The sequence below is a fragment of the Mustela lutreola genome, chromosome 5 (genome assembly GCF_030435805.1).
Source record: "Mustela lutreola isolate mMusLut2 chromosome 5, mMusLut2.pri, whole genome shotgun sequence".
In the NCBI taxonomy this organism is placed as follows: Eukaryota; Metazoa; Chordata; class Mammalia; order Carnivora; family Mustelidae; genus Mustela; species Mustela lutreola.
Window position 1 is genome coordinate 127,147,714 of NC_081294.1, and position 72,089 is coordinate 127,219,802.

Here is a 72,089-nt window from a genome sequence, read left to right on the forward strand (position 1 = left end):
GTCACAGATACTCAGGTAATAATTCAGGTAATATTGTGATGCATGCCTTTGAGTTTTCTCCCCTAAGTGTAGCCTACTTTTCTTTATTTTATTTTTATAACAATACTTGTTATTATTTTCTTTCCTCGGGGAAGTCCTGGGAAGCACTTGGGCCAGTCGATTGTAAAACGGCCTGACAGAGATGACCTTGTTGAGTTGAATTATTTCCTCACCATTTAAGTCACTTCATTTCTATGATCTTAATTTTTCCAAATATCACCTTCCCACATCCTGGCCTGTAGGCATTCTAGGAAGCCTACAGTCAAAGGACAGAGCGGAACATTTAACAAAGAATATGAAAGAGAAAATAAATCAACGTTTATTGTATTTATGCTTTCAAAAGACAGGGGTATGGGACATACTATATTTTGATGCTAACATGTGCAGCCTGAGGGGCAAAAACATGGGGGGTGGGGATTAATGATGTTGACGTAAGTTGTATTTCCTGAATGTTAGATTAGATTTTAGTGCGTTGGTTCAAAAACAAAGTTATGATCTTACCACAAAGCTTTAGTGTATCGGAGGAGCATTCAGTTAAATGCTATATAACAAAAAATGCTTTTGTTTCTTCCCACAGCAGATCGGTGATGATCTGTGGGCCCCTTCTCTGAAGATGAGGGTTTCTTTCACATTCTGGTCTCCTCTAGAGGTCGGTTCATGAAGTCTTGAATAGCCTGATGCAAAGGAACCCACTTTTTGATGGATGCTTTCAGAGCCGTAATCCAGCTGCCGAAATAACAGTGCAGGCCAATTAAGTGATTTTTAAACAAACAGGTCATTTAAAACAATTACTGGGCTGTAGGAAGGCAAAACGTTTAAAAAAAAATCTCTTAAATGTATTTCCTAATTGTTTCTTCTAGTTATTTAGTTTGAAATTAATACAGGAGGCCCTGATCCTTAGGTTTGGATTGAATGAAAAGGTAAGATATCAAATGTGGAATATACAATGGTAGCAAAGAAATAAAACTACATTGATGTAACTGATAGGATCAGAAGAAGGCACAATGTTTGTCAACAGTGATTAACGGAGCTGTAAGTCTTTTACAATCATTACTAGTATTTTATTGTTTCTAATTAAATTTCAAGTTCGAATGGTCAAATGTATAGTAATCAAATATTACCATTAGGGCAAAATATTCCTTTTTACATTCTGCAAATCACAGCGAACTCTGCAGATTAACTCCTCTCTCTTTCCTACTCCCTTCTTTTCATTTTATTGGGTGATGTTCCATAAAATGTGCCAGTATGTAATTTATTCTAAAGTTAGTTAGTTGTTATTTTTTTTAGAAGAATGGTTTGGATCAGGTAAGTTCAGGTAAGGGGAGACATAGAGAAGTAACTCAGCATTCGTTCCAGTGCAATGTGTCAGGAACATTAATAAGTTAATGTCCTTTGTGATTCTCTGAGAGGGGAATATAATTTGTATCATCTCTTAAATTTGCCTAGCTATATTTGAGGAGTAGGGCATCTTATGGAGCCAGAATTATATGAACTATACTTTGTGAAATTCTGCTCTTAGGCTTTGAAATATTTCTCTAGTGATTCAATATTGTTACCTATTGATAATCTCCACTCACGGATTTGGCAGTGAAACCCAACTATTCAGAATCCACTCTTAAATCAGATAGGAGTTAACTTTATTTCATTGACCCCTTTTTCCTATATGCCAGCTGGAGCCTCACCTTCAAGGGAACTGTCTTAGTCGGCCACACAGATTGTAGAGCACAAGCCCAAGGAAAGAGATCTTGGCAAAATAGCTAACAATTCTATATTCCTTAACCTCCCACTCTAGCCTATCCTTAGGAATGGGAGGAGCAGACAGGGTTTACATAATGGGAGAAGTCCTAGGGAGACTCCTTTGTTCCCTACATGGCTACTGCTGGAAACCCTGAAATTCTACTTTCCAAGTTCTATTTCTTTGGGTTAAAGCAATGTAGTTGGTTCTTATAAATACCCCTGAAAATTTTTACCATGTTCTCTGTTTTAATAAATGACTGTGAATTTCTTTATTAGATCTTTTTGACCCAGACAATTGGGAGAAAGCATCTGGATGAGGTGAGGGATGGTCATCAAGCCGGTGAGGGTAGGAATGGGAGACGGAGGGCACTGGATGTCTTAGGGGTTGAAATTAGATGGGAGAGTATCCTGTATGTCCAAGAGAATACTCCTTTTGCCTCATGGTTTTGTCTCTGTTGACTCTACTGCTCTTTTTTCCCTCAAATCATCATAAACCCAAGCACCCATTTCTGCCTGCCAAGCTGGGTAGTGAACATATTGAATTAGGGAGGTAAGTTCTGTATCCTTCAGTGGCTTATAGCAAAATGAAACAACCGGCCACATTTAGATGGACACAGCAATAAGAGTTATATGAAAGGAGCCGAGACCGTGAATCTGAATTAATAACTTATAATATTTACAGATAACTATGTGAGTGGATCTTTTATATTGAAATCTGAGTCAGTCACTGCTTTAGGAAGAATGGCGGATTCCTTTTTCATTGTAAAAAAGTACTTCCAGAAGAGTCATCTTCTATGCATTGAAAGAAAAAAATGCTGGGGAATATTAACTCTAGAGACTATGCAAAGAAAGGGAGAGACTTAATTGAAGGTGGAGTTGAAATTGGAAAGTAAGGATAAGGGCTTTGCGAAGATGACTCTTGTCAGCGCAGATGATGAAGAAGAAATATGTAGACCTTGACTTACCGTTGGTTCTCTGTCTTATTCTCTGCGCAGAAATAGAAAGTCTTGAACTCTTCAGATGGAGGTTCGAGTTCAATTACTGACTGCTTGAAGCTTAGGGTCTGCTCATTCACCTTATATCCTTGTAGATACAGGCCACCTACAGAGGGAAAGAAACGAGGAGAAGAATAGAGAAAGAGTAAGATGGAGAAAAGGAATCTGAAAAAGCACCAAGAAAAATTTTTAACTGCAGGAACCTCTAATCTAAGTGTCTCATTTTACAGATGAAGAAACAGACTCAGGACAGTATGTAATTTAATCCACTAATGATTAATGTCAAGACTGGTAATAGAGGTGGCTTTCCCGGTTTTCATTTTTGTGGTCTTCTCACTGCATGTTCCGTATTTAGCGTTGGGTTCCCGTGGGTCTACTTTACCTGGAGGACACATTTTGAAATAAATTTTTTGGTATCAAAGAGTGACACCTGTGCTGTCACATTAGAGGAAAATTAAATAATATTCGATCGGGCAGAACCATTAAGACATCCTTCCTGAATAATGAGATTGCTAGCAGTTTCTAAAACCAACACAGATTCTCACCTTCTTTGTGCATATGCAAAACACATTTAAAATATGAACCCGCAGAGTGATATGAGAGAGCCAACTTGAATTAAAATGAGAATGAATGACTGGTGTTAGGAGATAATTTCTTCCCCATGGTCCTTTGAATCCATGTTAGTGGGTATATATTGCTTGGTCTGAATTTTGTTTCCATTACTTGGGATAGGGAGAGCATATCAGTTTGGGGGAAGATGCTGGAAAATTAAAACCCTTTGTGTTTTATAGTGTCTTCATGCTCTGAGGTAACCTGAATGTCTTGTTGATACTCTAGGCATCACTAATATTGATAATTCGGTGTTTAAACCTCTTTCTTGCTCTTGCTAACTCTTGTTCTAATCTCCCATCTCCCCACAAGATGCATGTTAGTGCTCTGACAATCATCCTATGCCAATAACAGACTGTGAAGGGAAGATTTGGTTCCTTTGAATGTGACTGACTTTGTTTTCCTTTTTTTATATTTGGTACCAACATCTGGAACACATACATTTTTTTTTTTCTTTTTAAATGCAAGGAGTGGTTTTTGGACTTTAAAATCTGTCTATTCTATAGAGGGGGGTTTAGATACAGTACTAAATTCAAAAAAGGTTTTCATTTGAAGAGTCCGTTTTAAAGCTAACTTCTAGGAAAGCACTCATTGTAGAAACGGTTAGATTTTTTTCCCCCTTTAGTAGGCCCCAGTAAAACAGTGTTTGCCAAAATCTGAGATTGAGATTAGCTGTCTTTGTGCGAATGCACACACCATAAAATTCACACATTTGAAGTGTGCAATCAGTGATTCTTAGTTTATGTATGGAGTTGTGTGGCCATCACCAGAATCTAATTTTAGTACATTGCCTTCACCTCCGAAAGAAACTCCAGACCCATTATCAGTCCCTCCCCATTTGCTGCACCTTCCTACCCCCAGGTAAACCAACCTCCTCTCTGTGTCCACGGATTTGCTTTTCCCAGGGTGCTCAGGATAAGTGGAATCATATGCTCTGTGGTCTTTTGTGACTGGCTTCTATCTGATGTGCCATTTTCCGGGTTCATCCCTGTGGCACGATCAGTTCTTCATTCCTTTTTCTTAACAAGTATCTTCCATTGTATGGGCATACCACGCTTTATTAGTTAGTTCACAGACATTTGAGTTTTCTTCATTTTTTGAGCTCTTACAAAGAATTTTATGAATGTGTACAGATTTTTGCATAGACTGGGGCATATACTAGAAGTGGAATAAGCAATATGTTGGTTGTTTCAGGACCATGGGCTACTTAAAGACATACCAAAGGTTAGTTTGCTGTCTTAATTCTCTGCTTCCAACAATAGTACAAAATGTTTGTATTGTTGCACTGGTTTCTGAACTTTTCCTCCTGGTGACATTTCCCTTTCTCATATGTCTGAGCAGATATGAATACCCTCTCTCATCCCTACCCTTTTTGGGAACAAACAGAAAGTTTTGTCCAAAAAGGTGTCTGCTACAAACAGGAGAGTTTTGGGGCCCCTTTTCTAACCAGTTATAGAGTAGAAATGATTGGCAGTAAAGACATCAGATTACTACCCCATTACCTCATTTGAGGTGACCTCATTGGGCCAGTCTCTCTGTTATTAAGTAGCAGCAGTAAATAGAAAGCTGGCACAACATTTGGGCAGAGATTTCTCACAAGAACTATGCAAGCATTAAGTGTTCCATTTGTTGCAATAAGATAAAATGTATCTGAGAAGTACACGCAGACCTTGATGTGATTTATTCAAGAACAATAGTTAACAGTCACAATTTGTTACTTTTACCTTCTGCTGGAGAAAAATAAAAGGGAAAAAAATCACCCAGTATATGGTGAATGACAAGGGGCTTCAGGCCTATGAAGAGGCATTTGACTTAAGGGCTTTTGGAATACTGACACAGTGGCTTTTTAACATTAGCCAGCACAGGCAAGGCAGTAATGCATGCTGTTCAAGTATGAGCACATTCCTTGACAGTAAGCACAGACTTCAGGGAACTGACTGGTGCTATTTCTACAACTCTGACAGTACACATTAGAGGCATATTTATCTAGCTGAAAGTAAAATGTGAGATTCACATCTAATGTGGTTTTCACAGGAAATTAGGGCCATATTGCCTCTCACGTCGTGTACTTTCCCCTCATTTCACTGTTATCTTTCCCGGCCTTCTGTCTGTTGTCCCCAGGATTGCCTCGCTACCTCAAGTGACTGTTACAGTCAATCAATCATGTCCCAAACACTACAGATACCTGTAGAAGTGAGAAATAGCACATGATGTCTCGTGGATCTCTCATCAAGAAGATAAACCAATGGAATAAAATAAATGTAAAATGAATTGAAAATAAGCAACTGAGATGCTATGGTCAGGGGGGGGTCTTGTCTCTGGGAAGTGGTGACTACAGAAGCCTGAGCTTAATAACAAAGCAACTAACATGGTAGACATAGGACAAAGATAATGGGAAGGAGAAGAAGCTTTTTTAAATACCCTAAGACTGTGAACGTGAATCTGCCCATTTAGCAAGCATGAATGCAGAGACAAGTGTTTTTGTACTTGAGTGTTTTTCCAACCTTTTCGGCTGTGATCCAAAGATGTAAATAAATGCAGAGCTCTACATTTTTAAATTTTCATACAGTTAGCCCAAAAGTTTTGTGAAGCACTGGGATGTATCATGATATTTTCTATGCAATTAAACTTGATTCTGTTGTATTTTTAAATACTTGTCACAACCTACTACGTCGACTGCATGACTCAGTCATGGGGTAAAAACCTGCAGTTTGATGAATAATGCTATAAATAGTAACCAAGGCCTGCTTCACAGGGCTGGAGAACAAGGAACCAAAGGAGGGTGGGATACGATGTGATCAGATCAGTGCAAATGTCACTCAGTATCACCTAGAAGAACTGAAAATAAGTACTAGAACTCTCTATAATCTTTATGAATATAAAGATTCATATCCCATGTAGAGAAAAATGATTACATTAACTGAGTATTTTATTTTTGATTAATGTATTTCTTTTAGTGCCTATAGTGTTCATGGCACAGCATGGGTTCAGCCATTCTCAGTAAATTTCTCTGCTGCCTGTCGTCACAACTCCTGGTGAGGAGTTGTTGGACTACACAGACCATGGCTACGACAGTCATTGTGCTAATTTCTGGAGACTAGAGACCCAGCACCGATTGCTACTTTAACAAGATTGATTTCTGGCAGGGAGTGCTCTCTCTAACATTATGGCTAAGATGATGGGCATAGGGTTTGGATAGCATTTGTTCATATTTTGTCAAGTACCAGCGGGGGGACCACATAAGCGTGTTAGTTAACTTCTCTAAACCTTTGTTTCCCATTTATAATGGGACAATAACAGTGGATGTTTTTCCAATATTAGTTTTAGATGATGACTATAAAGTGCTTATAAGTCTTGGACACATAGGAAGCATTCAGTGATACATGCTAACTTTCCGCCTCCAATACACCCAAGCAGTATGATCCAGTACTCTCAAAAAAACTGTGGCTCCCCTGGGCAGTGATATTTAGTGGACAGTAGAGAGAGGCATTTCTGTTTGGAGAATTTCCCCATGGGAGACTGGGATATGTCTCCATTGTAGCTTGGGTTTTGTTGTTCCCGATCGTTGGCTCCGGGCCTCAGGTCCTGATGCAAGTTAAGATGTACAAGAAGACTGGGGAGGACTCCTAGAAAAAGGATGCAGACCTCAATTCACAGTTCCAGTCTGGGGCAGGGGAAAGTACTCCAGAAGATCTCCTGCACAGCTACCTTCATGCTAGAGAAGAGTGAGCGGCTGGTTAACCCTCGGAGAGCTTCCATCCAGACCCAGCATCTGTCAGTGTCAGAGTGGGGAGGAGGTGGCAGGAAAGCACATTTTCTGGAAGAAAGTGCATGTTCAGACAAGTGGTATTTTTTTATTTAAGAAAGAGTAGAGTCATGTAAAACCCCAAATCACAGGCCTCTATTTTAGAACATGGCCTAGATATAACAATTTCTTTAGGAATTTCAGTAAGAAAATGTTCTTTTAATCCACATTTGAGATAATTTAAGCTAGAAATTGAGGGCCTGTGGACATAGGCATATTTAAGATGTACAGCAGGGTAAGAATGGATGGGTTTGGATTAAACATTTTTATTAGTCACAGAATGATATATTTTCAAGAGAAGAATTTAAAAATAGATAGAAATTAGGTAACTTCTTAGGGCTAGAAAGAATGTGATACATCAGAAGGGCTAGGCATCTGGTGGCCTGAGTTTTGGTTTTGCCTTTGAATTGGCTTTCTAATATTCCAACCTTTCTCTACTATTAAGTGAGGGAAAGACAAACTATTCACACTTGACGGGAATGATGGCCATTTGGGGTGACTTGATGATTCATTCATTCATTCATTCATTCAAAATACATAATATAGAATCATCTTTGGGGCATATAGTCCCTTAGAAGAGATAAGATGGCTATCTAGAGGTAACATACAAAGTAGAGGGTGGTAAGTGTCACAGGATAGGTAAGTGTGGAAGACCAGAGAAGGGAGATACTTTGTCTAGGACCATCTGGGATTGCTTTATAGCAGACATGGCTGGTGACTGAATAAGCATTTGAAGGACTGGTAGAATCTGGACAACTAGAGTTGAGAAATCAGTAGGTATAGACTTCCAGGGGAAGGACCTGGAACAAGCAAAGACATGGTGTCAGAAAAATGCTCAATGTGAGGTATGTTAATGAAGTAGAACATGACCATGTTCAGTTAGAGTGCAAGTCACTTTAACACATGGAATGGAAAACAAAACCACAGAAAGGGTTTGGGGACAAAGTATAAAATTCTAGAGTGCTCTGGAGGCAACAAAGAACAATGGAAGATTCTAGAAAGATAGGTGAGATGATAGGAGCTGAATATAAAGAGGACTTCCTTTTTTCCTCCTCGTCTATTTTTTCTTTTCCTTTGTGTAACTTAGGCTACCTGGGTTCAAATTCTGTCTTCACCATTTACTAGCCAGAGGGAACATGAGCAAATGATATAACCCTGCTAGGTATCAGTTTACCAAGTGGTAGGTGGGAAAGTGACCTGTCTCATAGGAGTGTTACTGAAACTTAATGAAATGATAAGCAAAAACATTTAACAGAGTGACCAGTACAAAAGATGTAAATGGTAACTCTACTTTTGTTGTTATTATTTTTAGGACATTTATTAGTAGCTATTTCCCAGGGGGTCACTTGTGATCTTTCAGAATAAGGGAAGCCACCTAGTGGCTGTCGTTACTGTTTTAAACCCGGAGTCAGCAGCAATCTCTGGGCCCCACGGATTTGGAAGCATTTAGTTAATATTTCAGTTTTGAGTAATCTGAGCATTCAATCCTAAACCTTTCTTTTCTGTCTCTGGAAGCAGTCTCCAAAAAATGAGTTTCGTTGATTTGGTAATTAAAATGATTCAGACTTTTGCAGTGATATTTATTTTATTTATTCATTTATTTATTTATTTTAGAGAGATGTGCATGGGGGAGAAGCAGAGGGAGAGGGAGGGAGATAATCTTTTTTTTTTCCCAAGATTTTATTTATTTATTTGACAGAGATCACAAGTAGGCAAAGAAGCAGACAGAGAGAGAGGGAAGCAGGCTTCCTGCTGAGCAGAGAGCCCAATGCGGGGCTCAATCCCAGTACCCTGGAATAAGGACCTGAGCCGAAGGCAGAGGCTTTAACCCACTGAGCCACCCAGGTGCCCCGAAGGAGGGAGAGAATCTGAAGTAGACTCTGCCCTGAACACAGAGCCTGACTCAAGGCTCAATCTCATGATCCTGAGACCACAACCCCTGCTGAAACCAAAACAAGAGCTGGACCCTCAACTGACTGTGCCACCCTGGCACCCTTGCAATAATATTATATAGTAAAAGTGCCAGTCCATGACTGTTTTGGAGGTTTGTTGTGTTTATCTTCATTTCCATCCTGGTATCAGGTACTTAAAACTATGGATTTGGAGTTGAATAGGAACAGTGTGTTCTGTAAGCACTTAGAGAGGCTGGCTCTCTCCTAATAGTTGAATGATGTTTTGGGTTATGTTGTAACACTCTCAATAGAAAGGTGAATAAGTGAAAGAGAATCATTGTATCCTTCATCCTGAGTAATAAGAAATAGAACATAGTGTGCCATTCACCTTGTACTTCTTTTGCATTTTCCAACAAGGCTGAAATGGTCACTAACTTCCTTTCCATTTGGCATGGCTGTCTAGCTTAATTAAACATAAGCATTAATGTTAAAAAAAAATAATAAATGACTGCGGTTCAAGGATATTTACTACTATTAACTATTTAAGGATTATTCATTTGGTGAAAAAAATCCAGCCACAAATAAAATGCCAATAATCTCTTTTGTCAAAAATTACAGGAAGGCTAGGGATGCCTGGCTGGCTCAGTTAGTAGAGCACAGGATTCTTGATCTCGGGATTGTGAGTTCAAGCCCCACAATGGGTGTAGAGATACTTAAAAATAAAATCTTAAAAAAAATTACAAGAAGGATAAATAATATTTCTTGTCAAAATCAGGCACAACTATTTCATTATTGAATTATATTGTTTATATACCCATTTTGTACATAGAGCTTTTAAAATACATAACTTAATAAATTGGGGCACCTGGGTGGCTCAGTGGGTTAAAGCCTTGCCTTCCAATCAGGTCATGATCCCAGGGTCCTGGGATCAAGCCCTGCATGGGGCTCTCTGCTTGGTGGGGAGCCTGCTTCCCTTTCTCTCTCTGCCTGGCTCTCTGCCTACTGCGGTCTCTGTCAAATAAATAAATAAAATCTTTAAAAATAAAATAAAATACATAATTTAATAAATATACAAGATGTATACATGCTGTATAGAGAGAGCTTTCTATGTAGAGCTTAAATTACCCTAACAGCAGTTACCTCATGTAATCTTCCCAACAGTCCTATAAAATAGATAGCTGTTTCCATTTTACAAATGAAGAAAGTTAAGTTCTAGGAAGTTAAGTAATTTGCCTGAGAAAAATTAACAGTTAATGTTCTTTTTGTTACTCAATTGCCCAACATTAGGAATACTCTGAGAAAAGGGAGTTACTACTCCCCAGAAAGATACTGGCATTGATTCCGAGTATCATCAGCGACCATAAGAATGAAGGAGTTTGGGGAGTCTGGGTGGCTCAGTCAGGCAGAGCTGAAGCGTCTGCCTTCAGCTTAGGTCATGATCTCAGGGTCCTGGGATCGACCCCCTGCTCAGCAGAGAGTCTGCTTCTCCCTCTCCCTCTGCCTGCTGCACGCCCTGCTTGTGTTCTCTTTATTTCCGTCAAATAATATTTAAAAAAAAAAAAAAAAACTCTTTCAAAAAAAAAAGAATGAAGGAGTTTATTTTTTGCTTTTCTAGGGAATAAAAGCACGGGATCTGGAGTTAGCTTGGCTGTGTTTAGCTCTCAGCTTCATTGCCTACTACTTGTGATCTTGTTGAGTGAAGTAGCCTTTCCAGCTAGTTTTCGTAAATGTAAAGGGGGAATAATAATAGTATCTCTTCATTGGAGGGTTAATGAACTAATTTAGGCAAAGCACACAGTAAAAGGTTTGGTTAAAGGTCCATAAACTAGGACATCTCTACTACTATTACTGTAACGACTATTATTTCGACTAAAAGTTAAGTCCGTACCTGAAGCCTGGGTGGAGCGAATGCTAGCATAGAAGTACAAGCAGCCGTCCTTCAGAATGCAGTAGTGCTGGACCCACCTATCTGTGCTTCCGTCCGATTGGTGCAAAAGGCCCAGGCACTCTGGGTTCTTGATAGCCAGGGGTGGGAGGCTACTGTTGTGCAGAGTAACATCTTCCCACACATAGGTCTGCAGGTGTAGCACAAAGGGATCATCTGAGTGGTCATCTTGACTCCCAGAGCCAATGATAGCAGCACAAAGACTGTTTGATTTCAGAGAAGACACTGCCTTAAGTGATTTTATTGCTAAGTCAATCTCATACTTGAACTACTAGCCAGAAAAGCTGAATTTATCCAGTAGCCTTAGAGAACTTCTTCCTTTCCATGTCCATTAACATCCTTAGTCTTTGGTTTCTATTCTAGTGTGAGGAAGGAAGCCCAAAGAATATCAGTGGTATTTAGAAAGGAAGTGGAAATGGGCACCTCACCAAAGACTGATGGCCTTGTCTTTACATGCCGGTCCCAATGTGCTATTTCACTGACCGTGGGGATTGTCCTCTTAGCCCCATTCCTGGCCTGTCTACTGTGTCTTACAGCAGCCCGTGGTTCATACTTCACTTTAGAATTCCCATTTGTGATGGTTCACAGACCTGTACCCCTGGGGCAAATAATACATTGTATGTTAATTAAAAAAAAAAAGGAGAAAAAGATAACTCCCATTTGTGCAAAGGACCAAGTTAAATGCCCCAGGCCAGATTTGGCCTTAGGGTCAGTGCTGTGGAAAGCCATTTTAAATCAAGATCTTCTGGGAGGGCAGCCCTCAGTCCACAGGCCTGATGGGCAGGCTTTCCCCTGTAACTTGACCTGAGGCCGGGGACACAGTGCTTCATCTCTTTATCATAATTGCCCGGCCAGGTGCTGGCCAGGCCTCCTTTATTTGGTTTCAATTTTTGCATTTCAGTTTTAACAAGGCAGTGCAGAAGATTTCAGGATGCAGAGCTGACTGTATTTTTTGCTGTGAGGTGGAAGCCTGCTGGGAGTTTGGGTGTGCCTTTTTCATTCTGCTATAGACACTCTGAGTGCATTAGCAGAACAGAACCCTCTTAAAAACATCACGCTCATTAGAATGACGCATTGGAGAGATGGATGAGGGCGTTGAGCATTGTGCTCCAGGTAAAATGAAACACAAGTCTCGCTGTTTATCATAGGATGATGCCAGTGATTATTCGGAAAGGACAGTTATAGGACACAGGGCAGTACGTGTAAGCTCAAACAATCCAAATTCTCCTGAATGTTCAAGAGCCAGAATCTGCAGGGAAGATAATGGATTGTAAATATCTTTTGCCTGTGTGGCATTTTGTGAGAAGGTGAGCATATTTAAAGAAAATCTATAACCTTATTAGAAATCTTGTACAAAGCATAAAAATGAAATAATTGGGCATTAAAGCCATCTCCCCTGCCCAGCCAGGTGATAGCACTAGCTCAGAAAAGGGGTTATCAAATATCTTAGGGCCTAAAGTGATGACTCACCTGTTGATGTTAGGAAGTTATCACTTTATAGATCAAACCTAAATTAAACATTATATTGCTTGAAACGGGGAGTTGTGAACAGGTAGGGACAGTGAAAGGCGGGCTAGTATGGATCCAAAACAAGGATATGAACATAAACCACTGCATTTCTGAATATAAGACGTTCATTTTCTCATAAGCGGCTCAGCCAACAGCACGATCCCAAGACATCCCCGAGATCTTGTACTTAAGGAATGAAAAGAAAACAGAAGCAGTGGTTTAACCTCCTGGACTGCGCTGTGTGAAACGGAAATCCCACCCCCATATGTGACTTCCCAGCCAGTTCGCTGAGAGAAATGTCACACCAGCCCGTGAAAATAAAAAGAACAGCAGGAACCCAAGTTCCCTCATAGAATCTGAATAGAAAACCCTGTTCACTTAAAATCCTCTTTCCCAGCTTTTAGAGATCTGAGAAGTCCCAGGGTGAACTGCAGTGACATCCGACTTGATCCTTTCCCCCTCTGAGAAAAAAGCAGAATCAAGGCAGAGATGAATATCACAGATGCCTTACCTGGCGGACGGGATGGGCTGCTTTGTCCATTGCCTGGAGCCACCTGAAAGACAGTCCAATGAGAGGCACTCTCCTTTGGGGGCTGGTTAAGTATCCTTGGGAGGGGCTTGTCGTTCTCCCTGGAAACCCATCTTCCAGACAGAACCCTCCCGAGGCTCAGAGATATTTTGTCTGCTTGAAGATCATAGTGGAAAGGCCACACATTCTTACAAACCTGGTATTACTAGAGGGTAAAATCCCACCCCCCACCAGGCATATTTAAAATAAATCATCGTTATTCTTCTCCTTTGCCATAGTTTCATTAGTGTGTAAGAGAAAATTCATTCCTTCTTTTATTTTTCCCAAGGTATGTGGATTTATGACCACCAGCAGAGCTAGTTAACAATTGGTGTTCCTGACTGGAATGCACAGGCTGGCCAGTACAGCCTGGGAAGACACAAACAGTCGCTGTCCTGAGCTCCCTGCCCAAGGGTTCCTTGGACAGTCCACTTTTAGTGCAGACCGCATTTTCTTAGTTTTAAGTTCCAGCCCATCTGCCCCACATCGTTTGCCAGTCTTTTTCAACATTCTTTTAAACTCTGGGACTCTCAATCAAGCCCTACAGCTTGCTCGCTTCCCCAAAGGTTTGACTGATTCCTTCTGTCCTCCCTGGTTCCATTTCTTCTTTTGTAGGCTTGACTGATCCTCTGCCACATCCCTCATCAACTCCTCCCTCATCCCCACCATGAGAGATCCTCCCTCTCCACCCTTAATTCCCAGACCGTTTTGCCTTCTCCAATAGCACTTCTCAATTTCTATTTTGCATTACAAATACCCAACTAAATGCCCTCTCTTCTTGGTTTAGCATTTGTCTGAAGGCAAGAATTGATATTTAAACATAGTAATAGTCGTTGGAGAACTTAAAACAGTGTCTTGGACACATTAGCTAGCTACCCAACAAATACCCATGATGAAATACAATCAAGTTACTATTATCATATTTCCCTATTTGTCCTTTAAAGCAGCATGTATTTGAATAAATAATGTTCCCCAAATAGGAACAGTATATTGTTTGCCTAAGAGGTTTCAGGGCTAGGCCTCTCTTTAAAATTCGAGCTGCCTCCAAAACCTCTTAAAGAGATACGCCATTGATAGACTGTTGACCTCTTACATTTTTTTTCATTCTTTCTCACTGCATCCAACCTTCACCCTAAATTAGCAGCACTTACACTCAAATTTTCATTTGGCTCACAGGATTGACCAATGGTCTCCATTTCCTTAGGCTGATACACTGAATAATGATCCTAAGTCACTAAATACTTAGAATTTGTAGGCTACTGTCTTAGAAAGCCTGACCCTCCAGTTGGGTTATATGCTTCGAAATGTCAAGCTTACTGCACTATTTTTGTACCCGAGACTACCCATCCAATTAGCCTAAAATATATGAATCTGATAACTTTGGGAAGCTAGATGTGAACCATGACAGTACTAAACTTTTTAGAAAATGTGGAGGTCTAGAGTAAATGAGTTAGGAGAAGATGTTTCTCTTCTTTAGAAAGTGTTTAAAAAAAAAAAAATTGGTGGGGCGCCTGGGTGGCTCAGTGGGTTAAGCCGCTGCCTTCGGCTCAGGTCATGATCTCAGGGTCCTGGGATCGAGTCCCGCATTGGGTTCTCTGCTCAGTAGGGAGCCTGTTTCCCTCTCTCTCTCTCTCTCTCTCTCTCTCTGCCTGCCTCTCTGCCTACTTGTGATCTCTGTCTGTCAAATAAATAAATAAAATCTTTTAAAAAAATTGGAGAAATAATAAAGAACCAAACATCTCAATCTTCAGAAAAAATTGATTGACTTATGCTGTGAATCTGCCGTTCCCTCCTCTACTTCCAATCCCCCAAATCTATAAAAGTGCTATTGAAGAAGCATTTCCTCCACCCAAAGTGAAACTCCTAAGATCAAAGAGTAACGAATTACCTTTTCATTTCTTGGTTTGAGGTTGCACAGAAGCAAAAAGTCCTATTTCCAGACTGAGGCGTACAGTTGAACACAAATGGTTTTCCCAAACTGCTATCCATGCCAACTTCTGCACCTTCTAATTTTATTACTTCCAGAGGCGAGCATTTTCCTTCATCCTGTAATTGATAAGGAAGAGGTTCGACATGGGCAGGCACTGCAACTAGGCAGATAAGGAGAAGATGACTGAGGGAAGGAAGGCTAAGCTTATTTTTTTAATTGACTGTATATTCTGAAATGAAAATATAACCCAAATGAGGTTTTGTTGATTATGTTCTCCATGATATATTCCATGAAACTCCAAATTTCCAGCTATTATATTTTTCCACATCCCTTTTGAGTAGCCTCTAATAATATGAATTTTATTTATGCCACCTTGGGGAAGTAAGATGAACCATTAATGCTCATTTTTCCCATGAGGAAAAATAAAACATTAAAAGAAATTTATTTTACAAAATGTATGTGGTTGGTAATGACACGAGATTGCTAGTTAGTGTCTACAATGAGATGCTTATTGGGGCAGGCCCTCTTCTACATTGTTAATATCTATTAATTGGTTTTTCTTGACCAATGCTCATGAGGAAGTTGCTTTTATCATCTCTATTTTATAGATCGGGAAACTGCAGCACAGAGAGCATAAAGAACACTTTTTTTTTTTTAATGACAGTATTTTAAAATACCATCTATATGTGCAAGACTAAAATAATTTTACAGGTAAATATTTTGTTACATCGCAAAACATCCTGTCCATTATTCATGTCTTTTCTAAAAACAGCTATATTGCTGTGTAACTCTTATGAGTCAAGTCACTAACTGTATGGGTACAAGTCAATGATTGCTTTAGTCAGTGTGCAGAGTTGCGAAACCATTGCCACCATCTAGTTTTAGAACTTTTCCATCGACCTCCAAATTTTCTTTGAGGCCATGTGTAGTCATTTGCCGCCCTTGCTCCCCCACTCACAGGCAATGACACATCTGTTTTCTGTTCCTATTAATATGCCATTTAGGTACATTTCATGTAAGTAGCATCATACACTAGGGTCTTTGTGATTAGCTTCTTTTCATAATGTAAAGTTTTCGAGTTTCATCCATGTTGTAGCCCTTGTAATTCTTCATTCCTTCTGATTTTTGAGCTATATCCTCTTATATGGATATAAATAATCTAGTTCATCCATTCATAAGATATGGGGGATTTTTCTTTCAATTTTGGTCTATTCTGCATAATGCTACTGTAAACATTTGTGCACAGGTCTTTGAGCACATGTTTTCTTTCTCTTTGGTAGATTACTAAGAGTTAAATCGTTGGGCCATATGGAAAGTTTATCCTTAACTTTACAGGAAACTGCTGAACTGTTTTCCAAAGTAGCCCTGCCATTTTACATTCCCACCAGTAGTGTATGAGTGTTCTAGATTCTCTACACCCTCACCAATGCTCCATAGTGCTTGCCTTGTTGATAAAGTTGCCATCCTACTAAGGATTTAGTAGAATCTCCTGGTGATTTTAAATTGCATATTTTTCTTTTTTTTTTTTTTTAAAGATTTTATTTATTTGACAGAGAGAGATCACAAGTAGGCAGAGAGGCAGGCTGAGAGGGAGGAGGAAGCAGGCTCCCTGCCTAGCAGATAGCCCGATGCGGGACTCGATCCCAGGACTCTGAGATCATGAGCTGAGCTGAAGGCAGAGGTTTAACCCACTGAGCCACCCAGGCAGCCCCTAAATTCATATTTTTGATGCCTGATCATGTGGGACATCATCCAGACCAGAGCTTCTCAACCAATTTTAGGTAATAACTTTGAGATACAGATAAAAAGTATGGGCCCACTCATCCTGCCCCCCAAACATGCATGTGTGCACACACACACGTGTGTGTGTACCCAAACACACATGTGTAAATACATATGTGTACATGGATACACACATGTGGGGGCATGTAATACCTATGTGTGTGTGCGTGTATGTAAATGCGTATGCAAAAATTTTTTGCAACTTATAAATAGACGGATATAAGAATATTCTTCAACTAAAAGTAATATCTCAGAGTTGTATGGCACTTTAGCTTATAAAACATTTCCCCGGGCTCCGTCTTTTTTATTTTTTATGACTATTGTATAAAATAGAAAGCCAATGTTATCCTCATTCTCTAGAGGAAGAAACCAAGTTTCAATAATGCGTCTCAAGGTTAAATAGACAGAAAAAGAACTTAAACACTGGTCTTTTGGGCTCTGTTTTCTACAGTATTTCTCCCACGTGTTTGGCTTCTTAGGCCATGGAAATTTGGGAGACTGCTGGATCTCAGCATTAGCACTTGAAAGCTGTAGTATTCAACATTTAAGGAGACGGAGTATTTCCTGAAGCCATCAACTTTTCTGGAATAGAGAGAGATGCAGAATTTTGATTTTTCGATATTATTTTCTCAGAGCATTCCAAACTACAAAAAGAAATGGGGAAAGGAATAAAGCCTGGGAATTTCATTCTCTTGAGAAGTGAGAGATGAGTCATTTCCTAAGAGCAAACGTTCACGGGGTCTGCTTTCCTGTGGGTATAGGTAAGACGATATGTCGGTCTCCCAGTGTTGGTACCATTATGGTACTCCAGAGCTACCGTGTTCTCCATGTCCTTTGCTGTAGGAGAGTGCAGAGGACTACACTCACATGGTGTGTGACACGCGACCAAGAGCAGTACCTAAAATCACTCTCTCCTCTGTTCAAGGAGCAGCTTTGTGAGAAGAATGAATGATTGATGAATGGACTAGATTAAAAAATGAATGCTACTGTCTCTTATAGGGCCTCTAGCCTGGCCCAGATTCCATTTTGACTAATCTCAGCTGCTGCCTCATTGTCCATGATTAGGAGCCTCCTGTGGCCTTGGGAGCAGCTGCAGGAAGACCCTAGACACAGAGCCTGTGTAGTGGGTGTGGATACTCCTGCAGCTGTTCTTACTTGTCTGACTCTTTTCTCTCAGTTTCACCCGTCCAAGAACCTTTAAGTTCACTCTTATGGAGATACAGGGTTTGGAAAAGGTTTTCCTTTTAGTCTGATCCTAACCGTGCTGTAGTTCGGTATTTGCAGATCAAATGTTTTCTAGGGATAAGGAACTACTGGAACTCCATTTTGCCTTGTTGCTGTGCCCTTAGGATCATTAACTTTTCCTTTAAGCAAAACTCAGTCCTTCAGTTTGATTCTTAAGTGGGTTCTGTTTGATTCTTTCCCTATGGCTCTGCCAAAATTCTCACTTATGTCAGTACTGAAAACAATAAAGATTTCTTTAAGACCAGTTTCCCCACAACTTTGTATTCTCCTTTCCAAGGCATGGAAAGGCTCTAGCTTCATTTTTCTCTGCTTGAGCCAAAATAGAAATCTAGCTGCTTCATGTGTGCAAGATAGAATAAAATAGAAAAGAGGCTGAACAGAACAATATCACGGACTTGTTTAGTGAGGTCCAGAAGCTATCAACTTCAGAATAAAGGAACTTGGGCTCTTGATGCCAGGTGGCCTTGGATAATGTTGACATTGCCTGTCATGGAAATAAGATTTCTACGGAAATAATCCCAAAGGTCAGACTGCTCAGAAAAGGGAAATAGCAAATAATAATAATGATAAAACCCAACCATAGTGAATCTACTTCTAAATTAAATTATTTCTCTAAAGAAAAATATGGTCAAGGACATTTGTATATGTCTGCAACGTGGACTCTCTAGTAAACTAAAATTACCTACAGAGGTTTTTAGCTATTTTCTTTGGTCCAAATTTTGGTTTAAGCTTGGTAGAAATATTTTGTGGTGGTGCCTCTTTGTCTAAAGAGAGAGAAAATGTGGGGACACTATGCCAGTGAAACACTATGTGTTTCACTTTATCTGAAGGCACAGCCATGAAAATCTAGGAACTAAGAAGGAGGAAAAAGACATCTTTAGCCATGAAAAAGAGTTAATTCTCAGTGGGGAAAACAGAGCCAAAATATATTTAGAGGGAAAGAAAGCATGCCCTAAAGCAAAACAGCACATGAAAGGTGTATAAAATACACATCTAGAGAGCTGTATTTAAAGCTAGCGGATGGAAGCAACATTGAGGAGTGAGTGTCTCTTAGAGCCTTATTAATGATGATCAGAGCCTTTGATCTGTAGGCAACAGTTTGGGGGCATCCCCTCCTCACTGGTGTCTGAAAACCATCCCTCTTTGATAGCTGAGATAGAGTGGCCTCTGGCCATGTCATAGCTGACTAGATCAGGAAGGTGGCAAAGCCCACCGAGGTAAGAAGGAGAGATACAAGAGTGCTTTCGCTGTAGTGACGTTTGCTGTCTTGGTTCTTGATTAAATGGAAGCCTTGACCCTAGGGACTGCACTCCCCTCACGATACAACTCAACATCATTACATATATGTATGTATGTATGTGTTTGTTTATACTTTGCTTTATGCTCTCCAAGTAGGCAAGAAAGCATGGATGAAGAACAGAGGGCAAGTCAAACTTGTTTGTGGGTGGTACTGGGGTCCCTGCCCAAACTTTGTGAATTTAACATTTCTCACTTGGTTTTTATCCAAAGATTGAGATGATGACAATTTTCTCCCCCATGGTGGCAGCAGCTCTTGTCTGAATAGAAGCATAGTTCCTGCTCTTTTCCTGCTTTTATAGTGCCTGGCTGCCACCAGCAGCGGCAGCAGAGGTAACTGGCTGCAAATTCGGAATTTTGTGCTTTTCTTTTCGGTTTGCCTGGAGTGGGGAACCATGCTTTAGGAATGACAAATACATGTTGGCAGCATCACGTTGTTTCCTGGCACCAGGGAGATTCCAGGCTCTGGGAGGCACAGGCGGCTTTGGGGCCTGGAGGAGTCGATGTGCACACAGACCTACGTGTCACAGTGCACCCAGACAGGCTTCCTATGGGGCAGTTAGCGAGGGGGAGGGGCGGCGGCCCTGTTGGAGTCCCAGCCGCCCAGGCTTTAAGGCTTTGGAGAGACGCTTCTGACCTCAAGCACATGCCTCATTTGTCACCCTTTTCCTTGGTTCCTAAACTGTCCCTGAGAGCATAGCAACTACCACCTGGTCCGAACAGCGAGACTGGGAAGACGTTAATCTGAGTCATGCTTGTGACCTTTCCAAAATTGTCAAGAAGTTACCAGGTGAACTGTAAAACCAAGATAGTCTACATCTCGGGCTCTGCCAATGAATGCTTGCCCTACAAGCTTTCTCTCTGAACTCGGCGTATTTTTGGTTTGGAGATGGATTCTAGAGCCAGGAAAGCTGGGTTGGAAACTTCACATCTGTGGCCTTGGGCAACCTCTTTAAATTCCGTGCTTCCATTTCCTTATGAGAGAAGATTTAGTCAATACATAGGTAAACTGTTCAGAACACTGCTGTGCATTTCATAAGTGATGGATACATGTTAACTTTCATCATTTTTATTTTTTTGTTAGCTTTCATTATTATGTCTATATAATATATTTCATATTGCATAGACAGTTGATGAAATTGGGGAGTCAGAACTAGAAATTAACCGAGATTTTTTTTAATGTTTTTTTAAAGGTTTTATTTATTTATTTATTTATTTGAGAGGGAGCAGGAGAGAGAGTATGAGCAGTGGGGTGGGAGGTGGAGGGGCAGAAGGAGAGGGGGAAGCAGGCTCCCCACTGAGCAGGGAGCAACATGTGGGGTTCGATCCCAGGACCCTGAGGTTATAACCTGAGCTGAAAGCAGATGCTTAAGCAACTGAGCCCCCCCAGGCTCCCCCCAGCATCTTCCTTTATAAGGAGGAGATGAGGTGAGATCATCTATGCAAAGTCCACCTAAAAATGAGGTTTTTTCCCTTCCCACATCTGGGCTCTGCTTTCCGTTGAAGTGCAAATAAAACATCACTGCCATATCCCTAGGGCTCAAGACACCATGAGAGGAAAGTTCTGCACCAGACCCACCAGTGGTGGTTACTGAGAAGAGGGCTGGGCCGCGCTGGGGCCTGGGTGGGCATGGGGCTGGAGCAGGGGAAGACGGCAGAGAAGGGAGGGAGTCTGGGTGATGTCGCTATCTTATCTAAGAAAGGAGTTGTGATGTTCTCGGTGGTTGGCTCCTGTGTCTGGATTCCTGCTAATCTTCCCCTTATTCACAGATTCAGAGGAGTCCGCATTTGCCTCTAGTTATATGTAGACCTAGAATCTCCTATCTCAGATAGGTAGATGCTATCTGTTGCAAGAGCAGGCACTTACTAACGGCTCTGCCTTCCTCTGTGATCGTGTCTTGAGGCTGCTGTCTTTTGGCCTGGTTGTGCCTGGATGAACATCCTGGCTGGAATGAATTTCTTTCTCCTTACTACCCTCTCTCTTGTCCTTCCTTCCTCCAGCACTTACTGAAGGTGTCTGTACCTTTTGCCAGACTTCGTGCTAGGCACAAAGACCCACCACGGACATTACCAGCCTTAGACTGATCTGTTGGGTCTTCAGGCAGTCTCATTCTTGACAACAATTCCTAGGCCCCCTTTCTGGCCATGTCCTTAGGTCCTGGGACTCCCAAACCCAACATGCCCTTTATTACTCGTGGTTTTTTGCCTGCCTTATTCTGCCCTCTTCTGACCCTCATTATGAAAGGGGTGACCCGGGGGCACTTGGGAGGCTCAGTGGGTTAAGCCTCTGCCTTCAGCTCAGGTCATGATCCCAGGGTCCTGGGATCGAACCCTGCATCGGGCTCTCTGCTCAGCAGGGAGCCTGCTTCCTCCTCTCTCTCTGCCTACTTGTGATCTCTATCTGTGAAATAAATAAATAAATAAATAAATCTTTAAAAAAAAGAAAGAAAGGAAGAAAGGGGTGACCCAGTTCTTCCAAGAGGGAGTGTTCTGGTTCTCAGTGGATTCAGACGTTTATCCAGACATACACGATAGCATACTCAGTACTTCAGAGTAGAGAGAACGTGGTTCTCTTTCTCCAATCTCTTTGCAGACCTCCCCTGCTTTCATCAGTTGGGGTGTGTTATGGACTAAATGGTTGTGTCCTTCCCCAAATTCATATGTTGAAATCCTAACCTCCAGTGTGATGGTGTTAGGAAGTGGGGCCTTTGGGAAGTGATTGGAACAAGGGGCTAGACCTCCATGAATGGGATTCATACTCGAGTTGTTTTAGACATTGCCCCTTCTGGCATGGGAGAACACACACAAGAGACAGCCATCTATGAATCAGGAAGCGGGTCTACACTGGACACCAAATCTGCCAGAGCCTTAATCTTATACCTCCTAGTCTGCAAAACGGAGAAATCAGTATTTGTGGTTTAAGGCACCCAATCTCCAGTGTTTTTGTTATAGTAGCCTGAACAGACTAAGTCAGGGTGATAACCTAAAGCAAGAATTCTGGTTTTCCTTTGAAATATTTCACCCCAACCTTGCATTTCTTTCCTAGCGATAGCACTTTGGTCCAGGGTCTTGGCATCTCATGCCTGTGTTGCTATAGCAGCCTCCTGGCTGGGTTTCCCAATGCCAGTGCAGTCTTGACAATGTAATTTGAACTGCCTGATATCATACACCCAAGGTCTGCTTCCAGTGCATTTCCCATGGTATTCATTGCCACTTGACTGCCTCTCAGCTCCAGATTTATCCTTCATTGCCTGGTTTGTGAAAATGGACCTGGGACCTTAATAGTTTAATATTAATATTAAACATAAATAAAAATTATAACATTTTTCCTATGCCAGCTGGCATGAAGTTAAGCTTTGCCAGTACAGAGTTCTGGAGGGGCGTTGCAGGAAGAAGGCTTCTTCCTTCCAGTTCCTGTGGGCGGTGTTGCATTTTTTCTCTATTCCTCAGCCCTTTAGGTTTCTTCCGGTGCTAAGTGCTTGTAGGATACAGCTTCTCCAGGGTTTCCCAGCTCCAGTTTAGGCGTTGATGGTATAGTGGGGAGTCCCAGACAGTGAGGCCTGGGTGCCTCTGTACACCCTCTCCTCAGTCCTGTGCAGCTAGACAGGTAAGAAACAGACCCCCATGCCTAAGAGGTACTTAAAGTATACTAAGTTATTATAGAGGGAGGTCTTCCCAACTCCCAGTTTCAGCAGCACCCACAGTGGCACTCCAGCACCTTCTATGTACCCAACTCACTCTACATGGCCAAGCATCAGCCTCAGCTCACATGTGCCCTGGACATTTGTTTTGTGATGGTTGCAAGGCAGACACCAAGCTCTCTGGGCCTCATACCTACAGCAGTGCCCAGTACTCTCAATACTCCCGACTCCCTGCACACCTGTCCAGCAGCCTTGGCTCACCTGAGCCCTAAGGGTTGTTTCTGCTAGCCCAGAGACTGTGCACTAGCTCTGTCCTGCCAGCCCAGCAAAATCTTTCATCAACCAGTGACTGCAACCAGCCTTCTCTAATGAGGCCTGAGCCCCTATTTCCAAGTTTATGCTTCCTTGAGTACTCTCTCTTTCTACCTGAAGACACTTAAGAATTCCCTTTTTTAACTTTATAATTAGTTTCTTATCATTGGTCACTAGTTTAAATTATTGTGTGCAATGGTTAATTTTATATGTCACATTGGCTCATGATGGTGCCTAGACATAAGGTCAAACACCATTCTAGATGTTGCTGTGATATATTTTTTTAGACGTGATTAACATTTAAAGGAGTAGACTTGGAGTAAAGCAGATTACCCTCCATGATGTGAGTGGGCCTCATCCAATCAGTTGAAGGCCTCAAGGTAAAAAGACTGAGGTCTTCCAGAGGAAGGAGTTCTGCTTCCAGACTGCCTTCAGACTCCTGCTGCAAAACCCACTCTTCTCTGGGTCTCCAGCCTGCTGGACTTCCCTGTACAATTCAGATTTGCCAGCTCTTACAATGGCCCAGTTCCTTAAAATCTCCCTCTGAGTATACACACACACACACACACACACACACACACACACACACTTCCTGTTGGTTCTGGTTCCCTCACTAATACACTGTGTTATTTCTTTCTTCTGACTGGACCAAGATTAATAGACTCCTGAACAAGTCAAAAATATCTTGTCAAGGGGCACCTGGGTGCCTCAGTCCATTAAGCGTCTGCCTCTGGTTCAGGTCATGATCTCAGGGTCCTGGGATCGAGCCCCACGTTGGGCTCCCTGCTCAACAGCGAGTCTGTTTCTCCCTCTCCCTCTGCCTCTCCCCCCATTCATGCTTTTTCTCAAATAAATAAATAAAATCTTTAAAATCCAATCAAGTCTTTCCGGCTGACTCCAATCCCCTCTCTAACCTGACCCACCATTTCTATCAATTTAATTAATCGTCCTCAGTGTTTATCCCAGGAATACACCCCCTCATTCCTTCTCTGCCTGCACTCAGTTTCCCTCACCTTTCATGCCTTCCTGTCTTTCCTCTTCCTGTTCATATTCTAGCCAACCTCAGGTTCCTCTACCTTCATGAAGTCTTTTTATCTCTTGCAGCCATCACCATACTCTCTCTTCCTGCAGACTATGCCCATGCCGTATCACTGGGGGCTAAACTATATAGTACCTCATTTGGTTTGTGTGTGTCTATGTGTGTATGCCCTAATATTTACTGAGATTGAGTTTTTATGGTGAAGCAGGTCCTATGCTATATACTTTTAATCATTTGATCAACTCATTTAGGAGGTTTTTTTCATCACAGACTCTTTGTAGGGGGCTATTCATTCCTCTCACACTCAGTATATAATTAAAAATTTTCTTCTTTCTTTAAGGAAACAAATGAGATTAGCAAATCAGAGCTGTGGTCTCTTGTTCTTTAAGATTTTTTTTTTTTTAGGGCGCCTGGGTGGCTCAGTGGGTTAAGCCGCTGCCTTCGGCTCAGGTCATGATCTCAGGATCCTGGGATCGAGTCCCGCATCGGGATCTCTGCTCAGCAGGGATCCTGTTTCCCTCTCTCTCTGTGCCTGCCTCTCTGTCTACTGTGAACTCTCTCTGTCAAATAAATAAATAAAATCTTAAAAAAAAAATTTTTTTTTTTAAATTTTTATTTACTTGACAGAGAGAAAGATCACAAGTAGGCAGAGAGAGAGAGAGAGAGAGAGAGAGAAGCAGACTTCCCGCTGGGCAGAGAGCCTGATGCAGGGCTCGATCCCAGGACCTGGGATCATGACCTGAGCCGAAGGCAGAGGCTTAACCCACTGAGCCACCCAGGTGCCCCTGGTCTCTTGTTCTTAAGTAAGATGCCAGAAGACTGGGGTACCCCCTTCTTGGAAGAAAAACAACAGATACATATTGGGAGAGAGGACATATAATACGTCCTGTGGAAAACCTCTCTGTGTGTCTGCATATTATAGTTGTCTGTTGGTTTAGTATATCTAGTAAATAATGGAATCTTCCCTTGAACCTGCCTCGATTGAGACAGCCATTGTGAAACTCCTTGGAGATAGTAGATTGGATCAGAACACCTCCCCCTCTTTACATTAGTTGCTTGGTCATGTCTACAGAGTTGACTGGGAGTTTCTAGCAAACTCCTTCCTGTCTAACCAAAGAAATCTAAATGGCTCAGAGCTTTGGAAGAGGGAAGAGAAATTTCACCAACATATTGTTAAAAATAATGTAGATAATTCCTGAATGTCATTTGACCTTGTCTTGTGTGAAGAATAAAATGGAAGCAAACAGGCCCTGATTCTTCACATCAGAAAGGATCGTCTTAATACTGCTTGTTGATTTTGGCAGGGTTATGAAACAATATCACTGTGAGAGCTGCATTATCCACATTCTACAAACCGGGAAGTGGGGACAAGGGGGTTAAGTAATTTGACCGAGGAAATTCAGGTAATAGGTGGTAAATCCAGGAAGTGAACCAAGACTTACTGAATCACAGCATGAGACTGTCTCAATGAAAAGGGATTTAATCCATACAGGTCAGATTCAATGTGTCCCATGCTCACATTCACCTTGGGAGGTTAGGACTATTATTATCCTCATCTTATAGTTCAGGAGAAAGGCTTGGAAAAGCTCACTGAATTCCCTGGGTCCACCCAGGTAGCAAGTGAGCAGGACCGAGGCTGGATCCCAGTCTGTGAGAACCAGGGCTAGTAATCTTATTAATCTCTGTTCAAAAGACTATTTCATGTGGGTCTTATGGACCCAGGTAGATACAAGCTCCATCTGAACAGGGATTATGTGTTTTTCCCCAGGTAGTAGCTAAGACAGGGTTGAATCCAGAGGAAGTACTCAGTTAAACACGCAATGATCAAAGCAGATGACTGTCAAGGAGCCCATAGTCCTGGTATTCAGCACCAGTCTCTCTTGGGATAGGTGTGTTTCGCTGTGTTTCTTCACAGCTATAACATAATCCCTTCAGAGACAAATTTTCCTAGTTCTCTTTTCTCCTCCCTAGAGTTATCTGAAACTCACTTGTGTGGTGGCTTTGGCCTTTTTCAATCCTTGAGACCTCAAGATAGAAGATTGGCCCTGGAGGATGTGCTACTCAGGACAGACGATGGCTAGAGCCAAGGGGTGGCCATGAAGATGGTGTTGCACGCTTTGAACTCTGGTGTCCTGGTCCTGGCTCTGCTGCTTCAGGGGTAGCTTACCCACTACCTGTCATCCTGGAGTGAAGGACATATGGGCTATTTCTCCCAATTTAAGGAATGATCCTACAGAGTGTTTTGGCCACTGCATGACTTTAATTCAGAGATCTCATTGATTATTGTCCTTCTCCTATGATGTGGGCAAAGAAAAATAACATCATGAAAGAGGTATTCTAACTGGGACCAAAGCTTTGGGATAATATGTTGATTTAATCTGTTACTCTGTTCCACTTTTGCACAGAAGCAGAATTGACTAGGTATTAATTTTCTCTTCAGTGGAAAAACATTTGGAATCTCAGGGCTAAATGGTATTTTCTTATAAAATGTTTCAGCTCCATGAGCTCTACTTTTATTCTACTTCTGCAGATAAAAAAAATGAAACCTGCCCCAGTTTTGTAGTTTAGAGATACTATTCTTGGAATTGGAGACTGTGATTTATTGGAAATATTATTGACTGTAACAGCAATAAGAATGGGTTTCCTTAATTTTTTTCCCATTTGTTCAAAAGATTGTGCTAGATGCTTTTATATATATATATATATATATATATATATATATATATATATATAAATAATAAAATTATATGTATTTTAAATTCCAACAATATTCCTTTTGGATCTGTGTAGATCCTTTATGCCAATTTGAATTATGCAAATTTTAAAGAGTACGATGTAAGCATCAAGTACAAAATTACAAATAAGGTAAGTACTCCCAAATTTAAAAAATCACAAGAATTTTTAAACTTTTGGGCCAAGAGCACTCTTTACTCTGTTGCCACAAGGTAGTGCTTCTTTCGCTGGTAATTAGAAATACCTGCCATTCTCTGTCAAGCTTAGTCTTGGATTCCATCCACTCTTGGGAAAACATTCCTTGCATAAAATACAATTGTCTTGAATTGTAATGCCAGACAGCCAAGAGCAGTGCGTTCCTTGTAGATGATGAGCAATTAGTGAATGATCATGTAGTGGATTTGAATAGGGTAAATGTGGTCAGAAACAAGATGGTTAGTCCTTCACCTTTGGGATGAGAGCCTGACCACTCTCTTTTCATCCCTTCCGAGCTCATGGACAGGGTTTACATTTCCAGCTGAGGATGCAGGTGGGAACTTTTCCTGTCCAGCCAAGTACCTCTAAGTGGCTTCAAGTTGATCCTCTCTTTGTTGCTCTTAGACTCCTTCCTCCCTCCTCTTTCCTTTAGAAAACTAGCACATGTCTGAAGGCTTTTTGTACATAAACTTTTATTCTCAAGTAAGTGTAGATTCACAGCAAGTTGAAGAAATATGTACCCTTACTCAGTCCCCCTGACACACACATGCACAATCATCTTATAAAACTCTGGTAGCACATGTGTTTCTGAAGGACAGTAGCTCACTGAGTTTAAGTTCTGAGGGAAACACATCTATACATTGAGAGGCAGTTACCGTCTCCTCAGGCTTCAGTCCGGGATGGGTCATGAGCATGGGCAGAAGGAGGCAACTGGCATCTTGGAAATCTTAAGTATTTTATCTTTGGACTTATGTTTTGTAAGTGAGGAGGGAACAATGGAGCATGCACTGGGGGGCTTGGAGCCTCTGCTCACATGGGGTTCCACCTGCCTGCCTCTGAGAGATGTGGTGTTCGTCTCCTGCTCTCCTGCTCCCCGCCAGGGACCACTGCTGACTTCCCCTACTGTGGGGTGCTGAGTGTGGGAGCCAGAGTATTGGGTTGAGGGGAAGCATCTGGTGCCTGCGAGGGTCTGTGCTTGCCCGGCAAGTATCCTCATGTTTGAGGGAGTTATTTCATATTGAATAATACAAAACACCATGAGAAGTCAAGACAGAGATGGCTGAAGAAAGGAAAAAGCGTATAAACTGCATTTTGAACAAAGGGCCCTACATTTTCCTTTTGCACAGGACCCCACAAATTATTATTGCCATCTCTACTCAAAACTATTTTTTAGTTAGCCCAGCCTCTTACAAGAAACCTAGGCATGAAAATGAATATTTATCAGGAAATAGGAAGCTTCCACAGAAGCACAGAGGAGTATTTGTTTGTCAAAGGCAAAAATAGTTCCCACTAATGCCAGAGAAATCTTGCTAAAGCACCTTTTTATCAAGTCAGAGGCTCTAAAACCCGCAGTGCTCCCTGCTCACAGAATACAGTCCGTAGCCACAGCCTGGCCCCGGGCTCTCCAGAAATAATCTGCCCTCATCTTATTTTCGGAATTTCAGGTTTGACCAGACCTTGATTGAAGTCTGTGCTTGCTTCCAACTGAGTACAGTTCATGCTTTCCCATTTCTGTGCCTTTGCTTAAATAATTTTATTTCCTGAAATGTCATTTTACCCATTCTTTGAGGCCGAACTGTCACTTGTCTCCTAAAGTTCCCAGTCTGTGCCTACCACAGTGCCTTTGCGCTTGTTTCCTCTGCCCATGTCATTCCTCTCCTAAGTCTTGTATAGTTAGAGCCACCTTGTCTTTAGAGAAAAGGTCACCTTGCCACAGAGGCTTACCTAAAGACCTACTCGAAACTAACCTCCTTCTCATCCCACTCATATTCCATTAATTGTATTTATCACTATTTAGATTAACTTTGTATATTTATTTATTTTTACTAGTGCAATGATCATTTTCCCCCTAAGAGTAGGGACCTCTTTTGCCTTCCTCACTTCCATAGGCCTCAAACGGTTTAAGCATGCCTGGCATATACTTGTTGAACAAAGGAAGGGCTCTTTCCCTCCTCCAAATGCTGCAGCATTGTGTATGTCATATTTTCCTTCCATGTTTCCCCTCCTCTTCTATGCTGTTAGCTTCTTGAGGGTGGGGAATGATTTGTTCTTATCCCTCACAATGCCCAGGAGAGGCCTAGGTTCTGATACGTCTTCACTGAATGCATGTATAAAAATAAATGGTGCAGAGGCAGAGCATTTCTTTTCCCTTTCAGAACAACTGGACACAGCATTAAGCCAGAGAGATTAAAACTAATTGCTGGAACGAGCAGCACATGCCATTTAGCATTCATTGCCTCTGTACCAAGGACAGCCTTAGAAAAGTGTGTAATCAACTAACAGCCCATCGTATCCAGAGTGACCTCTGTGTTCATCACAAAGCTATTCTCTTCAGGCAATTGGTTGCCTTTGTGGCCTGTGGGATGAAAAGCTTCCTAAAATAGAGACCAGGGATGAAGTCTAGTTCTGATGGGAGGGATCAGAGCTGGAGGGCACCTTCTTTGTGAGCATCGGGCATCTGGGTTATTCTCTTGGCGAAGTAGTTTGTTTTTCATTGTTGATAAAAATGGAGATACAAACCCACAAATCATTTTGGGGATCTAGGGAGCGCGAAGGAGGTAAGTAAGGTGTGGTGTGGCATTAGTCGAGAGTGACAGGTTTGGGACAGAAATGGGACCATTAAGTCAAAATGGGGTACATGCAAAACAAAACAAAACAAAACAAAAAACAGAAGAGTGATCTGTTCTGACTCTCTTGGGCAGAGGCCCACTGAACGGCTCACCTGGGCTGAGGTGAGGCTTCTTACGTTCTGTGATGAAAGTGGGGAGCAGCAGATTACCCCCTCAGGCGATGGAGAACAGGGTGAACACGCACAAGCTGAGACCTCTGGAGGCCAGAGAGGGGACATGCAACATCCGGAAACTCATTTGCACAGCTCCCTCTCCCCTATTCCTGCAGAACAGCTTCTTGCCCTTAGATGCTGAGCCCTTGGCTTCCCTGAGGAGCGAGGAGGGCTCCCCTCCTCTCTTAGCTGTGCAGAACCTTGTGATGGGAAGCCTCTACAAGGAGAGGACAAACGGTTTCATTCCTGGGGAAAGTTCGGGATTCAAAGAACGTTTCTTGGAGGGGTGGGGCGGTGTGTGCGGCACACATAGGAAAACACAGCTATGCAAACTGTGAGACACATGGGAAGCGTGCCACAGCTCCTGAGAGCAATCTGCCTGGCTCAGGTTCCTCCTCAGGAGGCTGAGATTGGCCGTGGGTGCTGATGGAGAAAGGTGTGATGACCTGAGCTGGTGGAGTTAGAGCTGGGGAGGGGATTTTAGGGAAATCTTTCCAGCAAGGTCTTAGAAGCCTGGGTGGAGTGAAGACTTATTTCAGTCTTCTCCCCCGACCCCCAAGGGAAGAAAAGGTCTATTGTGTGATAAGGCAGCATGACTTGTCCCCCATGGCATGTCCCCAGTCCCCAGGTTCTCAGTCCTCCAGCTGGCATTCCAGCTGGTCTGAATCCCTGCCTGTGTCAATGTCTCCTGGCGATAGCAGGTGGGGCCCCGGACTCCAGGCGGGATGAAGGAGTGGAGGTGGTGCTCAGAGAGGTCTGACAAACGCTACTGGGGTAGAGAGGCGATTTCTTTCCTTCTCATTCCTGCCACCAAGAAAATCATTCTTCTTACGCCTCATAAGAGAGAAATTCGGCAGAGCCTGGCCAGAGATACCGTCTTACCCTCAAGGTCATTCCCTTCTGTGGCAGCTGCTGCTGTCTTGAGCCTTGCTTTTCCGTTCTTGATGACAGTACAAAACCAAAGGGCTTGCCTTTAGACTTGTACAGTCTGGGCTCTGAGTTCCTTCATTTTGGCTAGATGTTTCCGGTTGGTGAGTAAATTATTTATCTGTCAAGTCAGTTACCTAGTAAAGCAGCACTTGCTTCCTAGGACTGAGGACTCTAGTGTGCCAAATGGTACCTCGGGTTCCAGCTCCCGCCAAAACAAAGACTGGCTTAGGAGCTACAGGGACTCTGGCAAGTCCTAGCAGCTCTACCTCCAAAATCCATGTCTGGTGTGTCTCCCTCCTTGTCACAGGTCTGTGTGGCCACTGTTACTCTCGGACGGAGCCACGTCATCTGGATGGCTGTAATAGCATCTCAGCTGGCTTCCCAGTTCCACCCTTGATGTCCTCCTTAAGCCATACTCCACTCAGAAGCCAGAGGCATTGTATTCATTTCCTATCGCTGCTGTCAGGACCTGCCACACTTGTCGCAGCTTAACCCACGATCGTTAATTTTCTTAGAGTTCTGGAAGTCGGAAGCCCACAGCTATTTTCACTGGGCTAAAGTTGGGGTGTTGGCAGGGCTGCATTCATTCTAGAGGCTCTAGAGGAGAATCTCTTTCTTGCCTTTTCCGGCGTTAGAAGCTGCTTGCGTTCCTAGGCTTGTGGCCCAGTTTCGCAGTAACCTCTGCTTCCTTTGTCACATGTCCTTTCCTGAGTCTGATTTTCCCACCTCCCCTTTATGGGGATCCTTGTGATGACCTTGGGCCCACCTGGATAATCTAGGATATCCTCCCCATCTCTAGACTCCTATTTGTTTTAAAGACTTTATTTATTTGCAAGACAGAGTGAGCAAGAGAGTGAAAGGGGCAGGGGGAGGGGCCGAGGGAGAGAGAGAAGCAGGCTCTCCACTGAGAAGGGGGACCAACGTGGGGCTCAAACCCAGGACCCTGAGATCATGACCTGAGCCGAAGGCAGACGCTTAACCGACTGAGCCACCCCAGTGCCCTGTCAAGACCCTTGACTTAATCACGCCACAGTGTCCTTTTTGACATATAAAGGAATATATTCACAAGTTCCAGGAATGCCGATGTGGACATCTTTGGGTAGGTGGCACAGTGTAGGGGACTGGACACATTATTCTGCCTACCCAAACATCATGTCACTTATCTTGTTCAGATGTATGACTTCCCTTTGCGTGTAAAATAAATCCCCACTCCAACACCTGGCTTTCAAGACCCTGCCCCATACCTCCAGCCACTTGTCCACCAGCCTTTCCCTGACTCTGTGCCCCTGTCACCCTGGCTTGTGCCTCCTCCTCTGAAAACCCCAGACCCTCTCCTTTTGAGGGTCTTAGTGGTTACTCTCTGGCCAGATTGTTCTGGTCCCAGCTCCTCACACAGTTGTTTACTCTTACTTTGGGTCTTTGGACAAATGTCAGGTTCTCTGAGAGATGGTGAGTATATAGCAGAAGAGTTTCCAATTATGGATTTTGTTGTTTATTAGAAGGAAGGAATATACCATTAATTATGTGGCTAGGACCTTTTATTGCTTAATCCTCAAATGCCCCATTTGTCAAGCATTGTGGGTCCCACTTGACTCAGAAGAAGAGACTGAGGCTTAAGTAACTTGCCTAAATTTCCAAGGCTAGTGAATAGTAGAGTGGAATCTGACAGCAACCCCAGTACCATTACTATTGTACATACCTGTATAGCAGGGATAGCTTAACCAATAGGAGAAAGCTCAGACTGTGGATGGACACTTGAATTCTGACAGTACCACTTAGTAATTGTGTGACCTTGAGTGAGTGCCTTAATCTTGCTGAAATTCAATTTCCACCTCTCATATCTTTGTTAGGAAAAGTAAGTGAAGTAAGATATATCAAGTGTGTAGCATAATGCCTGGTAGTAAAGTGAATGCTTAACAATTTAGTAGGTCTAAAATGGTATTAATAGAAACCTGCTACTCAAGAAGAGAGGCATTTTTGCTTCCCTCTAACTTAAAAGAAACTTCAGTGAAAAAAACAAATACTCCAATTTAAAAATAAGCAGAAGACATGAACACTTTTCCACAGAAAGACATCCAACAGACACATGAAAAGATGCTCAACACCGCTCATCGTCAGAGAAATGCAAATCAAAACTACAATGAGATATCCCCTCATACCTGTCAGAATGGCTAAAATCCACAATACAAGAAAAAAAAAAGTGTTGGCAGAGATGTGGAAAAACAGGAACCTTCCTGTACCGTTGGTGGGAGTGAAAACTGGTATAGCCACTGTGAAAACAGTAAGGAGGTTCCTCAAAAGATTAAAAATAGAATTACCATATGATGCAGCAATTCTGCTACTAGGTATTTACACAAAGAATATGAAAACTTTAATTCAAAAAGATATATGCACCCTTATGTTTATTGGAGCACTAAATAGCCAAATTATGGAAGCAACCCTAGTGTCCTCCATAGATGAATGGATAAAGAAGAGGCAGTATAGTTTTATACAATGGAATATTATGCAGCCATAAAGAAGGATGAGATCATGCCATTTGCAGCAACACGGATAGACCTAGAAGGTACAGTGCTAAGTGAAATGTCAGTCAGAGAGATATGATTTCACTCATATGTGGAATGAAAAAAAAAAACAAATAAATAAACTTTTAATATAGAGAACAAACTGATGGTTACCAGAGGGGGCCTTGGGTGGGGGAGATGGATGAAATAGGTGTAGAGGATTAAGAGTTCACTTACCATGATGAGCCCTGAGTAAAGAATGAATAGAACTGTTGAATCACTATATTGTATACCTAAAACTAATATACCACTGTATGTTAATTATACTGGAATTAAAATTTTAAAAATAAAAGAAGCTTGAGTGAGAAGAGTTGAAAGAAATGCCCCTGGCTAATAGTTTCCTGTATTTTTATCATTACTTCTTCCTATCACAAATATTCTCAAGCTGAAACTCACTGAAACAAGTTCCCCCATCAGGAATGGATATTTTGTAACTCACTCACAATCTGCAGGGAAAGTTCAAAATTTATCAGTGTCGAAATGATGTTCTTTTGGGACAGTGGAAGCACAAGAAATATTCCAAGTGGGTGAGAGAAAATGTCCTGAGACCCAGTAGCTCTTGTTTCCACATAAGATTATCTCCCTAGTGAAATATTTCCAGAAAGCTATATTTTTCCTATCCCTCCAGGAGGGTAAATAAAGCACTTATCTTAAACTCCCTTGTTAACAATTTCCTTTCCATGTAATGCTTAATGCTGCCATGTTTAAAAGACAAGTGTGTGAAAAATGTTAATACAAATATGTCATATCTTTGCATCAAATCTCCAACAAATTCCCATAACTTTGAGAACAAAGCCCAACCACCACTCCTTGTCTGATAAGGCTCTCTACCATCTTTCTGATCTACTTCTCAGAGTTCTATTTCTCGGCACTATTCTCCATTCCATCACTGTTGCCTCAACACACCACCCACTTAATAAAGAAGGTGCTGTTAGTTGCTCTTCATTCTTATGCTGGGAATTAACTACAAGGATGTAGACATGTTTATGTTCGCGAGAGCACCATGAATGAAATGTATCCCTACATCCTCTACAGATGAGAGGGGAGTTTCTAACATGGTCTAAGATCTCACTATCCCAAGATTTGGACTGACCAAACCTATGGGTATTATATATCCTTACAGGCAGCTAAGATGGTATACAGAGTGCCAACAAAAGCAAAGAGCTTCAAAACTTGTATTTAAAGTGTCAATTTATTGATTACCAAATAGGTAGTCTGTTCTCATGGAAAGTTCAGTCACTAGGTCATTTTTCAACAAGAGTCATCAATGATATCTCCACTTTCTTGTATAGAAGATGTCCTAAGAGATGTGCCAAGTCCTAGATATCCATGCATCTTTCCTTTCATTTCAATGCCCCTTACTTTTGTTGAACACCTATGAGGTCTAGGCACTTTCTTAAAGACATAGACACATAGAAGTATGGAGCTGGAATAAATTAATTATAATCTGGAGATACTTACAGGTTCTCATGAAGGAGGCCATATTTTGGCATCTATAGATCTATGTTAGAGGGAAGAGAGCCAAGCAGAAGGAATGATGTGGAGACCGGCGTAGGAATTGGAGCAAAGGAGTATTCTGGGGCAGCAGCAAGTGGAAGGGCACCGAATGGAACAGAGTATGCACTGAAGAATGCTACGGGAGGTAAGTCTGGATGTTATACTCACATTACGGAGACTCTAATCAGCCAGGCTGAGGCATTTGACCTTGTTCTATGGATAGTAAGAAATTACTGAGACTTGGAATAGAGAAGTGCCACGATCTCCCATTACTTATAGTAAAATATGGAGAAGAGTTTGTTGCATGTTTCAGATGTGTAAGTCATTTACCGTAGGTGTTTCTCAAACAATACATATCCTAATTTCTTTCTGAGCAAGGATTATAAGCTCAAAAGAGTGTGCTCCTGAACAAATACAACAAAAAAGGATTGCATTGTCCACATTTTGCTCTTTTATGTTCCACTGAATTTACAAGAATGTCAACAGAATATTTGTGCCTGGTTAAGATTGGTAATATTTAGATGGAAAATTTATAAGAACTTGAAAAGAATAAAAAATGTTTAAAAAAGTGTAACTGGACTCTAGCCAAAAAAGTCCATTGGATTAAATTTATCAATCAATTTCAAAATAAGAGTTTACAATTAAATTTAGGAAAGTCCTATTTCAGGGAAATGCAGGAGCCCTCTCACCTTTGGGGCTACATGGAGTTCTAGCTAAGCCAAGCCACCTAGCGGCTAAGTGAGCTTGGGGAATATGCTCTCCTTTCTAAGCCTCAGTTTTCTCATCTGTAAATGCGAGTAATAATGTTAACTACATACATGGGTCATTGAAATTATAAGTTTGTTATGAGCTTAACAGTTCTATTTGTTCCTAAGAAACTCCTGGTAAATATTTGCCATTTTTACTGTAGTACTTTCCTCCTGTTTTTAATAAAACTGACATTAAAAAAAATTATTATCTTCCATATTTCACTTCCTTATTTTGTTTATATAGTTTTTTAAGTTTTTTATGGAACAGAACAGTTGGTTCTCATTATTCATGAATTCCATATTTGTGAATGTTGTGAATTCATATTGTGAATGTCATACTTGCTAAAATTTATTTATAACCCCCAGATTAATACTCACAGCACCTTCATGGTCATTCATGAATATGTGCAAAGTTGTGAAAAATTGTCTGGTGTTCCCAGCTAAGGCTGAACAAAGCAATGTTCTGTCTTCTTGTTTCAGCTCTTATTTTGTGAACAAGTCCTTTTCCTGGTCTATTTACGCCATAAATTTTGTATTTTTATATTTTGAAATTTTGTTTTTGTTTCTTTGTGTTCTGGTGATTTTGCTTTTGTGGAATTGATGGCCAGAGTTCCTAAGTGCGAGAAGGCTACGAGGTGCCTCAGTGGAAAGCTTGTTTGAGTTCGTCGTCTCTGTTAGATAAGCTTCATTCAGGCTTAAGTTACAGTGCTGTACGCTGCAAATTTGATGTTAAAGAATTAACAGTATGTATTAAATAAAGTGTATCTGAACAAAAACATACATATACCCTGATGGGCTGATGAAAGTGTTGTGACCAGAGGTGTGTGGGAGCCTCACTAACCCTGTTTCCCCTTGGAGGAAGGGTTCAGTACTCACGAATTCGCTGCTTGCAGTCATGTCATAAAATATGACTTCTGAGAGTAATGAGAATCAGCTGTGCTTTTGAAATTTGTCCTTAAAACCATGAATATAATAAGTGGTTAAACAACTAGCTGTTTATTTTTTTTTATTTTATTTTTTAAAGATTTTATTTATTTATTTGACAGAGAGAAACCACAAGTAGACAGAGAGGCAGGCAGAGAGAGAGGGAAGCAGGCTCCCCGCTGAGCAGAGAGCACGATGCGGGACTCGATCCCAGGACCCTGAGACTATGACCTGAGCCGAAGGCAGCGGCTTAACCCACTGAGCCACCCAGGCGCCCAAACAGCTAGCTGTTTAATCAATAAATATACCATTATAAAAACATTGTTTAAAATTTCTGGCAACTTGTTATTTCTTGGTCATTTTATGAGGGACAATTATACTTATTTCATTTGCTTTTGCTATTTTAGCTCTTTGTTACAGTCTCCAAATTTTATACTATCAATTTCATAAAAAATCAATTGAAACAACCTATAAAAGGCTAGTGTTTTCATTATTTTATTCCTTGGATATTTGTTTCAGGCTATTTATATCTTAGTTAAGTTTTTGTTTGTATTTGGTTTCAATTGGTTGAGCTCTTTGAATAATAGTCACAGAATCCTGATAATGGTGGTATTAATAGAAACCAAATACATCTTTAAATAGTGAGAATGTCATTCTTCGTGAACCAGCAGGAAAGGCTGTGTCTAGGTTCTTCTTGTGAAAACTCAGACACAGAAGCCCATGGGCTATGTGCTCATAGATCAGCAGGAAAGTCTAGCTCCAATACCATGTTGTAATATAGATTTTCTTTCATCTCAGAGAGTTTAATATTTTAAAAAAGATCTGTAGAGAAAGAATTTTTTTTTGCAATTTGTTTTTGTTTCAACAGTGTTCCTTAAAACAAATTCTTTATTTTAACTTATACATAGTTATTTTCTAGGCCTTATGTTCTTTTACTTTTAATTTATTCTTGAAAAAATTACAGAATTTGTAGACACTATTCTCTATCTAATAGTCCATAAAGACAATTGAAAATGTTAGCTAATAATCTTTGTCATCTAAACTACTGGCCTTTAGCAGTCAGTTACAAAAAATTTGAAAAGGACATTATCCAAATTGATTTAAGACCTTGATATCCACTATATGGACACCTCAGGGACTGAGATACAAGAAAAAAATAATAGAATTTCTATTTTTAGAACTCTATCCATAAATGTAATTATAAATTAAGCTGTATTAATATTTAATATTATTAATATTAATAGTAATATTAACAATACAGCAGGGACAATAGATTGTCCCTGCTATACATTGTCATGTAGCCTGTATTTCAGGCAGTTTGAGTTAGCAACCTGTACCCAAGTTTCCAACTCCCAAGGACAGTCTGAATTCCATACTCAGAGGCACTAACAACATGCCCATGGCTGTGTGTTCACTTTGAGCATATTGCAATATCAAATTAGTATATGGGTAAGGGAATTAAGAAATTAGATTACCTATGTTAAAAAAAATCTTTATAATACTTTCCAATGATATGGAGCAGTGATTTTGAAAATTCGGCACCACACAGAGGTTTGCTGGTTATGTTGCAGGAAGATAACATGTCAAACTTAAGATTCACTGTGTATGGTTTTTTTGTTTGTTTGTTTTGTTTTTGTTCTTGTTTTTTTACTAAACCAACCAGAAACCCCTCACTTGCAGCTTTCTGACCTTTTCTGATGACAAGTAGTTATCAGTAGTGTGTTACCTAGCAGATATTTGAAACAATAAGCAGACTTGATTTGGCCCTGCAAGGTAAAGGTCACATTTTAATAATGGATGAGAAAGGAATTGCTCTTGAAAGAAACTCATGTTATAAGGAAAGTATTTTGGGAATATTTCTCTCATTAATGATTTAGCTGCCACAAAGAGTGGGTTTCACTTATAAAAACTCATACCTCCACATTTAAGGGACTTGGAATTTAAAAATCTTCCAAATAAGATGTTCTGAACCCATTTGTTAAAAATAGTAAAATGCAATACTGCCCAGATAGTTTGCATGGATGAGTGACTGACATCAGGGAAGACAGAAATTTACTAGCCAAATTTAAATGAAAAACTTCTGCATAATCGGTGAATGGGATTGAAAATTAGTACCATGGGGCACCTGGATGGCTCAGTGGGTTAAAGCCTCTGCCTTCGGCTCCGGTCATGATCCCAGGGTCCTGGAATCGAGCCCCGCATCGGGCTCTCTGGTCCTCGGGGAGCCTGCTTCCTCCTCTTTCTCTGCCTGCCTCTCTGCCTACTTGTGATCTCTGTCTGTCAAATAAATAAAATCTTAAAAAAGAAAAGAAAAGAAAATGAGTACCATGATTTAGGATGTGCAGCCAATAAGGCACTTCTTCCGTTTGAATCTCTAGCTTTGTAAAGTGTGTATTTAAGTTATGACAGCCACTAAAACTATGTAGGAAAACAAACTGAATTCTGGGCGAGGCCTTTGAATTCCTGTCAAACAAAGACCTAAACCAAGATTTTTTTAAAAAATAAAATATACTAAATGAGTTGGTCTGAACAATTTTTTTTTTTTTTAAAGATTTTATTTATTTATTTGACAGACAGAGATCACAAGCAGGCAGAGAGACAGGAGGAAGCAGGCTCCCTGCTGAGCAGAGAGCCCGATATGGGACTCGATCCCAAGACCCTGAGATCATGACCCGAGCCGAAGGCAGTGGCTTAACCCACTGAGCCACCCAGGCGCCCCCTGAACAATATTTTTAAGACAAGAGAGAATACAATGGTTCTTAGAGTCCTTAATAAATAGAAAGTTTTAGTGTTGATTTTTCATCCTTTTAAATTTATATTTTTTGTGTAATAATATCAGAGCAGCATAAGAATGTAATTTATAAATAAAGTCCCATATACTGGGGATGTGTGCGTAAATTTAACTGCAAGAATTAGGAGTTCACTAGCCTGGACTACCCATTCTAAGAGTCGAAAATGAAAATGGGTTTGGGACCTTGGATATACATTTCAATTTTCTTTTCCTTTTATTTCAAACTTTTATTTAAATTCTAGTCAGTTAGCGTACCATGCAGTATTGGTTTCAGAAAGAGAAATCAATGATTTGATTTCTTCACTGACATACATACATGTACAAGAGTCCTCCTTAATACCCATCACTCCCCAGCCCATCCCCCACCCACTTCCCTTCATCAACCCAGTTTATCTATTTTTTAAAGACTTATTTATTTATTTGAGAGAGAGAGAGCAGAGAGAGAGAAAGAGAAAGAATCTCAAGCTGACTCCTCTGCTGAGAGGGGAGCCAGACGCAGGGCTTGATCCCACGACCCCGAGATCATGACCTGAGCTGAATCAAGAGTCATATATGCTCAACAGACTAAGCCACCCAGGTACCCTGTTCTCTGTCTTTAAGAGTCACTTATGGTTTGTTTCCCTCTCTTTCTCTCTCTTTTTCCCCCTCCCACATGTTCATCTGTTTTGTTTCTTAAATTCCACATATGGGTGAAATCATACGGTATTTGTCTTTCTCTGTCTGATTTATTTTGCGTAGCACAATATATTCTAGCTCTGGCCATGTTGTCGTAAATGGCAAGATTTTATTCTTTTTGAGGGTTGAGTATTATTCCATTATATGTATCTCCCAAGTCGTCTTTATCCATTCATCAGTTGATGGACCTTTGGGCTCTTGCCATAATTTAGCTATTGTTATTAATGCTGCTATAAACATCAGGGAGCAAGTACCCTTTTGAATCTGTATTTTTGTATCCTTTGATAACTACCTAATAGTGCAATGGCTGGGGTAGTTCTATTTTTAACTTTTTTTAACCCCTTTTTACCCCAATGATGGGTAGTTCTATTTTTAACTTTTTGGGGAACCTCCATACGTTCTCCAGAGGTGGCAAATGTCTTTTAAAAAATTCTTTCCCAAAGAGAAACTTTTCAGAAACAGCTATCCTTTTGTATTTCAAAAAGAAAAGGCAATTTAACACTAGAAAATTAGGAAGGACGTGTTTACAAAAAGAAAAATAGACACTGACACTGAAAGTAATTTACTTATGAGCAACTTAAAACATTGTCCTATGAACAAATTTTTTCTGTGACCTCTTGAATACCACCATGGAATGGTACTGGCCTGTACCTCCTAATTCTCACAGTCTTTTTTTTTTTTTTTTCATTATACTTTCTCAGGATTTTTTTTTTCGGTAATTCATTTCTTTTTTAAATTTAATTTTATTTATTTATTTGACAGACAGAGATCACAAGTAGGCAGAGGAGGAAGCAGGCTCCCTGCTGAGCAGAGAGCCCAATGTGGGGCTCGATCCCAGGACCCTGAGATCATGACCTGAGCCGAAGGCAGAGGTTTAACCCACTGAGCCACCCAGGCGCCCCTGGTAATTCATTTCTTAATGCTACATGGATTTTGACCTCTCCTGTGACAGTTATCCTCCTCCTTCATGTCTTCCTCGACTCAGGGCTCAGGTAAAGCACCCCTGGGGCTATCCTTAGTGAATCAGTGGCTTCACCAGTAGCCAGAGCAAACATTTTTGCATTTTCCATTTTAATTTGCTTTCTGGATGCATGGCCCACTCTAACCCTTTCACATTTTTGGTCTCACACAAATAGACATTTGGCTCCTCTTACCTCAGTATACATTTGTTCCCATTCACCAATTACTTCCAGTTATAAAAGCCATTAGAATTTCAGGCCTACCTTTTGTGATACTAGAAATCCTTGCGTCTATGACTCTAGTCTTCATGATCAAACTTCACATTCCTATTTTCTTGACTATTATTGAAAATGTCAAGTTACAGATTTTCAGAAACAACCCCTGAAGCTTCATTGTTTACTTGCAATAATGGGAAAGAATGTTGATAAAAATTCTGTGTACCGTTTCTGGCTAATTATTTTTTTTCATTAGCCATTTCATGTGTATGTTAAAAGAAACAAAGACCTAACAAAGCAAAACCACGTTGAAATCTCCACAAAGTTCTACAGTATGTGTGTTACTTTCCATCACCAATGCCATCTCTTATAGAAAATGAAGTAAATTGGAAACAAAATCTGTGAACATTATTTTTGTTTCATCACAATATCAACCAAGAAAACACTAATGGTTTCATTTTCCATATGGGGCCTAAGGCTGTGCCCTTTGAAAAGTTATATAGCAGAGGTTATCAATTTATGCACCCGTTCCAGGATTCTCAACACACATCGTCATTCAGTAGGAACAGTCAGGGTCACTCCTAGATGAAATTCATGTTTGGTGCACATCTTGTCCCCTAAAAATACCTTCTTTCCATTGTTCAGTCAACAATTTCCTTCCTGCCTTCTCTCCCCACACCACTGGATGAACAGTCCTAACAACATGCCTCCCGCAGCATTAATTTCCCAGCAGGAAATTCCTCTCTCACCTCTTGCTCCCAATTACAAGGAAGTGAGTTAACGGAAACTGGCCTTCACATAGACACTGTTGGCTTCTGGTATGCGGCAACAACTAACTGACTGGATCCAGGAATAGCATGGTATTTAGCATAGAAAGAATTCTCCAGGGAAGAAAAAAGATTGAGATTATGCTCGGTTATAGAAGTACTGGCATTCTGAAGGTGCATGAAGCAAAGTTCATAAAATAGAAAAAGTAAAAAAAAAAAAAAAAAAAAAGGAGGGGCAGGACGGAAGAGGCGAAAGTAGCAACAAAGTAGCAAATGAGGGGGGTTCTTTCCTTCCGTGATCTACAGGTGAGGACTGACAGATGGAATACTTTCTTTCAAAGATAAGAGAGACTTTGAAGATGGTGAGGAAATTGTGTCAGGTCATGATCTCACATGATTCAGATCTCTATAAGGCTTCTTGATGTATAACAGTCTGGAGAAGCTTGTGTATCTTTTTTTAAGAATAACATTTTAAAATGTGTTAATCAAAATACATAGGATTACAAAGGAAATCAGTTATAGGTAGAAATACCACCATCAAAATATTAAAGACAGGGGCACTTGGGTGGCTCAGTTGGTTAGGCAATTGCCTTTGGCTCAGGTCATGATCCTGGAGTCCCAGGATCGAGTCCTGCATCAGGCTCCCAGCTCAGCAGGGAGCCTGCTGCTTCCTCTGACCCTCTCCCCTCTTATGCTCTCTCTCTCTCTCAAATAAATAAAACCTTAAAAAAAAAAGGACCCAAGTTTAAAAAAAATATTAAAGAAAAATTTGTGATATGGTAGCACTTGCCTTTTTAGTAACTAACACATTAAACAACAGAATCTGGTAATAGTTCTAACTGATGCCTTACTTTTAAAATAGTGATGAATATAAACTGTATTTTAATATATGAACAATAACTGTAATATGACATAAGCTATCTATAATTTCTGTTATCAAAAAGTTGACAGAACAGCTTATTTTATAATGGTATGTTTCCTATTTTATAATTGAGGAAAATTTTAAGTTGCAGTGAGAGGTTAGTAAAAATAAAGGTGGAACTTTTTTCCCCATCCTAGTCCAAGAACCTTTTAATATTACGCTCTCAGGGGTCTCTGCACTCCAGGTTAAGAACTTGCGTATCTATGGGCTGAAGACACGGGTTACGGCACTGTGAAGGATGGTGTCTACGGTGGGATACTGGTGAGAGCAGTACGGGATAGCAAGATTAAATCTGGAATGGCAGATGAATAACTGTATCTGAGTTGGTTTTTCTCTCTTTGATTCTTAGTGCCATCCCCCAAATTCATTGTCTCATCTCTTGCCTGAATTAATGCAAAGCTTTCTAAGTCACTGTATAACTCAACTTCCCAATACTGCCCCACAGTCTTAAAGAATGGCTCCATTTATCTTTCAGTATGCTTCTGGGGTTCAAAACAACTCGGTGAATCTTCATGGCCACCCAAACAAGGTACAGCTCTTTATTCTGAATTTAAGATTTGTTACTATTTGGCTTTGGTCTATCTTTACAACCTAAATCTCCTTTGGTTTTCCCCAAGTAGCTCATGGTGCAATCAGATTGGTCCACTGACGGCTCTTTGGTTGGGTCCAAGCACATTCTTGTCCAGCCTTTCCTCAAGCTTCCATCTGGAATTTTTTCCCACATTATATGCGCAGAAATCCTACTCAAGCTACAAGTTTAAGTTCAGTCACCATCCATTGTGAGTGTAGGAGCTTTGTCCTATTCAACTTCATTTTCACACTAATGTTATCTGTGTCCCTTGCACACAAAAGATGATCAGTAAGAGCAAGAGTAATGAACAAGATGACTATACATGGGATATTGGCAAAGACACAAGGTTATAAATAACTAAATGGGATTTGAATGGGATTCAAGATAGTGTGATTCAGCATTAGGTCTGAAAAACTAGGAGAGGGGCACCTGGCTAGCTCAGTTGGTAGAGGGTATGACGGGTATGACTCTTGATCTCAGGGTCATGAGTTCAAATCCCACATTGGGCATAGAGTTTACTTTAAAAAAAATATATTGGGAGAAAGAATTCTGATATTTGGGAGAAAAAATAGGGAGTTGGTCAGCAATGAATCAGAGGTCTTTTCTCACTTTATTTGGATTAAGCTGTTTTCATTTTATTTGTCTATAATACTTTATCTTATTGTTCCTATTATTATTACCTCCCCACCTAGTGAAAAGGAGGAGAAAATGGGGCATATTAGCTGAGAACTATGGAGGAATGAATATTAACATCATGGTAAGAAGTCTAGAGAATATCTTTTATATGGAGGCTAATTTTTTTTTTTAAGATTTTTTTTATGTAATTCTTTTTAAAAAATATTTTATTTATTTATTTGACACAGAGAGAGAGAGATCATAAGTAGGCAGAGAGGCAGGCAGAGAGAGAGGGGGAAGCAGGCTCCCCACCAAGCAGAGAGCCCAATGTGGGGCTCGATCCCAGGACCCTGAGATCATGACCTGAGCTGAAGGCAGAGGCTTAACCCACTGAGCCAAACAGGCACCCCTCCTTTTTACGTAATTTTGACATGCCATTTCTTAAATGTTGCCTGCCTTTAACCTGTATGCGTTAACCTGCCATTAACCTGTATGAGATTCTGGTTAGAAATTATACTAACAAACTCTAGCTTTCCAGTTCCCAGAGTACCTATTACAGAACAAGGCAATCTAGTGGCTGCTGATGATATGAGATCTGAGGAATTCTCTGTTCCCTATAAATTATTCAAAGGCAATTTCAACTTACCAGAAATGAATTTCCTTTTCTATGAAAAAAAAACCAAAAAACAAGTTTTGGTCATCTTCACCTTAAAATAACCTAATGGTACTCAAGACTTAATACATGGGTACAGAATATTTCTCAAGAAACTTGTCCTGTGAAGGCTAACCTGACCTAAATTCATGTCTCTTTACCAGATTCAAATGCAACTTGATATCTGTTAGACGAAAGAGCTGGGTGAGAATTAATATTACACTGACCTTGAGTTCTCTCAATTTCTGATGAGAAGTTTCAAGTTGCAAATGTTCCTTCTGTGCTTTCAGAACACATTTTTCACAGCAAGAGCAGATACTCTGCTTATAAGCTTTTTATTTTAAAATTTGTTGGGTGGTATTCTAGGCAACTCCTTTAATATCTTAATTCTTTGCACTATACAAACACCTCTGACCATCTCACAAAATGGAACACAAGAGATTTGGGGACCACAGTTCAGCTTGCCTTGTCATTGTGTTTGGCCCAAGGAAACAGGAGATAGGTAGTCCGTGCCACTATGCAATATTTAGGACAAGAAGACTCAGTTTAAATGGAAACATTATCCTAATTCTGAGGCAAAGAGCAGATCTGTAAGCAAATACCCTCCATGTAAATGATGATGACAAACATATCCCAAAGGGAAAAATGCAAATAGCATGTCTTTCTGAATAATTTGCCTTAATTGTCCATTCTTAAACTTGTACCCTAAGAATTTCTTGTGAAGAACAAATTCACAAACTTTAGTTTATGGATTCTCCTTTTGCTGGTCTAGCAGATATATTTTTAAAATTTTTTTTATAAACATATAATGTATTATTAGCCCCCAGGGTACAGGTCTGTGAATCTCCAGGTTTACACACTTCACAACACTCACCATAGCACCTACCCTCCCCAATGTCCATAACCCCACCACCCCTCTCCCAACCCCCCTCCCCCCAGCAACCCTCAGTTTGTTTTGTGAGATTAAGAGTCTATTACGGTTTGTCTCCCTCCCGATCCCATCTTGTTTCATTTATTCTTTTCCTACCCCCAAACCCTTCCACGTTACATCTCCACTTCCTCATATCAGGGAGATCATATGATAGTTGTCTTTCTCCGATTGACTTATTTCGCTAAGCATAATACCCTCTAGTTCCATCCACATCATTGCAAATGGCAAGATTTCATTTCTTTTGATGGCTGCATAGTATTCCATTGTATATACATGTATATATATCCATTCATCTGTTGATGGACATCTAGGTTCTTTCCATAGTTTGGCTATTGTGGACATTGCTTAGTCTAGCAGATATTTTACTGAAATAAGGAGATAAGGCTATTCTGGGGGGAAAATCATGTATTATGGAGCCATAAAATAATTTCCACTCTAACGAAGCCTCTGACATTTTGGTTAAAGCATTTGAAGGGTGTGAATTTTGGTTGAAGAGTCTTTAAGCAAAGGTTGTTGGGCTTCTGGAACATCATTCCCAAGGTCCCACCACTATAGCTGCAGCTACTGTTAGGCACTATAGCCTACTCGAAAAATCTATGGAAGAAAGAAGTTACATGCTTTCTCTTTAAATTTTTGATGATAAAAATAAGAAAGAAATCAAGCATTAAATATATCAGTCTATATCGGGCAACCAGAAATCCTACTCTTTGTTGGTTTACTGGGGTTGCGTAAGTAGAAGAGTTAGTTAAAACAAAACAAAACAAAACAAAACAAAAAGCACCAAAACCTCAGTACCTAATTACAGATGGGAGGTGGGCAGGCAAGAAGTCCAAATTTACTCTTTATGCTTTTTTGGCTATAGTCTTCTAAATCAAATACAAAGATACCAGTGGATTGAGGAACATACTAATTTCCCTCATCATTCCAAACGCATTTGCCATGTCCTCATTGTTGTCTACTGCAGGGGTTAAAATCACAACCTCCCAACCCACAGTTTCACTAATGGAACTTTCTTTCCTATGTATCCCCAAGACCTGGATGAGCTGAGAGCTCAATGCTCTTGAGATTCAGGAAGAGAACATTATTGCCCACAAAATTACATCATTCATAGGAAAAATAATATTATACCCTAAAGAAAACCTAAGGTCCTTTGATTATTCAAATCCAGAAAGAAAAGGGCTCCTTTATGTATTATAGATAAAAAGCCCCACAAATTATCAAAGACCTATATGTTTTTTATAAAGGGAACTACTAAAGGTCTCTAAAACTCCCTAATGTTTTGCAGGTTTTTTGTCATGCATTAATCTTCCCTTTTTCTCTTGGAGGTGTTTTAGCCTTTTCCTACTTTGAAGAACAGCGCCTGTACTAGCAGAAATAGAAGGCCATACTATTTGAGGAGGCAAAACACTGGTAAAATGTAAATTCTACAAAGCATCAGTTCTCAACTTTAGTGTGTATGACATTTATGTGTGTGTGTGTGTGTGTGTGTGTGTTTTAATGCATATTCTGATTCTAATAGATCTGTGCTTATTATAATCCCCACCCCCATAAATTCTGATTTGAAAAACCTGATGTGACGCCCAAAGGTATGTGACAAGTGCCTGGTGATTCTAATTTGTGGGTTTCAGGCTACATTTTGAAAAACAATGAGGTGGAAGTAAGCAGGCTATTTTAAAAGCTCTTTCAAGAGCTACTTTGTAGCACTACCATTTGTATTTGGGGCCCTCTGTTTGTCCCTTTAGTAAATCTTTCCTGCTTGCTTGTGATGTCTCCTCTCAGCAACATCCCCGCAGCCCAGGGTCACACACACACAATTCTCCCCCACCTCTGCACTAGGGAGAGACACGCCTGCCCTGTCCCAGGATGGCCCCTCCCCCTTCCCTCTTTTAAACTTTAGTGCCTTCAGCATCTTTCTCTACACCAGGTAGAAGGTCTCAAGATGCAATAGGATGAACTACCCAATACTTATTAAGGATATAATGATTAAAAATTGTTTAATGCTTCTTCCACAGGTCCTTTGTATTAATTGTTTCCTCTGCTGATATCATTCCTCCTGATCTTTGTCTTATCTTAAATACCATCCTCTCAGACAAGCTTTCTTGACCCTTCCTTGAAAATGGTTCCCCAACCCCATCCCTCCCCGAGCCCCTGTCACATCCAAGTACTTGTCAGTGTCTAAACTTATCTTGTCTCTTTTCCATCTCTTCCCACAGTAAAGTGAAACTCCATGAGAACTGTTGGTCTTGACTACTATTTTTACAACTCAATCCTGGCATAAATGAAGTTTTCAATAATTATTTTGCCAATAATGGGATGGATGTGGATTTCTCCCGGGAATGTCTTTTGGAAGTGGATATGACACGATGATCTTGCCTCTAGCTCCCAGAATGCCAGGGACTGGGGTAGCCTGGAAAGTAAGCCCCAGGTGGGGTTTTGTTTTAGGGGAAAATGCAGAAGGTGGTAAAAGGTGATTTTAAATGTCCTTTTAAAAATGGGACTTCATAATACCAGATAAATAGCTCCAATACAATAGCACCCGAAGAATGTGGTCTTCTCATGGCAGAATTTTTCCTACATACACTTGCACCCTCCTAACCCAGAACCAGCTGCTTAGTGACAGTGCATGGTCTTCTTGGGGGAAATTACCCAAAGTTGGAGGCTGGAATGTAGTATAAATAGGAGAAGTTTAGTTGAATGTCAGCCACATGGTTCAAATGATGGACCTTCTCTTGTAAGTTATATAATATTGAATCCCCATTTTCCTATTTGGGAAAAGGAGGAAGCTGGTTTAAGTTCATTTTCCAATCTCTTTCTGCATTAACAAGAATTTTATGGTTCAAACTCTGATCCGATGGTAGCTCTGAAAACCATCTGTGAGTAAGTGGCACCACCTACTGGGCATCTCTTAAATTACAAATGAGTTTCAAGGAGGTATTGAAATTTTGCAAGATGAGCTTTTTGGAGATCTTACTGAGAACTTGCAGACCTCTTTTTACGTTGACCATGTGCATTTACTGACTCAAATATTCCCTTCTTTCTGAATGCTATGAGCATACTTCCTTCGACTGGATATTTATTTGCCTAAAATAATCCTGTGAAGTAGACAATGTTCACAAATCTTACCTAATAGTTCTTAACCTTAGCCTCTCTTTTGTCCTGCAACTTTCTCTAGGGGTTGACACAGTTATGATGTGGGGACAAGTGGGTTGGGCAGCCAGCAAAGGCTGATATCTAGGGTAAAACCAGATTAGCAGGGTAAGGTCCAGCTTGGAGTTGTGAACCTGGAAAGTGGTTCAGGAACTGTGGTTTCCAAGTAGTTGACAGGCAGGCAGGCATTTTAGCCAAGCAGACCTGAGTTTGTTTTTTGTTTTTTGATTTTAAAAAAGATTTTATTTATTTATTTGATAAAGCGAGATCATAAGTAGGCAGAGAGGCAGGCAGAGAGAGGAGGAAGCAGGCTCCCTGCCAAGCAGAGAGCCTGATGCGGGACTCGATCCCAGGACCCTGAGATCATGACCTGAGCCAAAGACAGAGGCTTAACCCACTGAGCCACCCAGGTGCCCCTGAGTTTGAATCTATACTCTCTTAGGACCCATGTGACCACAGGCAGTTTACTTAGAATAGGGTAAAATGGGCCAAGGAGATAGCATCTAGTATTTGAAAGTATGTGTAAGACCCTGTAACTATTAGTTTAAAAATATTATGTAATTTAATCCACATAAGAGTCTTATCAGGAAGACATCATGCCCCATGAAATGTTGGTGGCCCATTGCTTTTATCATCCTACACTCTTTTCCTGGATAATCTGGGCATGCTTATAATTCCAACAGCCACGCGAGAACAGAAACAGATACCTGATTGCAGTGAATTAAGAAAGAAAGTAAAAGACTCCATTAGATAACTCTCAGAGTTTGCCTTAAAAGGGGAGAAGAGAGAAAGTTACAAGAAATATACCTGCAAGGGCATTTCCCCTTGGGATGGCAGAGAGAAATATGCCTTTAGATTTAGAAAAAGTAAGATCAAAGCTGTAGGCAGACAAAGCCAGCTATAGCAAGGGAGGTCCCTCCTCCTCTAAGAGGCTTGTATCTAGCAGGAAATTAATTCATAGCAGCATTTGACTCCACTGACCACACCTATCTTTTTGAAACACATTTGTCTCTGGCCTTGGGGAACATACGACTTCTCTTGTCTCATTGTCTGTTCCTGATCAACCCCAAATGCTAGATCCTCACTGCTGCACCAGACTTCTGGCTGGCTCTGTCCACAAACCAATGGCCCTGGCCTTAGCTCTCTCTTCTCTTGTAATTTCCATTCTTCCTAGTTTATTTCATGGCATATGGTGCCAACTCCATATGCAAATGATTAACCCAACTGATGCTCTTGCCAGACTTCTCCCCAGCCCTCCAACATCCTGTCTCCTCATATAGTCACCTGGACATCTAAAGGCACAGAAACATTCCGGTGATAAGCAAAACCAGAGGGTGCCTTCAGAAATGCCTATGCCATTTCCTTCTACCGCCCAATCAAACCAATTCTGTGAGCCTGGTTTTCTTCTGCTTCTTGGATCAATTCTAGGGCGAACACTAGGAGTTACTTATTTCCTGGCAACTGGTGGTTTACTAAAAGTTGTAATAAAAACTTATTCAAAAATGGGGGGCTGTACAGCTAGACTGGCCTTCAAAACCCACACTCTTACTCTACTTCACCTTGTCTCCATTTAGTTCTTTTCATAAAAGGAAATCAGTGACAAACAGATTTACAAAGAGATTCAAGACACATAAAAAACCAAACTTATTTCATGCTCCAAATTTTACTCTTTGTTCAAAATGAAGTCTCCCACACTATTGTGTGTTATTTAGTCTCCTGGGTCCCTCCTCCAACATAGCAAAGTAAATGTGCTGTGGCGATCAGAATTCCTGAAACAGAGACAAGTATTTAAAGCACGGCATTGTAAAGCCCAGTGTGTGAAGCGTCTCCCAGTCCCCACTATGCTCCCCCCACACACCCACATTTAGTTTCTTGCATACATAGACTCATAGGACAGACAAAAGTTAGCTTGTTCTGCTACAATATACAGAGAATGCCTTATTTTGTTTCTAACCTGGTTGAACATTCAGTCTTATCCTTCACAAAATTCAATTTCTCTTCTGGTACCTATGGGCTAGCTACACCCGAATTTTAGGATAGATGGCTTATAAGGCAAACATATCCATCAGTTATTCCTCTATCTGTATCTTCAACTTTTCCCCCTCTCTGTTTGACTCTACCCTCCGCAGCATTCACCCTTTGGTATCTTATACCAGAAAAACAATAACAAAACAAGTTTTCCCTCATACTTCCTTTTCAGCTGTCATTAGAACTGTTTTTTTTTTTTTTTGTAATAGCAGATTAATTAATGGCAGACGAATTAATACAAACTCTATCATTGAGAAAAATAGAAAAGTTGAAGTGTACATATAAATGGCTCTTCAAATACTTCGGAAGGCTTGTAAAACAGTGAAGTATAATGGGGCTAAAACCCAGCAGGGGAGGAGCCCAACACTGGGGCCATTTCATCTGAAAAGGCTGAGAAGCTAAAAACAGCTTTCAAGTACTTCATGGAGTTTAGACCCCCTGAAGAGGTTGGTCCTGATAAGTCATGCTCTGAGTTAGAACCCGCAAGGAATGACCCTGGGTGAATGACAAAAATGGCCAACCCTCACAAGGACTACAGGTTGCTTACAATTATTTTCATGCTGATTAAAGGAAGATGATTTGGGACTAGCCTTTATCATTCCGGCCGAAACAAAACTGCGGAAATGGCAGGTGCCAGAAACAGACCTATAAAGGATGTAATTTCACATGACTGTGATTACTGTGTTCAAGTTGAAACATTTCAGCTTATGCAGGAAACTATAAAAAAAGAAAAGTCAAATGAAAGCTGGAACTGAAAATACAATTATGAAAATTAAGAACTTTTAGGGGGTTGATTTGATATTAAACTAGACAGTGGGAAGTATGTGAGAGGAATCTATGCAGAATAAAGCACAAGGAGAGTGTGCTTTTGGCTTTCTATGGAGAAGTTAAGGAAAATGTTGCCAGGTGAAATGCTTGACGATACAGGGACAGATGAATGCCAACAGAGCAAGTAGATATGTAGATAAATACAAGAATATTGATTGTATGAAAGGATATTAATAGTGTCTTAGCAAGTTATATGGAATTAAAATACATGGTAACACCTACTACTTAGGGTGTGGCAAAATTACATGCTGTGATGGCCATAAAAGTGCGTTAAGTACAAATTTATATTCAATGCTAATAAGTTTAAACACATGTTGTAATAGTTCTGATAATCACTGAAAGAATAGTAAGAGACTTAATAACTCCCAAGTTAAGTGGAATTGTAAAACTATTTAATGAAAGCAGGCGAGAAAGGTAAGGAAAAGAAACAGAACGGAGAGACGAGTGGAAAGCAAAAATGGTGATAGTAGATGCAAACCCAATTATATAAGTAATTAACTGTAAGTGAACTGCATACTCAGTTATCACACTGCTTCTCTAGTCACTTTCAGAGACAAGGTTTTCAAAAGACTGGTCTAGCCAAACTATGGAAAGAACCTAGATGTCCATCAACAGATGAATGGATCAAGAAGATGTGGTATATATACACAATGGAATACTATGCAGCCATCAAAAGAAATGAAATTTTGCCATTTGCGACAACGTGGATGGAACTAGAGCGTATCATGCTTAGTGAAATAAGTCAAGCGGAGAAAGACAACTATCATATGATCTCCCTGATATGAGGAAGTGGTGATGCAACAGGGGGGCTTAAGGGGGTAGGAGAAGAATGAATGAAACAAGATAGGATTGGGAGGGAGACAAACCATAAGTGACTCTTAATCTCACAAAACAAACTGAGGGTTGCTGGGGGGAGGGGGGTGGAGAGAAGGGGGGTGGGGTTATGGACATTGGGGATGGTATGTGCTTTGGTGAGTGCTGTGAAGTGTGTAAACTTGGGGATTCACAGACCTGTACCCCTGGGGATAAAAATATATTATATGTTTATTATATTAATATGTCTACAGGGCACCTGGGTGGCTCAGTGGGTTAAAGCCTCTGCCTTCGGCTCAGGTCATGATCCCAGGATTCTGGTTTCAAGCCCCACATCGGGCTCTCTGCTCAGCAGGGAGCCTGTTTCCCCCTTCTCTCTCTGCCGGCCTCTCTGCCTACTTGTGATCTCTGTCTATCAAATAAATAAATAAAATCTTTAAAAAAAAAAAAAAAAGACTGGTCTACAAATGCTACTTACACTTTTCCAATTCACACTAATGAATTGTTTCACTCTGCATAAGCCAGATTTCTCGTACCAAAATTTGCAAGGACTTGCCTCATGCCAAACTTAATGGATACTTCCTAATACTCATCATAGCGTGGTCTTGCGGCGACACTGGAAGACACTGGTAACCTTCCTTTTTGGAACTTTTTCAAAAATCTTGGTTTCCAGCACACGTTTGTTTGTATCCCTCTGGCCACCTGGCCACCCCTCTCCACCACCCTTCCCTTTTCCTTCTACTCTGTCCACCTTGGGGTAAAGCTGAGAGCTCTCTTTTCATCTCACTTTATATTCTCTCCTTAGGCAATCTCATCAATTTCTGTGGGTTTAAATAATATATATATTTATTTATTTTAAATAATATTTAACTTAAATTTATATAATTTATATATTTTTACATAATATATAATATATATTTATTTTTAATATTTAATTTAAATTTATATAATTCATGTATATTTAATTTATATATATATATGTACCATACTGTAACATGTAGAATAGACAACACTACAAATTCTCTCTCTATATTCCATAGTTGTTCAAATTGAACTACTGATCTCACCTTACCCTGTACCCTTGTCACCTCTTCCCTCTTCAGTAAATGATACCTCATCCAATGAGTTACTTGTGCTAGAGCTTTGAAGTCGTCCTTCAATGTTCCTTATATCTACTTTCTCTGCCACATTGAATTCATTGCCAAATCTGTTGGTTTTAGCTTTACATATATCTGGAGATCTGTCCACTCGGCTTTATTACTCCCACTCCGATCAAGACCACTACCTCTTCTCGCTAAAATGGCACTAGAACTGGTATTTCTATTCAACTCTCGTGCTCTTCCAATTTATTCTCCACAGAACAGAAAGATCTTCTGAAAATTCCTTTGCCTGAGATATTTTGGTGGCTCTCTATTATGGTTAGGAAAACATCCAAATATCCCTGTCACTGACTCTGGGCCCCACATCACCAGCCTCTTGCTGAACTCTTTAACCTGACCTGCTGTCTTCCCTGCCTACCGCCTTGCACTCTGGTTTAACCACATGGGGCTTTCTCCGAGATCTTCAGACTTTTAAGCTCCCCCCACCCCCCAATTCGGGGACTTCACACATATTTATTCTGCTTGCAAAATGCTCATCTCAACTTTCGGTCTGGCTAACTTTTATTCAATCCTCAGGCCTCAGGTGAAATGCTACATCCTCAAGAAGGAATTCATTACAGAATTCCCATTTTGTTAATTTATACTAGACCCTTCCTTTTACTTTTGTGCCAATTGTGAGCTTCCTGATTCTCCTCTCCAAATTCACTTCGCATGTGCACCACAATAGTGGATGGAATGCCTTTCCATAGTTCTTTTACAGTAAACGTGGGTGCTCAGCTTTTTCGGTAGAGGGCGCTGGAGGCACATTGTAGGAGGAAGCCTGCTCCTGGTCTTTCCAGGGGCTCAGACCGGGTCTAGCAGTGTGGGTATGTGGACACATGGGGGTGTTCTGTCCCAACGTGCTGACCCTGAGTCCTGGCGGCCCCAGTGTGGCCTAGTGATCACCTTCCTTCAGCCCTCTCCACGCGGACGTCCTTCCTATGCTCCAGGTCTCTGCCCGCCCCTACCAACCCCGGTATACTGATTCCCTGTGTTCACTTCTCCACCCCCCCTAGATTTGTCTCCTGCCCTCCCCAACCCACCACCCTCCAGACATAGTCTTCCTCACAAGGACACCTTATGCTCCAGGTTTCCAGTCCACACGGGCATCCTCACTCCTGTCACATACCCATGCACAGGCTACCAGCTTCTGTTCATCTGCCCCTTCTGTGATCCAAAGGGTTGCTTCCTTTCTGTTCTGTAACTGTTCTCTCAGACTGGCCCAGCAGACCAGTGGGCTGCCCTGCTGGCCCATGAATTCAACTACCTTTCCCCCAGGAGATCCGAATCCCCAGCCTTGGAGAGGATAGAAGTAGTTCTAAGTTTGTCCTTGCTTGAGTACTCCCCCTTGGTACCAGATAGGTTTTTGTTTTTGTTTGCTTTTATTTTGTTTTTTATAGCCTGTAGTTATTCTTTTATCATAATTTCACAATTCTTCATATCAAACTTCCTTGTTTAAATCACTGTGTTACTGTATCTCTTGGTTAGATCCAGACTGCTACTGTTCTCCCTCGCCCTGTCATTGTACTTACAGTACTACTCACCATTGCAAATTTATTTGTGAATATATTCCTTAATACCAGTCTGTCCTATGTAACCATAAGCACAAACAGGGCAGGTACCCTGTCTTTGTAGTGTGTGTTTCCAGAGTTTAGCATAATGCCTGGCTTGTAAAAGCACTCGATAAATATTTATTGCTTGAGTGAATACTGTATAGCTGAGTTCATTTTCTGCCAATTTATTCTGTTATGTTCTTATTATGCCCCTTTAACTCTTCTCCATCATTGCTATCTATTATAAAGATCAGACATAATATATTCTGGAATTTGCAGCTCCACAAGGGATTGGATTTTGGTCCTTTATAAACAAAATAAAGCCTTATTTTCGTATTCTACCATCTCCACACTAAAGCCTACTTGTGGCATTGATGGTCTGTGTCCAAACTATATAAATCCACATTTCTTTCCCAAAGAGGACTAGAAACAGTTAAAAAAAAAAACACCACAGAACACCCTTTTAATTTTAACCACGATACCGCCACACTTCCAATTCTACACATAAATTCTACCCCAGGATTCATATACTCGAACCTTTACAGGGCCTACTGGGTAATTTAAATGACTGGACTCAGTGTAAGGAAATGAGGAGTAGTAGGGATTATGGCAAATTGGACAGCACATGCTTCACCTGAATGCATTTAATTAAAAAATTTATGAAAACATTGTGCAAGCCAAACATAACATCTGCAGGCAGCACCCGTCCCGAGACTGCCACCTGGCAAACTCAGACCTGGAGCACTGGATCCAGGAACCATTCTGAGTTTAAGAACAGGAAGCTTAAAATATGGGGTGCTTGACATAGGCTGCTTTATGTTATTTGTTTCGCTGAGGAAGGCCATCCCAGAAAAGCTAGCATTGTCTTGTCACTGTTTCACAAGAAAAAACAAAAATTATCACTGAAAAGGTAGAAAGGACACATTCCAAGGATAAAGAACTATCTATCCTGTGAAAGAAAAGCTGGTAAGCTTGCATTATTGTTTTTATTTTTGCCTTCTGACTCTAGACGGGAACACACTTTGCCGTGGGACTCGCCCAGGTTACAAATCAGTTGCATGAGAATTACCCTGAAAAAGCATAAAAAAGAACATAAAGTTTCCAAGACCCCCTTGGGGGGTGGGGAGGGAGAAGGAGACGGGTCTTTGCATATACTTTGGAAAACTCTTCAGGGGCTTCTGAAGCAATACCCAGGCTGGAAACTTCTGGTCTGTTTTACTTTAACAGTCAGAATAGAGAGAACAAGCCTGGACTGTCGTTTCTCATCCTGATTACAGAGAATCCTATTTTCCTGCACTGGAGGGAGACAGAGTTTTTTCAAAGTGGCAATAGCTCACATTCCCACAAAAGGCAGACACCTCTTCGTGTATGTCCCAAATAAATGACTCACAGTTTAGGAAAAGGGATTCTTCGCAATGATTCGATATGCAAAGTTATTCCTCATTTTAAAAAAGGTATTGATTTTTTTTATTGATGTACTCCTTTCTTTGATCCAGAAAGGAATTAAGGTTTTAAGCATGTTATATATATAATACAAAAAGAAAAAAAAAAAAAAAGGAGAAACTAGGGTAATGTAAAATAAAGATTGTGTCGTATGTAAGGAAAACAAGCCAAACTCCTGTTCTTACTTCACTTACTAGAGATAGATCACACCTGTGGTTCAGAGTGAAGCCAACAGGTCAGAAGACAGTGGGAAGGAGTCAGCCCTCTCTTGAACCAGACAGCTCAAAAGCTCCTAGAGGACGGAGTCACTATTCAGCCCCCACCAACTGTTGCTTGGAAATTTTTCAAGAGAAGCTGGAAATCGGGACTTCTGTGGGAAATCTCTGACATTTATGATATTTGCATCTGATTAAACAAATTAAATGCCATATTGTGTAGGGCTGAAAAAACACTTCTGCGGGCAAGACGTGACCCACAGGCTGACCGTGTGAAGGGCACCCTAGAATCACCCCAAGTGCCTTCCCCAGATCCCTGGGCCAGTCCCCATCCCTGGTGTGCTGAGAAACGCCCGGGAGGAGGAGAATCGGATCTGCTCATTTCCCCAAATATTCCAACCTTCACCTATAGTTAAAAATCGCTGCTTTGATGAAATCTGGGAAATGAAACAAGGTATTCTAGGCAGCTTCTCGGAGGCTTCAGAAGCCTCGCTGACATCAATCCCTGTAACCTAGGGAACCGCGCTCGGGCGCTGCGGTCCAGCGAGATGTTAGCTGTACTTTGCCTTAGCCCGCTTTGATTTCTCCAGGGTACTAGGTATGCACTTTGGTTCTTATTTTCTTGGCTTTGATAAGGAAATTTTCACAGAGGATCTGAAAATAGGAATAAACGAGATAGAAACTTATGCCAGCCTTGATTTATGCAGCAGCGGAGAAAATAAATTACAATTCTCGGGACCTCTGAAGAAGGAAAAGTACTTTAAAAGTCACAGGAGAGAACACTGTTTCCAGAATCCTACAACACGGTACCTTATGAGAAAGCACTTTGGGAATGGACAGACGGCACTTCTCAGTTTACCTTCTTATGTCTGTAATAGTGGAGGCAGCCGTCATGCTTCAGCACAAACCACCTCTTCCTCCAACCCTTCACAAAACCGGAGTGAGTCCTTTTATGTAGGTAGCCGCGGCAGGTGGGCCGCGGGGTGTTGGGACAGCGACTGATGTCAGATCCCACCACCAGAGTCAAGATGTCAGGACCTAGAGAAATGAATTTGGGATAGTTCAGTGCTTGAAAAAAAAAAAAAAAAAAAAAAAAACAACTTACAATCCACTTGGAAAGGTTGTTGCTTTTCAGAAGGAATGGAGGAAAGTGGGGTTATGGTTCTCATACACAGAATAAATGAAATAGAATCCTACAGCTGGAATGAATGTGAGCGTTCCTTAGGGACTCAGTCCCTCACGTTGATGAGGAAAATGAAAGCTGGAGAGGTAAAGTGACTTCTCCGAGGACCCACAGCTCAGGAGGAGTTGAGTCAGACGTGGGACCCAGGATTTCTGGCTCTTCACGCAGAACACGTTGTATTCTACCATGTGGTCTTGTCAGCTCTCGTCTTGGATGACTCAAGTCTATCCATTCTCACTGTCTATACTAACAAGTTAAATCTTTAACATATTTTGACTTAGATCCAAGGGAAGGGAGATGGGCAATGTTTGGCTTTTCTCTCTCATTTTTATTCAAGATAATTGTCTTCCACGACCTGGGTTAGCTCACGGGAGGAACTAAGCATGCTAATATATCTGTTGCCCATATCCTTTCTGATCAAAATCAATGATAATCCTCTGACCGTGGAAGTAAACAGAAATTCTAGGAAAGCCGAGGCACAAATGTTTTTATCCTTTTTTCTTTCCTGTCCAACTTAGTGCTGCGGGTTTGACCCTGAACTTCCAGGTACCTGTCCTCTTTCTCAGAGTGACTTCCTTGGGGCCTGGACTCAGAGGTGTCCCCTTCCCTCTATGATCAATATGGTGCACAGCTTGGGGGAAACTGTCCCTGTCCCTAATAATATGAGGTCACCATTTACCAATTGTGCTTTGATGCTGCCAGCGTGGAAACAGACTTTCATCATACGCCTACCTCTTGATGCCTCAAGAAAATTCTCTGAATGTCACTCAGACAGACAACAACCCTGACATGCTTTGAAGATTGCAAATGGGGTATGACTTCATTTACAATTCCTCTGAGAGGGAGGCCACATCCCTGAAGGGGGACATTTGGCCTCAGCAGCGCTGACTTCATCATGATGTCTGACATTGAGATTACCGATCTGTTTAGAGCTGTCTATGGAAATGGGGGTCAGTGAGGAGACTCCTCTTCTATAAATGACAAGCTCCAACCCAGGGGATCATTCCTGGCTGAGCCACATGGCCCTGAAAATAAAGATTTGTCCCAGAAAGGCTGACACAGTCTTAACTTTAGCAGCACGCAAAGCACCTTGGTAATTAAATAACTCTGTGTGTCAAGATAATTCTTCATTGCCATGTAAATGCATTTTAATTTATTGAACTGCCCTTAAGCTCCTGTCAAAAACACATCCAGAAAAATTAGAAGAAATGCTCCAGATTGACCGGCAACCCACAAATGTCTTTGTCTTTGGACTTTAGTCCCCAAAGAACTGCACTCTGGACTAATATGCATAGTTGACACATCTGCCAATTTATTTATGTACTGCTGCAGTGGGCTGCCCCTTGAGGTCATTTTCCTCTTGCTTACACAGACTGCATATGGGTTTCTCTGATACTGATCAGGCTAGGCTTGAGTTTCAGCTGGCCAAAAACATAACTTGGTCAACCAGAAAATTCTCTCTGGGGCAGGGATACAGATGGTCCTGCTGTGGCGTGGTGTCATCATATTAAAGGAAAGTTTTTCACATTCAGAGTTAGGACATGATCCCGATACACGGGGAGTTGCTGAGTTCCAAACAGCTGCTGCTGTTGTGATGGTGGTTTGACATCCTTTGCAGGAGGACGTGGATCTGGTAGAATTTAGATTTTTTTATATGATTTCCATGTTAGATTATTTATATAGTCATTGTAGTGTGTTTGTGTGTGTTAAAAGAACTAATTATAAAGTGTAGAATTTAGATTTTTTTATATGATTTCCATGTTAGATTATTTATATAGTCATTGTAGAGTGTGTGTGTGTGTGTGTTAAAAGAACTAATTATAAAGTGTACACAGTTAAACCCTCCTGGTTTTGTTATTACTTATCTACTAATTTTACTGGGAGCTAAAAATAGGGCAATGTCCTAGGACAGTGCTCCTCAAACTAAATGTAGATGCAAATCACCCGGTGTGTTTGTTAGACTGCTCTCTCCATTCAGTAGGTCTGGGATGAGCCCTGAGATCCCATATGTGTAGCAAGTTCTCACTTGATGTTGGACCACAGCTTCGATGGCGAGTAGCCCGGCGTGCCTCAGTGGCCAGGAGGCTCTGCGCATGAGCGGTCTTTGTCATTAATCACTAAGCTCTTCTCTTTCCTTGGTTATGATTTAGGTTCCCCCTGTGGGCTTTTCTTTTTCCAACTGCAGTATTTTACAAAAATAATATTATTAGCTTTCCCCCCGCTTAAGTCCTTCCCTAAGTATCTCCCCGCCCTGGAGAAAGAAACTCCTGGCCATTGCCTTCCTGGCCTGGACAGCCCAGCAATCTCGCTTGCTTTCTAGAACACAGAAGACAAACGGCCTGAAGCGAGAGTCCAGAGAACCATTTGTTTCAGGAAATGAACGAGGTTGAAAATCCACGTTTTTTGCAAATACATTTCTTTGGTGATGACGTCCTTTAAAAGACAAGCTCTCCAGCAAACTCTTCCTCCCTAGCTCTTTGGCCTGGAGTTTTGAAAAGTAGGGAGCTGTGGGTGAGGTTATTTACAGCTAGAGGAGAGAGAAAAATGATTTCTTTTTCGAATTCACACTTTCTCCTTGGATCACTGTCTTCTTATTATGCCACCAATCTTACACCGTGTCAGAGTCGCACCTCTGCTGTGAGACAAACGCCACCACTCCTCACAGGCGTGGAAGAGGAATGTGCAAGACAGGTACCATCCCTGGGGCTGCGCGGTCGGCCGGCGCTGCGTTGGGCCGCCCAGGGCCCAGACTTCTGTACTTGTTTTTAGTAAAGCTGCTCTTGGGAAACAAAGGAGCCCAGCGGGTCCAAAGGACTTCTGGGTTGATGACACTTCATTGTTTCCTTTTCCTCTTTCTTTTCCGTGTTTTTCCTTGATGATTAAATCTTCTCTTTCGGTTTGCGAGTAACTAGTCCCCAAAAGCCCAAACCAGGAGGATGAAGGACTTCATGAAGTCAAGATTCACATAGAACTGTTGTTATTCCCACTGTGATCCCGAGCACTTGGTTAAGTCTGTTTTAGTTTTCACGTCGGCCAAATGGAGGTAATTTGTACAGGGGTGTGGGATTAGTATTTTTGAAGAGGATTATTATTTGATTAGTGTCATATTATATGCTATATTCTACAGTGTAATATATACTAATATATTATTTTATATTAGGATTGAATAGGACTTAGGTCAATAGAATTCTTGATCTTGCAACATACAGTAGGACCCCTTTCTAGTGTTTGGAAAGCTGGATTTCAGATTTGATGTTTTAAGGAAAATGATTTGATGTTTAGATATCTAAATCAGCAAAGCAGCAGCCTGTAACATAGTAAGATTTTATGAAAGTTTAAAATATGTAGGAATGAAACTGTACAGAAATTTTAGCAGTAAAAAAAGATATCAGGCTTTTAAAGAGTTGATGCAAACAGGTACCAAAGGCGGAGGGAAACATGCAGATTTTTAAACAACTTCGGATTTACTTGTTACTCTTGTTGGATATTGCAGAAACATATTTTTTAAGATCTCTATATACTATATGAATTGAACAAAAGGTTCTATTTTTTGTTTCATGATTATTGCTTTCTCCAACAACTTGGTGACTTTCCTCTCCCGAAGAGAACCCCCAAGAGCTTGTTTCAAATTCTACACATTCCAGAGATACCCTGACCAATTTATAGCGTGCTAAAATGGAACACATAAAGCACAACATAAAAACTAAATTATTCCTGTTATTTCTTTTCTTTTCTTCCCCCCCCCCCCTTTTTTTTTTTTTTTTTTTTAAGTTTCATGGTCATGGATATCCCTCTCCCAGCCCCACTGCCTCTCAGCAATCCTATTTTGTTTTCATTTTTGCTTTCCTTCACATTCCTGCCTATAAACTGTAGAATGTGCAGGGAGCTAAAACTATGCGTGGGTGGGTGCCGTTGAGGAGACCTCCTTCTGTTGCTCATGAACTTGGGTGCAGACTGCTGAGCCCATCATAACACTCAGGTCATTGCACACAATTGTCTTTGGAGTGCAGACCTCCTTTTTTGTTTGTTTGTTTCACTTTACTTGCTGGCTCCATTCCTAATTCTCCTCACACATTCTGCTCCCCACAATAGGCACTCACAGAACATGTCTGATATAGGGGTGCCTGGGTGGCTCAGTGGGTTAAGCCTCTGCCTTCGGCTCAGGTCATGATCTCAGGGTCCTGGGATTGAGCCCCACCAACCCCCTGCATCGGGCTCTCTGCTCAGCAGGGAGCCTGCTTCCCCCTCTGTCTGCCTGCCTCTCTGCCTACTTGTGATCTCTCTCTGTCAAATAAATAAATAAAATCTAAAAAAAAAAAAAAAAAAAGAACATGTCTCATATAGGACTGTTCATGCACTCTTTTGTGTATGTCTATTTCATATACCTGACATGCAAGATCTCATTCTATTTCTGTCTCGCTCTCTCTTTTTAAACTCTAAAACGTGTTTTTTATGGTCTACCCATGTTGCTGGCTAGATGCACATCTTGCATACTGTTTCAAAGTGAGGCATCAAAGTGCAGAGTATGCATTCATTGTTGGTTTATTTATCCGTTGCCCCCTGTGCTGGTCGCTCAGACTGCCTCTAACTGTTCTCTGTCACACAGAACACTGCAATGAACGTCCTCGTGTCTGTCCTCTCAGCAGTTTCTTTGGGCTTGTATCCACAGACGAGCAAATGCTAGGACAAAGGATTTATAGGTGCTTCACTAGGTGCTGCCAGACTGCTCTCTGAGACACCGATAGCGCAGCAAGAAAGAGTACATGAGGATTCCCATTTTCTTTTCTTTTTTTTTTTAAAGCAGGCTCCCCGCTGAGCAAGGAGCCCGATGTGGGACTCGATCCCAGGACACTGGGATCATGACCTGAGCCGAAGGCAGCTGCTTAACCAACTGAGCCACCCAGGCGTCCCAGGACTCCCATTTTCTCAGAGCCTTACCAAGGCTGGCCCTAATCGAATTTCTACCACCTCCCTCACTCCCACCCCCGAATCTGGGGGATCTAAAGTGTCATCTTGTTTCTCGTTGCGTTTCTCTGGTCACTAAAAAAATTATTTTCCTAGTTTCGTTTATTGACATTACGCTTTTACCTTAAAAATTGAGGTCTTTAATATATGTGAGGTCCACCTTTGTATATGGTATAAAATAGAAAGCATAACGTAGGAAGGAAGAAATCCATCCAATTTATGGTTCTTTATAAAAATGATGTAGTAAAAATTTTGTCCCCTCCTCATTGTGCTGCTACTTTTATCATTCATCAAGTTTTAATAAACATTTGAGTGTGTTTCTGAGCTTTTAATCCATTCCATTCCACTGGTTTATTTCTGTGAGTGCTACCTTTTTTATTAGTTATTATTATGGTTTTGTGATATACCTTAATATCTTGTATGAAAAGTTCCTTTGTCATTGCTAGCCCTATTCATAAATGAGCTAGCTATTTGTAGACGTTTATCCTTCTACATATATCTGAGGATAAGTTTGACAAACTACTCAAATATTTTTAATAAAATTTTATTGAGAATTTATGGAGTAGTTGGATTAATTTGGGGGGGATTAAGATCTTTACAACGTTTTCCACCCATAAAGATACTATATATCTGCAGTTATTTAAGTCTTCTTTTATGTACTTTGGTTGAGCTGTAAATATTTTTTTCATGAAGTTCTTGTGTGTTCTTGGTTTGATTAATTCTTTCCTACCTGGTAGTTTTGCGGCTATTATTAATTATATATTAGTTTCCTTTTATTTTCTTTTTGGCTATTATTGGTATAGAAGAACACTACTGATTTTTATAGGGAGACCTTGGTTTGGTCAATCTTTTGTTAATTAGTTCTAAGCACTGGTATATTGATTTTGTTATAATCATATAATCTGCAAATAATAACAGCTTTATCTCTTTCCTTCCAAGACCATTTACCTTTATTTCTCTTTCTTGCGTTTTTGAGTAAGTCAGGACCTTAGCAATGTGTATATACTTTTACATACTTTTCTCTTTTCATGGTTAGGTTTTTGAGAGTTAATCTTTATCAAATTATAAAAAGAAACTTCTATTCCTATTTAGGGAATTTAAATTGTACACCCGTATTGAACTTTATTACATGATTTTTTGTTTTACTGAGATTGTCATGCAATTTCTTTCTTTGATTCACTTGTGATGAGCTGTACTAAAATATTTTCTTAGAAAGCCATGCTTATTTAGGGATAAACCCTACTTCATTATGATGTATTATATGTAATTTTAATAAACAGTTTGATTCAGGTACTTAGTATTTTTTTTTTTTTTAGGCTTTGTGCATCTATACACTCATAAGTAAAATGGACATATTCTTTTGTTTTTCATATTATACCTATCTTGTTCTGGAATCAAGATTATAGTAGCCTCATAAAATGAGATGAGAAGCATTCACTCTCCTATTTTCTGGAAGAACTCTGTGGAGTAGGGGTTATTTGTTCTTTGGAAGTTGGGAAAATGTCATCTGTAAAAGTGGTAACTTGCACTTTTGTATGGAGAATGAAGTGGGGGTGGAAATGGAAGAAAAGTGAGGTGGTCTCTTTACTCTATAAATACCTTTATTGTGGTCTATACAAAATTTTTATCCTGGCACTAATTTTGGCACTTTAAATACTTTTGGAAAATGTTATTTATCTAGTTTTCACATGTATTGTTACATAGTTGTTCAGAGTAGTAATTTATTATTTAAAAACTTCCACTTTTTCTTTTTTTCTATTCTTTGTTATTTATTGGCATCTTTTTTTTTTAATTTTTTATTTTTTATAAACATATATTTTTTATTGGCATCTTTTTAAATTTATTATTTCTCAATTAAAAGCTGTGTTACAGGGTGCCTGGGTGGCACCTGGGTGGCTCAGTCAATTAAGCGTCTGCCTTCAGCTCAGGTCATGATCCCAGGGTCCTGGGATTGAGTTCCAAGTCCAGGCTCCCTGCTCAGTGGGGAGCCTGCTTCTCCCTCTCCCTCTGCTTCTCTCCCTGCTTCTGCCCTCTCTCCCTTTCTCTCTCTCGCTCAATAAATAAATGAAAAGTTAAAGAAAAAGAGTCTATGTCACAATTAGTCTTAGAAATTAAGCCTGAGGAAGAAGTGATCAACACCCTAATCTAGCTGGGTTTAAGGGCCATCTAGATGTTTTCCACTGACTACGCAGACCAGGTGCTGCCATTTGTTTGGCTTTCAGTAGGGCGGTTTAGTCTTGGCTGCCCAGCCCAGGCCAGGGAGAAAAGCACTAAGAAGCTGTCTCTCAGCCATTCCTTGCACGAGATGTTGGGCTGTCCTGGGCTATCGGCCACACTTCCTGTTTCCCCGAACATACACACGTAGGAAATAAACTTGTTTACCTAAAAGTCTCTTAACTGTCCTTACTGGAGCGTCTCAGATCTACAATTCACCTTTCTGCTTCTGAGGCATTTCCACTGCTGTGTTTGAGAAGGTTTAGCAAAGATATGGGGAGGTTCCCTGCCAGTCAGGGAGGCCAAGCTGGCAAGCAAGGCATGGTAGAAACCAAATTACAACAGCAGATAAAGCCATCCTACAGAAAACCGTCAGGAATAACACGAACGAAGGTGTTGAGGTTAGCTCTTCTCCAGTCTCAGTATTAGTTCATCATCTCTTGGGAATAAAAGAATCCTCTTAAATTTTAGAGATGTTTTCTGCTTTCCATTAACTGGTAGAGTGAGTCTGAATGGTTCAATATTACCAAGAACATTAAGCTTGTTGGGGAAAAATAAAAGAAGGCCTAAAAGTGGAAATAAAATCAGCTCTTATTGAACTAAAAAAAATTAGAAAAGTAATTATTTGTGAGAAAGAAACTAGGACAGCCAAATCCAAAAGTAAGGGATAAAATCCCCTCATTATCCAATTCATTAGTATAATCATTACCATATTATCTGGATTTCTTATCTCTGCTGCGTATAGGATAAATATTTGTTTAGGATTTACAAGGAGTTGCTGAACATGCTCACTGATAGAGTCCTTGGGTTTCTGAGGCACCCATGCACAACAAGTCCTACAGAGCAGCCAAATACTCAGCTAAATTCTACATCGAAAAGGGCCAGAATAGCTTACCAGGATACAAGATCTGTTTGTGGTTTTCTTGTCCTGGTCTCCACTAAAGAAGTCTGTCTCTGTTGCTACCCCTCAAGCATGATGGCATCACGAGGAAGGATAAACAATACTGACTGTTCAGTGAGTTGTACTTAACAGCACATGTGGCCTATACTAAATGCTTGAATTTTCATACCTTTCATACCTTTTCATACCTCTTGCCTGAAAATACATTTAGGAGCAGGGAGGTGTGTATGCAGCCCTTAGAGGCCAGGAACAGGACACCTCTGGAAATAATCCCAGGGGTGGAACCCAGCATTTACCAGCTGTATATTTTTAGTCTGCAGGGGGATAAGGATTTGTAACACAGTGTCAAAGAAAGTAATTTGTTTTGCAGAGAGGAAGATGTTATTGACCTTCCCAGAGAAAGTGAGTGGATGCAGGGGCATGTAGTATTATTGCTCTCTTGGTAGTTCCATCTGTGTCAGGACTGCTTTCAAGGCAGGCCCTTAAGTGGCCCTAGGATCTGTAGAAGCTTTAGATTTGTGGTTTCTTTCCTTCTTCCTTCCTCTTTTTTTTTTTTTTTTTTTTTTTTTAACATTAAAACCCCGAGTCTCTTAACTCTAAAAACTGATGGAAAGGAAGTCAAGGAAAAAGGAGGGAACAGGGGAGGGAGAGAAGACAGGAGGAAGGAAGAGAAACAGTAAATAAATTCTCGTAATGAGAATATCATTACAGTGACATTTTTTTCAAAGGCAAGGGGTTTAAGGACACATTTTTGGGGTAATAAATAGAGCACACTTTGTGGCCATTTTCTGGTTTCCCTTTTGTAGCTGGTCATTAATGCAGAAGGAACGTGGGGGGGGGGGCAGAAACATGATTTAATTCCTGTGATACACCCATGTTGATGGCAAGGTATTAAAGGGGGCTTCCGGGGAGAAGCACCTTTGCACCCTCCGGGCTGTTGCATCCTCCCCATGCTGGAACTCCCTGGTGTACCGAAGCCCTCTGCGTCTTCAGCTTAACGCTGAACTCTGTGAGCAGCCCACCCACCTTTCCTTGCAAGGTGCACAGCTTCTGCGTGCTCCACGCTGGTGACCTCCGTGCCGTTGACAGCCAGCACCACATCTCCGATCTGGAGCCCGGCTTCCTCCGCGGCGCTGTCTGTAAATGGACAGACAACAAGGGTCTCATTGAGGAGGGGTCCCAAATTGAGTGCCCTGCTGTTTGTCCTCTTTTTAAAAGGCTCTTTCTCTAAAGGGCCTTTCTTTCCAACTTTAGACAATTGCCTCTGTCATTAATAAGAAGGAAAACGCTATCCTCGCCGCCTCCCTTTCATTTCCTGCGCGCAGTTTCTTTGCACATTCAGCCAGGCGTCTGCATGGCCTCTTTGCAGTATAATAGCCAGGCTGCTCAAAAACTCAATCTATTCATCCACCAGAAGGTTGAACTGCTAGTTCTCATTCCTTCATTGCTGCTAGGTCTCTTTGTAACCCTGAGAAAATCACTTAACCTCAATATCTTCATCCATAAAGAGGGGGGTGGGGGCAGGGCTTCTCTGCAGGATTGTTGAGGGAACAAGTAATTGAAATACTTATGAAGTTGTGGCAAAAACAGATCTTGGAGTAGTCGGGGAGGGGGGAATAGAGAGCTTCTTTTACTTTGATTGTAGAGGCTCCTTTCTGAGACATCTCAGAAAGGAAACTGAAAATAGTCTAAGCCTTAGGATTTAGGCTTTGGAAGGTGGGGAGGACCTCTCCAAAGGCTATTTATTTTATCTCCTGGTTTTCTAGCATCTGCACTTACTGTAACATACCTAATATTTCTAAGGGTAAGAAAGGGCGTAATAAGCCATTTCAAGGTTAATTCATTTTAAATAAGCTCTCTGATATATTGGACCAAGATTCATGCTGTAGCAATTTAAATCCATTTTTTCCCCTCTTTTAGTTGAGCTTAAGCTTATTTCCTTTTCTTTAATGGTTTTTAATGACTCTAGCTTAAAGATTTTTTTTTAAGTTTTTAATTTTAAGTCCTGTATAGTTAACACACAGCGTTACATTAGTTTCAAGTGTACAATGCAACGAGTCAACAATTCTGTACATTACACATTACACAGTGCTCATCACAAGGGTCCTCCTTAATCTCCATCATGTGTTTAACCCGACCCCTCCATCCCTATCTCCCCTCTGGTAGCCATCAGTTTGTTCTCTGTAGTTAAGAGTCTGTTTCTTAGTTTGTCTGTCTCTTTCTTTCTTCCTTTGCTTATTTATTTTGTTTCTTAAATTCTATACATGAGTGAAATCATATGGTATTTGTCTTTCTCTGACTGACTTATTCCACTTAACATCACACTCTTTAGCTCTAACCGTGTTGTTGCAAATGTCAAGATTTCATTCTTTGTTATGGCTGAATAATATTCCATTATATTTATATCTTTTTTATCCATTCGTCTATCAGTGGACACATGGGATGGTTCCATATCTTGGCTATTGTAAATAATGCTGCAATAAACGTAGGGGTGCATCTGTATTTTCAAACTAGTGTTTTCATATTCTCTGGGTAAATACCCAGTAATGTGATTACTAGATCATAAGGTAGTTCTATTTTTAACTTCTTGAGGAACTTCCATACTGTTTCTTGACAGTGGCTGTACCAATTTAGATTCCCACCAATAACAGGCTTTGGAAGGTGGGGAGGCTTCCTTTTTCTCCACAGCCTCATCAACACTTGCTGTTTCTTGTGGTTTGATTTTAGCCATTCTGATGGGAGTGAAGTGATATCTCATTGTAGTCTTGATTTGGGATTTCATTGATCATCAGTGATGTTGAGCATCTTTTCATGTATCTGTTGGCCATCTAGATGTCTTCTTTGAAGAATATCTGTTCATGTCTTCTGGTCATTTTTAAATTTGATTATTTCTTTTTAGCTTTTTTTAAAATGTTGAGTTGTATCAGTTCTTTATATATTTTGGATACTAACTGTTTAGTGGATACATTATCTTCAAATATCTTCTCCCATCAAGAGGTCACCTTTTCATTTTGTTGATTGTTTCCTTTGTTCTGCAGAAGCTTTTTATTTTGATGCAGTCTCAAAGTTTTGTTTTTGTTTTTTTCCTTATATTTCCCTTGCCTCAGGAGACATATGTAGAAAACTATTGCTCTGGCTGATATTAGAGAAATTACTGCCTCTGCTCTCTTCTAGGCTTTTAATATTTTAGGTCTCACATTTAAGTCTTCAATCCATTTTGAGTTTATTTTTGTGTATGGTGTAAGAAAGTGGTCCAGTTTCCTCCTTTTGCACGTAGCTGTCCAGTATTCCCAACACGATTTGTTGAAGAGAATGTCTTTTTCCCATTGCATATTTTTGCTCACAAGAAAAGTGAGTAAAAAGCATCCAAACTAATAGGAAGAAGTATTTTACTAGCAGATGACGTGTTACTATATATAGAAAACCCTAAAGATTCACCAAAAAACTACTAGAAGTGATATATGAACTTAGTAAAGTAGCAGGATACAAAACCAATGCACATAATTCTGTTGCATTGCAGCTAAAATGATGTAGTAGAACAAGAAATTAAGAAAACAATTAAGGGCTTCCCGAAGCCGAAGGGGAATAAAAAAAAAAAAAAAAAAAAAAAAAAGAAAACAATTAAATTAAGAAAACAATCCCATTTACAATTGCACCAAAATAATAAAATACCTGGAAATAAACTTAACCAAAAACAAACAAAGAAACAAACAAACAAAAACCCTACAAAACACTGATGAAAGAAATTGAAGATGACACAAAGAAAGAGAAAGACAGTCCATGCTCATGGATTGGAAGAACAAATATTGTTCAAATGTCTGTATTACCCAAAACAATCTACACATATAATGCAATCTCTATTAAAATACCAACAGCATTTTTCACAGAGCAAGAACAAATAATCCTAAAATATGTAAGGAACCATAAAAGATGCCAAATAGCCAAAACAATCTTGAAAATGAAAACAAAAACTGCAGTATCACAATTGCAGACTTCAACTTGTATTATAAAGCTGCCGTAATTAAAACAGTAACATGCTGGCACAGAGATGGACACATAGATCAATAGAAGAGAATAAAGAGCCCAGAAATTAACCCACAATTATATGGATAATTAACTTTTGACAAAGGAGGAAAAAAAAAGCAATGCGAAAAAAACTGTCTTTTCAACAAATGGCATTGGGAACATGGACAGGTACATGCAAAAGTATGAAACCTGACCACTTTCTTATACTATACACAAAAATAAACTCAAAATGAATTAAGGATTTAAATGTAAGACCAGGAACCATAAAAATCCTGGAAGGGAGCATAGGTAGTAATTTGTTTGACTTAAGCCATAGCAATATTTTCCATTTCTTCTTATCTTAGATCTTAGTCCTAGGTGCATGTTCATGGACTTGCAGAGCATTATGCAATATTGGCTGTCATTATCTAAAATGTCCTCAAAGACTTTTAATCTTAAAGCATGACTCAATTGGTGAGGTAACATGACTTTGAATATTTTTAGCTATGACTAAGGTTTGTCTAAGCCTCTTTATAATAGTAAGGGGAGGTCTTCTGTGCTCAAATAAACAGTGGCTGATCAACATAGGAAGGTTAAGTAAAAAGTAATAATTGATATAGTCTTCACTTACATAATATCATCCATACAACCAATTAAAATCTCTTGATGGTTGATCATTTGAATAAATTCCTCCCATAATCTTTTTTTTTTTCACATTTTAATTTTTTATTTTTTATAAACATATATTTTTATCCCCAGGGGTGTAAACCTGGTGATTCCTCCCATAATCTTAAAGGGTTCAAAGAACTTGCTCATGGCAATGCCTTCTGAATTGAATTCCAAAATGATATATATGTCAAGAAACAACTTCTTACCAATTTTTATACTCCCTGGGGTAACCATATCTGATGTCTTATATATAGTAGTCTTCCAGTTAGTACACAGTGAATGAACAAATGGATGACCTAAAAATTATACCTTCAAGAAACTTAGAATTACACTGGGGAAGATAAGACATGCACAATAAAAAAGAAAAACAACTTTGCGATTTGATGAGTGGCAAGTATAAAATAAATAACAAAGATAATAGGTATTGTGAAACTTCAGAAAAGGGAATTCTCACACTTCCATCAGAGTAGTTAAGAAATGCTTTTCAAAGAAGGTGGCATTTTGTCTGACCTTGATGACTACACAGATTCTTCTTATAGGGGAATAATGAAAGAACATGGTGGCTAAGAATGCTGGGTCGTCACAAACCCAATTCCTCTTCTGTCTGGGATCATGGTTGGACAGATTTTCTCAGGCTCTCTTGCTGCTGGGTAGGCAATATGATTGAGCTCTAGCCATTGGAATGTGGATAGAAGTGGTGTGTGCCATGTCCAGGCCTGGCCCATAAAAACATCCAATGGACCACCCTTCATATTCTTCCCCCATCTTCCTACCAGATGCAGATGCTTTAAGAACAAATGAATTTGGATCTTGAAACATTATGTGGGGCAAAGCCACCTTCCAGCCAAGAACATCTACAATGGACAATTAATGTGAAAGACTAATGAGGCTTTATTATCTTAACTCATTAATACAGTTTTGTTGCCAAAGCTAGCATAATCTCAAATAGTCAGCTATCCATGAAGGAAACGTTTTTTGAGCAAAGTTGCATGAGCAGAATGTTTTAAGACATGCCACAAATTTAGTGACTCAGAGCAACTGCAGCAGAGGCTGTAGGTGGGTAGAGGCAGTGTGGAGGATAAGGCTGGAAAGATAGCCAGTCCGTAAAAGGGTCTTGAGTATAAAGATGAATTTGTACTTGATACATCAACAGTGGAAATCCATTAACAGTT

The 72,089-nt window shown here is 40.5% G+C and overlaps 1 protein-coding gene across 1 annotated transcript; it reads right to left on the reverse strand.

Annotated features, from left to right (window-relative positions):
• Positions 1–390: 390 nt before the first annotated feature.
• On the reverse strand, positions 391–60,274 carry LOC131831182 (uncharacterized). Its single transcript, XM_059173367.1, has 7 exons — positions 60,190–60,274; positions 57,840–58,018; positions 14,988–15,145; positions 13,043–13,085; positions 10,966–11,152; positions 2,742–2,877; positions 391–765 (listed from the first exon to the last, which is right to left on the reverse strand). The coding sequence occupies exons 1-7, from the start codon at positions 60,272–60,274 to the stop codon at positions 666–668; spliced, it is 888 nt and encodes a 295-aa protein (XP_059029350.1). The 3' UTR covers positions 391–665.
• Between the last annotated feature and the right edge of the window lie 11,815 nt (positions 60,275–72,089).

Coding starts and splice junctions, on each gene's coding strand:
- LOC131831182 (XM_059173367.1), bottom strand. CDS start 60,274: ATGACAAAGACCGCTCATGCGCAGAGCCTCCTGGCCACTGAGGCACGC. Junction 2,878..10,965: donor TCGCTCCACCCAGGCTTCAG/GTACGGACTTAA, acceptor TTCCCTCTGTAG/GTGGCCTGTATCTACAAGGA. Junction 766..2,741: donor AATAAGACAGAGAACCAACG/GTAAGTCAAGGT, acceptor TTATTTCGGCAG/CTGGATTACGGCTCTGAAAG.